The 72,089-nt window shown below is 37.8% G+C and overlaps 3 protein-coding genes across 4 annotated transcripts; 1 reads left to right on the forward strand and 2 right to left on the reverse strand.

Moving 5' to 3' along the window:
* Positions 1–20,311: 20,311 nt before the first annotated feature.
* Positions 20,312–31,796, forward strand: LOC135643494 (exocyst complex component EXO84C-like). 2 transcript variants are annotated; one of them, XM_065160517.1, is made up of 7 exons: positions 20,312–20,546; positions 22,502–22,596; positions 26,340–27,375; positions 29,795–30,319; positions 30,903–31,091; positions 31,172–31,308; positions 31,395–31,796. In XM_065160517.1, exons 1-7 carry the CDS (start codon positions 20,451–20,453, stop codon positions 31,633–31,635), a joined length of 2,319 nt encoding a protein of 772 aa, XP_065016589.1. In that variant the 5' UTR covers positions 20,312–20,450; the 3' UTR covers positions 31,636–31,796. The 2 variants fall into 2 exon arrangements, with proteins under 2 accessions (XP_065016589.1, XP_065016588.1); XM_065160516.1 differs by having other exon boundaries at positions 20,321–20,546; positions 31,197–31,308.
* Positions 31,797–34,075: 2,279 nt separating this feature from the next.
* Positions 34,076–34,498, reverse strand: LOC135642883 (uncharacterized). Its single transcript, XM_065159364.1, has one exon. The coding sequence runs from the start codon at positions 34,496–34,498 to the stop codon at positions 34,076–34,078; it is 423 nt and encodes a 140-aa protein (XP_065015436.1).
* Positions 34,499–35,142: 644 nt separating this feature from the next.
* On the reverse strand, positions 35,143–37,081 carry LOC135642123 (uncharacterized). Its single transcript, XM_065157995.1, has 7 exons — positions 37,025–37,081; positions 36,302–36,409; positions 36,005–36,162; positions 35,763–35,921; positions 35,612–35,686; positions 35,471–35,527; positions 35,143–35,380 (listed from the first exon to the last, which is right to left on the reverse strand). The coding sequence occupies exons 2-7, from the start codon at positions 36,396–36,398 to the stop codon at positions 35,267–35,269; spliced, it is 660 nt and encodes a 219-aa protein (XP_065014067.1). The 5' UTR covers positions 36,399–36,409; positions 37,025–37,081; the 3' UTR covers positions 35,143–35,266.
* Positions 37,082–72,089: the final 35,008 nt, after the last annotated feature.

Below are 72,089 nucleotides of genomic sequence, written 5' to 3' on the forward strand. Positions count from 1 at the left end.
TATTTGAAATTCGTATCATACTTAAAAATAATGATTGTCTATCATCATAGGACTTGAAAATGGATATCAAGCCTTGACATCATTTTTATAAATACGTAGCATCGTATTTTGAATTAATAAATTATGATAAGGATCATGATATGCATATAGATAAGTTTAAATGAATATAACTTATCAGTTTAATGCTTGAATTCAAAGACCTTGAATTCAAAAATATCTTTTCTCAAATATGACATATAGATAGGAGGAGTTAAAGTTATTTCCGTCATCAATTGATTGTCATCATAAAAAAGGGGGAGATTGTTTAATCTCGGATTTTGATGATGAAATCAATTGGTAAATTATTTGATCTAATCTATATGTTGAGAAAAGTATGCAAGATTAAGTGCGATAATAATAAGACATAAAACAAATGTTGTGCTGGAGTTAAGATCGAGATTTCGTTGGGAGTTCAAGAGTTCGTCGGAAGATCGGACGTTCATCGGAAGTTCTGCTGGAACCAACCAAGAAGTCTAGGAGCTTGCCAAAGAAGCTCATCGGAACTTACCAAGAAGATCCTCGTGAAGTTCAGGAGCTTGCCGGAAGTCCATCGGAACATTACCAAGAGATCGTCAGAAGATCGCCGAAAGCTCGTCGAAAGAACAATTGATGTAGTGGTACAAGAATGCTTTGTTAAATATCTTAATTATTGTAGTTAGACCTTGAGTTGAGTTAGAATTGGGAGGTAATCCCACTAACTCAATTAGGAGCCAATTGGGCCCTTAACAGGGCTGAATTGGGTTGGATTGGACAGCCCATTCAGCACTTGAAATCTTGGTCGACGGTGGCACCGCTTGGGACTCGGTCTCCCAGGTGTTTTGGACAGTGGTACCACCCAGATTGGATGGTGGTACTACCCAGACTGGGCAGTGGTACCACCGATAGTTAATGTTGTTAGGCGGTGGTACCGCCCCTGTCAGGCGGTGGTACCGCCAGAGCTCGGTCTCCAAGCTCTGTCAAGCGATTGTACCATCTAGTGTCAGGTGTCAAGCGATGGTACCACCCAATAATGGCGGTGGTATGATCAGTACCCCGAAATCCGGGGATGTGATATTTTTTTGCTCCAATTCTGAAGTCATTGAGGCCTATAAATAACCCACTCTTTTCGGCATAAAAGGGCACGAAAGTGTTAACATAATCTTGAATTCTTGGGGTGTTAAAGTGTTGTAAAGTGAGAAGATCCCTCCCCTCCCTCTCTTAGCTTTGTAAACATCCAAGAAAGAGGAGTGAGGCTTGTAAGGGTTATCTCCTAAACTCGGTAAAAAGAGAAAGAGTTGTAAAATGTAGTTGATCTTCGTCTATTGAAGGAAGGCTATTAGTGGATGCTGGTGACCTCAACGGAGGAGGAATCCGAAGTGGATGTAGGTTACAATGACCAAACCACTCTAAATTCTGGTTTGCATTTCGTCTTGAGCAATTTATCATTACTGCAAACTGCTTTACCTTCTTATTGCTTTCTCTATACTCCCATACATTTTCAAGTTAATATCTTTATAAAGCAGTTTTCATCGAAATTGGGTTTAATCGAAACGAAGACTTTTGAAACCGATAATTTTTTCACTGCACTAATTCACCCCTCTCTTAGTGTCATTCTTGATCCTAACATAAACATCAAAGAATGTCCAGTGCGCTCTTCTTGAGGGTAAGCATCTTAACGGCATCGATGCACCCCTAAGGGGGTGAGCATCCAAAGATGCTTGATACAGCCTCTTTAGGGGTGAGCATCTCAACAGAACCTAGCGCACCCCTATAAAAGTGAGTGTCCAAAGATGCTCGATGCACCCTCCTTATAAGTGAGCATCTCAATAGCACCGATATGCCCCTATGGGAGTGAGTGTCCAAAGATGCTCAATGTGCATTCTTTAGGGGTGAGCATCCCAACGACACCCAACTTACTCCTTTGGGAGTGAGAGCATGAAAAAATGTCCAATATGTGTTAGGAACAAGTCGACACTAAGAGGGGAGAGTGAATTAGTGCAGCGGTAAAAATGTCGATTTCAGAAAATATTCATTCGTTGAAAACCGATTGGAAAGATGTTAACTTAAAGACACTTTTGTAAGCATGTAATGAGGAAGTAGAGCAGTGAGCAAGTAAAATGATTTATAGCAAAGGTAAACAGCAAAGTAAAAGGCAGCAAACTAATTTTATAGTGGTTCAATCATCGTGACTTACATCTACTCCCGATTCCTCTTCACTCGAGGTAACCAGCTTCCACTACTAGTCTTCCTTCAATGGACGAAGACCAACTACCCTTTTACACCCCTCTTCCCATTTTCATAGGTTTAAGAGATAACCTTTTACAAGTACTCACTCCTCTCTAAACAGAATTCTAAACTTAGAATTAGAGGAGGGGATCTCTTAAGTGATTACTACAGCGTTTTCCTACTTTTAAATTATTTGTGCTTGTGTGTGTTAACTAGGGATGAGAGGGGTATTTATAGGCTTCAAGTTGATTCAAACTTAGAGCTTGAAAGTGTCTCATCCCCGGTTTTCTAGGAGACTGTGTTTGGGCGGTACCACCACCTGACATAGTCTTGGAGATTGTGTCATGATGGTACCACCTGTTGGGTCACTATTTGGGCCTTTCTCTTAGCCCAACACAGCTCAAACTTGGGCCCAATTGATCTGTAATTGAGTTGACCCAATTCCAACCCAATTATATGCTAACTACGAATTTTAAGATATACTCTAAGCTAAATAAGTCCAATAAGTCTAGGTTTCTTCTAGCGATCTTCTGACGAACTTTTGACGATCTCTCGGCAATGTTCCAGCAGACTCCCAGCAAGCTTTTGGACTATCTTCTTGGTGAGTTTCGACGAGCTTCTTTGGCAAGCTCTTGGACTTCTCGTTCAATTTCGGCAGAACTTCCGACGAACTATCGAACTCTCAACAAAATCTCATTCTTGACTTCGAGACTTCATTTTGCTTTATGCTTTGACTACCATCATAGATAAGCCTGCATACTAAAAACCTACTTCGATCTAGACAATTATTATAAGGCTAATCAAATGTTGTCCATCATGCTATTGGTTCATCGATGCCTCGTCTGATTCTTTGACGCATCGTCCTCTCTTGCGGCCTATTGCCCAATCGATCAATTAACCTCCATAACTTTGATTTCCTTAATGTAATTTTTGCTCTTCTTAGCCCGATGCTCAAACCCATGGCCTAATTCCTTCTGTCGATATGTCAACCAATCCTTTGGCTCAACGTCCAATCTTCTGACATATTTTTCTCTGGCCCAACATAATTCTTCCTGCTTTAATTATCTCTCCCTAATCGAAGCTTCATGTGTCACTCAAAACGTAGATTAAATCATAAACACTATCAATTAATTTCATCATCAAAATTTGAGATTCAATAATCTCCTCCTTTTTTATGATGACAACCAATTGATGATGGAGTTAACCTTAACTCCCCCTATCAATATATCATATTGTTAGAACTCTTGAATTTAAATTGTATTCAAGTCAAAATAAATTTAATCATGAATATTTGCAACACGTCATCATAAAATCATGCATACTCAAAATTTTAATACATCATTCCATGCATGAACATTATCATAACTTCTCCCCCTTTGTCATCAACAAAAAGGATAAGTGCATTTAGCAAGTTTCAAATCATTGCATTATAAACATAATCGCAAGTTTTATCATCATGCAAGCTAGCAATAATTTTGAGTTTTACAAGTTTATAAATTTTGTTAGATGTGTAAGTTAGCATATTTTGCTTCTTGAGATAGGCAAGATAGCACTTTTGCTTCACTTGATATTGCAAGCTAGCATTTCTTAGTGATGTTCAAGATAGCAAGTTATACATCATGCAAGCTACTGAATTTTACAAAATTTTAGAACATGCAAGCTAGCAATTTGGAGAGTTCAAAAAAGAAACTTTTGTTTCTTGAAATATGCAAGTTAGCAATCTTTGCTTCTCTTTTGAGATGAGCAAGCTAGCATATTTTTGCATCTTCTTGAATTATGCAAGCTAGCAAATCTTTCTCTTTTGAGATGTGCATACTAGTAATTCTTTCTCCATTCAATTTGCAAGCTAGCAAATTTAGTAAGTTTTACATAATTTTAGAATATGCAAGCTAACAAATTTTATACATATGAAAGTTGACAAAATTTTTACGATGAGCAAACTTTTTGCTTCTCTTTATGATGTGCAAACTAGCAACTTTTTGCTTCTACTTGAAGTATGCAAGCTAGCAAAATTTGTTCCCCCTATGTCCTTGTCAAATATAAGAGAAGAATACAATGTTGTAATTCTTTTCCCTTTTAGTAAATAACAAAAAGAAACATGAGAGTTCAAAAACAAGATCTTGATTCATAAAAAAATCTTATCTATCAAACATCGAGAAATCAATATTATGATTTGGATAAAGAAAATAAATCTTAACCATAAAGTATTCTTGTAAGAAATGCCAAGTCATCATCATTATCACGTTGGGCATGATACTAAATCAATAAATTTTTAAATCAATATTACTTGGGTATGCATGATGCCAAAACATAGTTTCAAGTCTTTAATACATAACATGCATAATTTCAAACCATTACTTCCTTCATGCATGATACCAAAAAAAAATCAATCATCACTATGATCATATCATACATGATACTAAGATATTAAAATCTTTAAACATTTATCACTTCATGCATTAAATCAATATTTTGATCATGATACCAAACATTCATCATTTCTCTCATGTATGATACTAAAGCATCTATGATACCAATCATTTCTCTTATGCATGATACTAGAGCATTCATGATACCAAACATTAAATTATATTTTTTAAGTATTTATCACTTCATGATTATTGGTACCAAACATTCATCATTTATTTTCTCCCCCTTTGTTATAGGCAAAAATAGGAGAATCATCAAAATTCAAATTCAACTGGATAAAACTCATTCAAATTCAAATCATGAAATCATCAAAATTACTTTCAAGAGATTGAAAATGACATGATTTTATCAATCTCTCCGTGAAAAATCGATAAGATAGAGAAAAAGAAATTTTCAAGAAAAATGCTTTCCTCTTAGTTGTTTCAATTTAAGTGATTTGATTTCATACAAACACGTCTTTGTCTTTTATGCCAAACAAAAATATGTATCATCATTTAAAAGCAAAGTTCATCACAACAAGATCAATAAGCCATACATCACAAAGATCATCATGCATAATTTCGAAATATAAACTCATTAATTATGATTTCAAATCATCATTACATTATTTCATCAAGCATGATTTCATAAAGCATTTTTAATCAAAATTATTTTGTTTGTTGTAGTAATGTATTTTCCTTCTTTGCTTCAATGATTCAATCATATCATGAGACATATAAATCATAAATACAAAGGAGTCATGTCATAAAAGATATAAGATTAAAAGTATAATACGTAATTCTAAAACATAAGATTTTAAATCATTATGCATCATTAAATCTACAACATGATTATTTTTAATTAAAATAATTAAATAAATCTAACTTGGCATACTTCGTGCTAGGAGTTATCATGCAATTGTCATACTTAAAATTTTCAAAATAACTAGAAAAAGAAGAATGATATAATTTTTGTCATTGGCAAAAAGAGGGGAATAATAAAACAATAATGTAATTCATTTCCCTTTATATCAATTTTTAAACTATAACAAAGATAAAATGTCATTCTTATTGCAATATACCATAATTGAGATAAATCTTGAATTCAAGTCAAAGCAATTTTAATCACGATTCACATCATATGCAATACATCATATACATCATCATAAGTATTGCATGCATCATTCCAAATCATAAATATTTCACATCATGATGGTATCAATTTGTCAAATTATATTACATCCTACCATGCATAATCATAACTTCTCATTTGTATGCATCAACATAATATCATGCATAATTTCATATCATCACAGGAAGGATAACAAGGAAATTTTGGTGATGATATATATTTCATGAATACAAGGAATTATAAAAAATCATATCATGAAAGATAGATCATATGAATACCAAAAGACATGATTCATATAGTAAATCTTTTCTTTAAATAAAATACCAAGAAAAAATCGTAGGAGTACGAAGAAGATATCTTGATTTAAAAGATCTCAAGTAATTTCAAGAAATCTAGATCATGATTTGAATAAAACTCATTCAAAATCAAATCATCAAAATCATTTTCAAGAGATTCAAAATGACATAGGTTAATTGATCAGTCTCTTGAGACACTAGCGATTTTCTTTCTCCCCTTTTTTATTATAAATAAGAAAGAAGAATTTTTAATAGTACAATTTATTTCTTTCTTCCATCAATGCTCTAAGCATCACATAAATACAAAGGTAATCATATGAAACTCATGACATGAAAAATGAAAGATCAATTCGTAAATGATTCATCTTAACAAATCTCCTTTTTAGTAAATAACAAAAAGAAATCTTAGGAGACCAATGATTTTCAAAGGTAATCTTATGTTATAAATTCTAAGAAATCAAGAGAAAAACCATGATTCATTTGTATAAATCTCAATAAGAAGATACGAGAACACATAATAAGAGATCTTGATTCATAAAAGATTTCATATTATAAATCTCGAGAAATTATGATTTCGATCAAACTCATTCAAATTCATTTTCATAGTCCAAGAGATTCACAAAAGCATAATATACATGGATTCATTAATCTTTTATCGAAAAATCAATAAGATAGAGATGAAAAATGTATTCACGTTTTATGTGTTTTATTTTAAGTTGTTTATTTCATACAAGTATGCTTTTGTCTTTTTATGCCAAATAAAAACATGCATCAACGTCTAGGATAAAAAAATAAATTTTGAAATAAAAACCATCAAAACCAAAAAGTATAACACATTAAACATAAGGCTTCTTCAAACAAGAGATTTGATTCATCATTTGAATTCCAATGATAATTCATTTTCCTTTTTATGTGTTTCGTTTTATATGATTGATTTTATATAAATATGCTCATGTTTTTCATATGAAAATCATCCATCTTGTTTAGAACCGAAAAACAACTTTTATTGCGACAAAGATCAATAAGCCATGAATCACAAAAATCATTATGTATAACTTCAAAATCTATAATATAAAATCATCAAGTATGGTATCAAAACTTAAATATTTTCATTACATCTTACATCATTATGTCATTAAAATATCAAGCATGATTTCATTGAGCATTTTCAATCAAAGTCGGAAATCATCAATTTAGATACACATTATTTTTTCTTAAAAATATACATAAGATTAATCATTAGATTTAAATCTAATATTTTGTTGTATTTTTATAAAACATGCAATTGTCATTATCATTTTCAAAATTAGCTAGAAAAAGAAAAGCATGATCTATATTTTTTATTTACTAACTAATTTAAAAATAACTCATGAAAAAGTATCAAGTAATTTTAAAATAAATTAAAGAAATTTTGGTTACCTTGTCGTCGAAAGTCGTTAAGGCATAGTTTGTCACCTTGCCTTTGTTGATTTGTTCTTCATCTTCAGATGAACTCGATTCATCCTAGAGTGCTTCCTTCTTCTTGTGTTCATAGCAAGTAGTTGCATTATTTTTAAGTTTATTTTTGTTCTTTGATTCTTGTTTTAAGAACTTTTTAAGCTTTATTGTGAGAAGTTTAAGTGCATCATCACTTGAGCTTTTGCTCAAGTGGTCTTCTTTTGTTCTAAGTACAAAATCCTTCTTGTTCTTTGGAAGGTTGTTTTCAAGCTCTTTATGAGTCATACAACTCATTTCGTAGGTCAATAATGACCCAACCAGTTCTTCAATGGGAAAATGGTTCAAGTCCTTTGATTCTTGTATGGCCATGATTTTAGGATCCTAACTTTTTGGAAGGGATCTTAATATCTTATTAACAAGTTCAAAATTCAAAAAATATTTGCCAATTGCTTTTAGACTATTGACAACATCTGTAAAACGGGTGTACATATCTCTAATAGTCTCGCTTGTTTCCATTCAAAACAACTCAAAATCATGCATCAAAATATTAACTTTAGAATCTTTAACCCTACTTGTGCCTTCGTATGTGATTTCAAGACTGTACCAAATATCGAAAGTCATTTTGCAAGTAGAAACTCGATTAAATTCATTTTTGTCTAAGGCATAAAATAAGACATTCATAGCCTTTGCATTTAAAGAGAAAGTCTTCTTCTCCAACTCATTCCAATCGTTCATTGGAAGAAAAGACTTTTAAAAATCAAATTCGACTATATTCCATAAATCAAGATTCAACGAAAGTAACAAAACTCTCATTCAATTTTTCTAATATGTGTAGTTCGTCCCATTCAACATGGGAGAACGAATGAGAGAGTGACCCTCTTGAAAGTCGAAAAGAGCCATTTCTCTTTGGATGTTAAATTAAATGAGAAAAACGTGACTCTGATATCAATTATTGGGAATGAGTCGGCACTAAGAGGGGGGATGAATTAGTGCAGCGGATAAAATCACTGTTAGTTCAAAAATCTTTCATTCATTGAAATCGATTTCGGAAAGATATTAACTTGAAATACATTAAAAAGGGTATGCAGCAAAAGTAATGAGGAAGTAAAGCAATTTGCAATAAAGATAAACAGCAAAACAGAAATGTAAACCATTTTATAGTGGTTTGGTTGTCGTGACCTACATCCACTCCACCGATTTCTCTTCCATCGAGGCCATTGACATCCACTAATGATCTTCCTTCAATGAGCGAAGATCAACCACCCTTACAACTCGATTCTCCTTTTGACAAGTTCATGAGAGAACCTTTACAACCCCCCTTACTCTTCTCTCAAACTATACTAACACTTAGAGCTTTGAGAGGAGTCCTCACAAGATTATAACATTGTTTTTCTACTTTTTAACTCTCAATTCTTATGTATGTTAACCAGGGATGAGAGGGGTATTTATAAGCCTCAAGTGGATTCAAACTTGGAGCCTAAAAAAATCTCATCCCGGGTTTCCCAGATCCTAGCAGTACCACCGCCTCGTCTGGCAATACCACCGCCTTACACCCTGCCATTGGGCGGTACCATCGCCCAGACTGGCGGTACCACCGCCTAATAGTCTTGGAGATTGTGCCATGACGATGCCACTTGTTGGGTCACTATTTGGGCCTTTTCACTTGGCTTAACATAGCCCAAACTTGGGCCTAGTTGGCCTCTAATTGAGTTAGTCTAATTACATTCTAAATCGACTCAATTAGACTCAAAACTAACTCGATCTAGACATAATCAATTACAAGCGAATCCTTTGTTGTCCAACATGTCATTGGTTCTTCCGGTGCTTCGTCCGATCCTTCGATGCATCGTCCTCTCCTTCGATGTATTACCTAATTAGCATATTATCTTCTCGCAACATCTGATCTCCTTAGCCCGCTGCCCGAATTCACGGACCGAAGCCTTCTGCCGACACGTCGACGGATCCTTCAGCTCGACGTCCAATCTTCTAATATGTTTGCTCTGGCCCAACATCTGATTCCTCCTACTTTAATCGATTTGCCTCTTCTGATCGAAGCTAGTCCTACATCACTCAAACATACATTAAATAAATACTATCAATTGGTTTCATCATCAAAATATGAGATTCAATAAGTGCTAGGAGTTATCATGCAATTATCATGCTCAAAATTTTTAAAATAACTAGAAAAAGAAGCATGATATGTTTTTTTACAATTTTTTTATTTTTTATTTTACTATATAATTTAAAAATAACTCATAAAAAATCATCAAGTAATTTCAAAATAAAGTAAAGGAGTTTCGTTTGAATTGTTTACCTCATTGTCGAGAGTCAACAAAGCGAAGTTCATCGTTTCATCTTCATCGGTTTGCCCCTCGTTATCAGATGAGCTCGATTCATCCCAAGCCGCCTTGAATACTTTCTTCTTCTTTAACAACTTCTTTTTAAGTTCATTTTTAGTTTAATTCTTGTTTCATGAACTTTTTAAATTTTATAATGAGAAGTTCAAAGTCATCATCATCATCACTTGAGTTATCACTCAAGTGGTATTCTAGTGTTCGAAGTGTCAAATCCTTCTTATTCTTTGGAGGTTATTTTCATGTTTATTTTGTGCTATATAAGTCATTTTATAGGTCATCAAAGACCAAATAAGTTCTTCAATCGGAAAATAGTTCAAGTCCTTTGATTCTCATATTATCATTATTTTCAAATCTCAATTTTTAGAAAGTAATAGTAAAACTTTATTCACAAGTTTAAGATTCGAAAAACTTTTACCAAGAGCTTTTAGACTATTGACAATATCCGTAAAATGGGTGTACATGTCTCCAATAGTCTTGCTTGGTTCCATATAGAATAATTCAAAATCACGTATCAAAATATTTATTTTAGAGTCTTTAACTCTACTAGTACCTTTGTGTGTGATTACAAGTGTGTGTCAAATGTCAAAAGTCATTTCACAAGTAGAAACCCGATTGAATTCATTTTTGTCTAAGGTGCAAAATAGAGCATTCATAGCTTTAGCATTTAAAAAAAAAAGTTTTTTTCTCTAAATCATTCCATTCGTTCATTGGAGTAGAAGACTTTTGAAAGTCATTTTAATAATATTTTATAAATTTAAATCTATGGAAAGCAAGAAAACTCTCATCCGAGTTTTCGAATAAGTGTAGTTCATCCCATTGAACATGGGAGGATGAATGATAGAAAAGCCCTTTTGAAAGCCGAAAAGAGTCATTTCTCTTTGGGTGTTAAACCAAATGAGAAAGAATGTGTCTTTGATACCAACTGTTAGGAACGAATCAGCACTAAGAGGTGGGGGGGTGAATTAGTGCACTGATAAAAACGTTAATTTTGAAAAATGTTTATTCGTTGAAAACCGATCAAAAAGATGTTAACTTAAAAACACTTTCGTAAGCATATAATGAGGAAGTAGAGCAGTGAGCAAGTAAAATGATTTGCAGCAAAGGTAAACAACAAAGTAAAAGGTAGCAAATCGATTTTATATTGGTTCGGTCATCATGACCTACATCTACTCTCGATTCCTCTTCACTCGAGGTCATCGACTTCCACTACTAGTCTTCCTTCAATGGGCGGAGATCAACTATCCTTTTACACCCCTCTTCTTCTTTTCATAGGTTTAGGAGACATCCTTTTACAAGCACTCACTCCTCTCAAAACAGAATTCTAAACTTAGAATTAGAGAAGGGGATCTCTCAAGTGATTACTACAGAATTTTCTCACATTTAAATTCTCTATACTTGTGTGTGTTAACTAGGGATGAGAGGGGTATTTATAGGCCTCAAGTGGATTTAAACTTGGAGCCTAAAAGTATCTCATCCTTGATTTTCGGGTACTAGCGGTACCACCACCTGCAGCACTGACATTGGGCGATACCACCACCTAGTATGGCGGTACCACTGCCCGATTGTCTTTCAGAGACTGTGTCTAGGTGGTACCATTGCCCAGACTGGCGGTACCACCACCTGACACAGTCTTAGATATTATGCCACGACGTTGCCACTTGTTGGGTCACTGTTTTGGCCTTTCTCTTGGCCCAACACAACCCAAACTTGGGCCCAATTAACCCCTAATTGAGTTGACTCAATTCCAACCCAATTATGTGCCAACTATGAATTTTAAGACATATACTAAGCTAAATAAGTCTGGTAAGTCTAGGTTTCTTCCGGTGAGCTTCCGGCGAACTTCCGACGATCTCTTGGCAATATTCTAGCAAACTCCTGGCAAGCTTCTAGACTTCACGACGATCTTCTTGGCGAGTTTCGACGAGTTTCTTTGGCAAGCTCCTAGACTTCTCATTCAAATCCGGTAGAACTTCCGACGAACTCTTGAACTCCCAACGAAATCTCGTTCTTGACTCCGGGACTTCATTTTGCTCTATGCCTTGATCGCCATCGTAGTTAATCCTGTACACTTAAAACCTACTTCGATCTAGATGATTATTATAAGGCTAATCAAATATTGTTCATCATGTCATTGGTTCATCGACGTCTCATCCGATTCTTCGACGAATTGTCCTCTCTTGCGGTATATTGCCTAATCGGCCAGTTGACCTCCGCAACTCCGATTTCCTTGGTGTAATTTTTGCTCTTCTTGGCCCGATACCCGAACCCATGGCCTGAAGCCTTCTATCGATATGTCGACCGATCCTTCGACTCGACGTCCAATCTTTTGACATATTTTTCTCCGGCCCAACATGATTCTTCCTACTTTAATTGTCTCTCCTTGATCGAAGCTTCCTACATCACTCAAAACGCAGATCAAATCATAAACACTATCAATTGGTTTCATCTTCAAAATCTAAGATTCAACAATATGTTATTCTCGAAGTTGAGCATCTCAACAATACTTGACATGCCCCTCTTGTGGAGAGCGTTTAATAATGGCACAAGGTACATCTCAGAAATATAGTTGGCTTACCAAACTCCCAAGGTGCATAGGTGGACCAAGCCCAACTCGACCTCCTCGAAGAGCTTGAGGCATGTAGGATAGCCAAGCATGACTCAACCACCTTGGAGAGACAAAGACGTGTAGGTCAACTAAGCCCAACTTGACTTACTCGGAGAACTCGAGGTGTGTAGGTTGGCAAAGCCCGACTTAATCTCCTTGGAGAGCCTACTGTTGAATTTCATATTTTAATAATGGAACCAATTGAAATGTGTTTATGTTTTAATCTACATTTTGAGTGACACAGGATGCTTCGATCAGGATGAGACAATTAAAGCAGAAAAAATCATGTTGTGCCGGAGGAACATGTCAGAAGATTAGACGTCGGGCTGATGAATCGGTCGACGTATCGATAGAAGGCTTCGGGCCATGGATTCGGGCATCGAGCCAAGAAGAGCGAATATTGCGCCAAGGATATCGAAGTTGCAGAGTCAACTAGCCAATTAGGCAATAGGCCATAAGAGAGGATGATATGTCGAAGAATCGGACGAAGCGTCGAGGGACCAATGACATGCCAGACAACTTGATTAATGCTTAGTATTAATTGTCTAGATCGAAGTATGTTTTTATATGTGCAGGATTAATTACGATAGCAAGGCATGAAGCAAAATGAAGTCCTGGAGTCAAGGATACGATTATGTTGGGAGTTCGAGAGTTTGTTGGAAGTCTGGACGTTCGTTGGAAGTTATGGAGGAACCAGCCGAGAAGTCTTCGAGCTTGCTAGAGAAGCTCATCAAAGCTTGCCAAGAAGATCATCGTGAAGTCTAGGAGCTTGTCAAGAGTCCGTCGGAATATTACCGAAAGATCGCTAGAAGCTCGCTAGAAGAATAGACATAGGGACTTGTTTAGCTAAGCAAATGTCTTAGGAATCGTAGTTAGCACGTAATTGGGTTTGGTTTGGGCCAACCCAATTAGGGGCCAGCTAGGCCTATATAAGAACTGTGTTGGGCCCAATAAGAGGCTCCAATAGTGCCCTAAGAAGTCTCACCATCATGGCACAGTCTTCGAGACTATATCAAACTGTGGTACCACCAGTCTTGGCGGTTGTACCACCCCTGGCAGGGTGCCAAGTGGTGGTACTGTCAGTCTGGGCGGTGGTACCGCCGAGCGCAGGCGGTGGTACCACTCGTGCCCGGGGAACCCATGATGGAAAAGTTTTAGGCTTCAAGTTTGAATCAACTTGAAACCTATAAATACCCCTCTCATCCCTGGTTAAAGCACACAAGCACAAAGAGATTAAAAGAGAGAAAACGTTGCTGCGATCATAAGTGTATTCCCTCCTCTAGCTTAAACTTAGATTTTTGTTTAGAGAGGAGAGTGAGTGCTCGTAAGGGTTGTCTCCTAAATCTAGTAAAAGAAGAGGGTGTAAAAGGTGATTGGCCTTCGCCTATTGAAGGAAGGCCTATAGTGGACGTCGGTGACCTTAGAGGAGGAAGCCGAAAGTGGATGTAGGTCACGTTGACCGAACCACTCTAAAAATCTGGTTTATATTTTACTTTGAACAATTTATCTTTACTACAAACCTCTTTAATAGCTCACAGCCTTCAATACATTTACAAATGGGTTTCAAGTTAAGATCTTTACGAAAAGGTTTTTGTCGGAAATGGTTTCTATCGAACGAAGTTTTATTCAAGACGTAATCTTTCCGCTGCACTAATTCACCCCCCTCCCCTCTTAGTGCCGACCCCAATCCTAACAATTGGTATCAGAGCCTCATGATTTCTTATTTGGATTAACACCCAAGAGAAATGGCTCATTTCGACTTTCGAGAGGGTCACTCTCTCATTCATCCTCCCTTTTTCATTGGGACAGACTACACTGATTAGAAAACTCAAATGAGAGTTTTCTTGCTTTCGATTGATTTAAATTTATAGAATATGGTCGAAAATAGTTTTCAAATGTCTTCTCTTCTAATGAACCATTGGAATGATTTGGAGATAAATATGTTTTATCTAAATGCAAAAGCTATGAATGCCTTGTTTTGTGCCCTAGATAGAAATGAGTTTAATTATGTTTCTACTTACGAAATGACTTTTGATATTTGGCGCAATCTTGAAATCACACATGAAGGAACTAGCAAAGTGAAAGCTTCAAAAATTAATTTTTTAATGCATGATTTCGAGCTTTTTCGAATGAAGGCGAGTGAAACTATTGTTGACATATACACCCGTTTTACGGATATTGTCAATGGTTTAAAAGCTCTTGGCAAATGTTTTCAAATTTTGAACTTGTAAACAAGATTTTGCGTTCTCTTAATAAAAGTTGGGATTTAAAAGTAACAGCAATTCAAGAATCAAAAAATTTGAATACCTTTCTGATTGAAGAACTATTAGGGTCTTTAATGACCTATAAAATGACGTATAATGCACGTAAAGAACTTGAGAACCACCTTCCAAAGAATAGGAAGGATTTCGTATTGAGAACATTTGAAGCCCACTCGAGCATAAGCTCAAGTGATGGTGAACATGAACTACTCACTAAGAAATTTAAAAAGTTTATGAAACAAGAATTAAAGAACAAGAATAAAAAGAACGCAACTACTTGCTTTGAACGCAAGAAGAAGAATACAAAGTGGGATGAATCGAGCTCATCCGAAGAAGAAGGACAATCCAAGAAAGGCAAGGTGACAAACTACGCCTGAACGGTTTTCGACGATGAGATAATCAAAATGCCTTTAATTTATTTCAAAATTACATAATGCTTTTCATGATGTATTTTTTTTAGTTTAGAAAATTTATTTTTTAAATTACATGTTTAAAAATATAATGAAAATGAAAAAAAATTAGGATCATGCTAGTAATTTCAAAAATGATAATAAAAATTATATGTTTAATAACAAAATAATTTTGGTTGAAAATGCCTTATGCTTAATGACACCATGATTGATGAATATGCTTTATGTTTAATAATTTCTTTGGCTTGTATCCCTTATCATAATGATGTTTGTATCATGCTTGATGATTTTTATGCATGAGGACTTGAAATAATAATTTGAAATCATATGTCTTGGAATTGTGTTACACTTTTGATCTTGATAATTTTTTATCTTTTCGTTTTAAACAATATGGATGGTTTTCATACATAAACTTGAGTATATTGATTTGAAATCATGTTTAATGGTTTTATAATTCAAAATTATGCATGATAGTTTTGCGATCTTTTGAAAGTTCTTTTTTTGTTTTTTAAACAATTGATGTATGTTTTTATTTGACATAAATGAAAAAGGACATGCATGAATGAAATAAATCACATGAATTGAAACAACTAAAAAGAGGAAAGGTTTCACCTTGAAAATTTTATTTTTCCTACTTTATCGTGTTTTCCAAAAAGGGAGATTAATGAATCTATATGTATTACTTTTGTGAATCTCTTGAAAGTAATTTTGATGATTTTGATGATTTGAATTTAATAAGTTTTATCGAAATCATGATCTTGATTTCTCATGATTTATAACTTAAAATCATTTATGAATCAAGATCTCCTACTATGTGTTCTTGTATCTTCTTATTGAAATTTATCGAAATTAATCATGATTTTTTTAGAATTATAACTTTTATGATTTATAATAAATTGAGAGATACTATACATGAATCGAGATCATTTACATGAATGTCTTCATCTATATCATCATCTTGATTTCTCGATATTTGATACATAATATTTTTTTATGAATCAAGATTTTTCATACTATGACTCTTCTTGGATATATTCACTAAAAAGGATATATTCAAATCAACCATGATATACTACTTGACATCTTGATAATTTATTACTTCAATGTTATTATGTAAAATTCATTGTATTCATGAAATGTTTATCTCATCACCAAGTTCTTCTTGATATTCTCCATATGATGATATGAATACATGTAATACTATGATCTTGACATTCATGACTTGATTTTTTATCTTTATTATTTACCTTTATCATGATTTGAAAATTATTGTAAAGAAAAAAAAAATTACAAAATTATTTTCTTCCCTTCTTTTTGACAATGACAAAGGGGGAGATAAAAGATGCTAGCTCGCACAATTCAAGAAGAAAGCAAAAATTACACTTCTCAAAAGAGAAAAAAGAATTTATTTCTTGAACATCTCAAATTATTAGCTTCCATGTTGTAAAATAATGTAACATTTTGTTAGCTTGCGTTTTTGCAAGGGAAGCAAAAATAATCGCACTTCTCAAAAGAGAAGAAATTGCTATCTTGAACATCACCAAGAAATTGTTAGCTTTAAATCTCAAGAAGATGCAAAAATATGTTATCTTGCATGTCGCAAAGAAAAGCAAATATGTCAACTTGCACATCTTAAATATTGCTAGCTTATATGATGTAAAACTCAAAATTTTTTGCTAGATTGCATGACGATTAAACTTAAGATTTATTATGCAATGATTTGAATTTGAATATTCCAAACACATGAATAGTTGGACTTCTCCTTTTTGTTGATTACAAAGGGGGAGAAGTATGTTGATATCATGCATGATTTTATCATGACATATTTGCTTGGAATTTTGAATCCAAGAGTTATATGCCATATTGATAGGGGGAGTTTGTTTAAACTCCGAGAGTTAAGGTTAACTCTGTCGTCGATTGGTTGTCATCATCAAAAGGGAGAGATTGTTGAATCTCGTATTTTGATGATGAAACCAATTGATATGTATTTATATTTTAATCTGTGTTTTGAGTGACGTAGGATGCTTCGATCAGGATGAGATAATTAAAGCAGGAAAAATCATGTTATGCCGGAGGAACATGTCAGAAGATTGGACGTCGGGCCGGTGGATCGGTCGACATATCGACAGAAGGCTTTGGGCCGTAGATTCGAGCATTGGGCCAAGAAGAGCGGATATTACGCCAAGGATATCGGAGTTGCAGAGTCAACTGGCCAATTGGGCAATAGGCCGCAAGAGAAGACGATGCACCGAAGAATCAGACGAAGTGTCGAGGGACCAATGACATACTAAACAACTTGATTAATGCTTAGTATTAATTGTCTAGATTGAAGTGTATTTTTATATGTGCGAGATTAACTACGATAGCAAGACATGAAGCAAAATGAAGTCCTAGAGTCAAGGACATGATTACGTTGGGAGTTCGAGAGTTCGTCGGAAGTTTGGATGTTCGTCGGAAGTTATGGAAGAACCAGCCGAGAAGTCTCGAAGCTTGCCAGAGAAGCTCATCAGAACTCGCCAAGAAGATCATCGTGAAGTCTAGGAGCTTGCCGGGAGTCCGCCGGAACATTGTCGAAAGATCGCTGGAACCTCGCCGGAAGAATAGACTTTGGGACTTGTTTAGCTTAGTAAATATCTTAGGAATCGTAGTTAGCACGTAATTGGGTTTGGATTTGGGCCAACCCAATTAGGGGCCAGCTAGGCCCATATAAGGACTGTGTGGGCCCAATAAGAGGCCCAAACAGTGCTCCAAGAAGTCTCACCATCGTGGCATAGTCTTCGAGACTGTGTTAGGCGGTGGTATCGCCAGTCTAGGCAGTGGTACCGTCTAGCACTGCCCCCCAAGCGGTGGTACCACCAAACTTGGGCGGTGGTACCACCTAAGGTAGTGTCAGCGTCAGATTGACACTAGGCGGTGGTACCGCCCAACACAGGCAGTGGTACCGCCCGTACCTGGGGAACCTGGGATGGAAAAGTTTTAGGCTCCAAGTTTAAATCAACTTGAAGCCTATAAATACCTCTCTTATCCCTGGTTAAAGCACACAAGCACAAAGATATTAAAAGAGAGAAAACGCTGCTGCAATCATAAGTGTATTCCCTCCTCTAGCTTAAACTTAGATTTTTGTTTAAAGATGAGAGTGAGTGCTTGTAAGGGTTGTCTCCTAAACTCGGTAAAAGGAGAAGAGGGGTGTAAAAGGTGATTGGCATTCGCCTATTGAAGGAAGGCCTCTAGTGGACGTCGGTGACCTCGTCGGAGGAGGAAGCCGAAAGTAGATGTAGGTCACGTTGACTGAACCACTCTAAAAATCTAGTGTGCATTTTACTTTGAGTAATTTATCTTTACTGTAAACCTCTTTAATAGCTCACTGCCTTCAATATATTTACAAATGGGTTTCAAGTTAAGATATTTATGAAAAGATTTTCGTCAGAAACAATTTTTATTGAACGAAGTTTTATTCGAGACGTAATCTTTCCACTGCACTAATTCACCCCCCCCCCCCCCACTCCCCCCCCCCCTCTTAGTGCTGGCCCCGATCCTAACACTTAAGGTGCCTAGGTTAATCAAGTCTAACTCGATCTCCTCATGGGAAACCTAATTTATCCAAGTTAGGTCAAGTATTTAGGATTCCCCTCCAAGTTGGTCAAGACTTTCTTTTTTGGTTTGCCCACATAGATATAAATCAACAAGGGATGATTACATGTTGTTCACGTGAGGAATATTCTATAAAATATTTCACCCACTTTTGCTAAGTCTAAAAAACTACTTATGACATAGCAATCAAGGTTAGATATATTTTTATTATTTTACTCATCCATCTTGGGAGTAACTTATGTGTCCAAGAAACTAGGTCAAGAAATCGACCCTCGACCTCAGACCTTATATAGGTCACCCCGAATAATAAAGAAAATATTATCAATCAATTGTCATTTGACACTTTGACTATATACATGACAACTAAATTGACATAAGGGAGACAAAACCTTCTTTTTGGTTTACCTACATAAATATAAGTAAATAATGGATGATTACATGTTGTCCACTCGAGAAATATTCTATAGAATATTTCACCCACTTTTACAAAGAATAAAAAACTATTTTTATCATAGTAATTAAGGTTAAATATATTTTTACTTATCCATCCAGAAAGTAACACGTGTGTAGGAGGAATCAGGTCGGAATCAGGTCAAGAAACCGACACTTGACCTCGAACTTTATATAGGTCACCTCGAAGAATGTGAGCATATCCACCTCGGACCGACAAAAATTATAGAAACATCTTGACGGCATTTTATCATTCCTTCGCATGCATATCCGAACCACCTTAAGTTGACCAGAACATTATCAATTTTTCTTTAACAAGTGTAATATTAGTTAGAGAATTCTCAAGTGATATACTTAAGATTTTTATAATAATTTTCAGCGATAGATGTAATTGAGTGTTTAATTTACATTATAGTGGTAGGAGTTCATCAAGATACTCAAATAGTGAAGAGCCAATAGAATTATTATTCTATTAATTGTTATAATTAACACAATTATATGCCGTATTAATCTAGTGAAATGATCGGCTAAAATGTCACGCTAATCAGATATTCGAGTTAGTGCACTATTGATCCTTTTGATTCTCCTCGTGCCAGACCCTATCAATAAAAAAAACTCGTGGAGAAACTCGAAGGACCAATTTAATTTTGGTAGAGGATTTGATTTTGAATAAAAACTACACGCCCTAGACAACGTTTGGAGTTGACAAACTTGCCAGCGAGAGACGAGCCTTGGTTCAGGTAGATGCGTTAGGACTAGGAAATCCTGGATGCTCCATAAGCGGTAACACGAAATCCCAGGCAGACCTCGCAGTTGGCCTCTGAGAGAACAACGGGTCCCATCCGAACCGACGTGTGGGGCAATAGTCAGATGGTTGGGTGTAGGTTTGGAAATCCTGGACGCTCCTCTAGTGGTAGCAGGAAATCTCCAGCACGCGGTTGGCCACTGAGAGAATAATGGGTCCCGTCGGAGGAGATGCGGGCCATACTTCAGGTAAAACCGGTCTAGGACAAGGAAACACTGGATGCTGCTTTAGCTAAAACAGGAAATCCCCGGCCGACCACTCTAAGTCCACGACTAATTTGATTGACGCACGCCCGAAATCGACCCAGCAATTCGCCCTGAAAGCGAGCCCTACCTTTTTCTTGGAATCCTCCCTGTCACCAAGATGCAAGCTTTCCGTCCTCGTCTGTGACGACGGACTCCCACGGCAGGGAGAAAGAAGAAGAGGAAGAGGAAGAAGCAGGGGAATAGATCAGATGGAGAGCAGCGAGGACGACGACGATTTCCCCACGCATGAGTGGATCACTCCGCAGTCCAGCATCAACTCCATCTACCAATCCCATACCGAAAAGGTTAAAACAAAATCTAAACGTTTCGTCTGCCCTCTTATGATTTCGTACATCCCTTTACTAAATGATCGGTAATCTGCGACGTCGTACAGCAGCGGTGGCGATCTGTTTCTGTTCAGTGACAAGGGCCTCGTTGTTTGTTCGATTTTGCCGTCCACCTTTGGTTTCTAGTTCCACCACGTTCTCATGTGCCATGTATCTTATTTATCCATCTTTGATGGTGTGATTAGAGATAGACCAAAATCATTGCCTTTTGTCTTGCTTCCGACTTGGTAGATAACGTTACTGAACGTGTAGCAACTTGGTTGCTAGATCAACATGCCAGTTAAACGAATCTGTCCTTGAGGTCGATCGCAACGAACCCTTTGATCTAAGAACCAATCTATCGGTCTATCATGCTCTGAGAAGCTTAGCCTTTGCTCGTAGGAGCTTGCAAGTGATTTTTGATGCCACATTCTGCTGAAGCCTCCAGTTACTAATAAGCCAGAATCTCAAACGTGTAATTAAGTGATCAGTTACTGAAAGTTTTATTGCCATCTGAACCTCCTATTTTATCATCATAATGCATAAAAAGAGAAAATTTAAATCGAGGTTTTCAATTGGATTGACATGTACATAAGTGGGTAGGCTATCATTCTGCTCTCATTCACATCCATTGTAGCCTCAAGAATATCACTACATCAGCAAAACAGTAACATGCCAAATAAGAATATGCTAAATATTTTGGCAATTACTTCATTAGTTAATTCAATGAATAATAATAAACAGATCATCAGGAATAAGCACGATGATTATGGTGCTGTTGTTGTTCATTGTTGCTGAATGCTTTTAAATACTGTAATATACGAAGCTAGTAAAGTGTGGAATCAGTATCATAGTTTAGCAAGACAATTAGTTTTTTAATAAACCTTTCAAATTAGTCTACTTGAAGGCACTAACTATTTGTTGATGGCAGTACCTGTCCCTTCTATCATTCAATAGTGACATGTGCTTCGATCGGTTAGCCTGTGAACTATCATGTTTTGGCCTAAGACAGAAGGTTAGATGTATTGGTCAAATTATATTCTAGTAGACCTATATACCCTTGTTAGCCGGCCTCAACCTGATTTGACCCAACCCAACTAGACCATAGCCTGTCCATTTACACATCAAGATTTATGGGTTCCTTTGTAAAAGAACTACATGCTCTGGAACTCGAGGTAAAATGGCATGATTTCCAAGTAATGATCCTATCAACTACAAAAAGGGAAAAAAAAACAAAAATATTAATGGACAAGAAAGGTGGATTACAGTCATTTACTATGAAATTAGATGGAATTAATTTTGTGATAATTGGTTATAAAAGATTAGTATTGGAATATAATTATCATCTCAAATGCTGTATAATACTGGGGGTCAGAAAATGCACATAACATTGTTTCCCATTAGAAGTTAATGAAGGGTTAGATTGACATTAATAACTTTCATTGACACATTTTATTTCAGATTATTAAATTGTATCATATTAAAGTTAATTTTGCTTGTAGATCTATAATTGTAAGCAAGATCAGTCAGTTTTACATGCTGTTGTGAGGATTGTAGGTTTGAGACCAAATTTTGGGTTATTGTAGGACTGAAGATTCGGATTGATTAGATCGATCGAATTGGATTTGGATATCTTTTTCGTCATTTTTGAGGCAATCGGAACTTGGCTTAGGATCTGTTGGAACTTGATTGCAATTACTTATAGAGGGCTAAGAATTACTTAGGAACCGAGTTTGTTGGGACAATTTCATTTTTAATCTGTTGCAAGATTAGGAGATTTTGGGTTTAACTTGGTTAATCCCACAAATGTTACAATTTAATGGGCATAAATTACTTACCCTTGTACTGTGTAAGGCTGATATTTACTGCCTCAAGTTTGTTTGTGTTTGATTTATGTAATTTCGTATCCTCTGTTAATATGGATGTATATGCAGGGTATCAGGAAAGTTTGTTCTGAGCTCCTGGAATTGAAGGATGCTGTTGAAAACCTATCTGGGAACATGCAGTCAAAGTATCTAGCCTTCCTCAGGTAATGATATCGGAAATACCATTCAGTAGTCACTGCATATCAAAGCATTGATAATCAGTATGCATTCAAAATCAAGACAGTTCATCCTCACAAGTCTAGTAATGCATTCAAGTGTTTCATGAATGAGGAAAAGATATGGATGATACGTCATAATACTCGGTGGCATTTTGATCTTGACTAATAGTAATTTTTTTTGTTGGTTCTTTTGGATGAATAAGCGGAAATAAAGATCTCCATTAACACCTAACACAGGATGAAAATAATAATATGTTAACTGATGTTTCTTATAGTCAAGATCATATCCTTCCAATATTGTGCTCTATGATCCTTGTAAAAATTTTCTCCACTAAAACTAAATTGATGTGGCATGAGTCGACTGATAACCTAGCTTTAAAGAATTGTTTTGACATCCTATGTAATTCATGAAAGTACCAAATCAAAGTGCACTTGTACCTCAGCAAATAAATCATCTAAAACACTCTTCCTCAAGCTGGAGCATGTAAATCACACACGCCCAGCACAAACACTATTTTATAAAAAGGTAGATTTGAACAAATATCTGGGAAATAGATCACCAACTGATTTGCCAAATTAACATATGAATTAGAAGCCGACTTCCTCATCACTGCATCTTGAACAAAAATGGTTTCTGCTTTGATATGCTTTGTTTTTCATGAAATACAATATTACTTTCAATACAAATATCTGCTTGGTTTTAACAAACATATTCTTAGGTTTATCGATTGAAAAACCAAGTTCATGTATCAACAATCTTAACCACAAAATTTCACAAGCTATTTGAGCCATAGCCCTATATTCAGCTTCTGCAATGGACCAAACTACAATTGTTTGCTCTTTTTATTTTCTTGCCTTTTTACATGTAAGATTATCTTCAACAAACAAACAGTAAGAGTGATAGATCTTCTATCATTTTGTGAACGAGCCCTTTTGTATCGGAATAACAAATAATTTCTAAGTGTCGATGATTAGATATATAAATAAGATCTTCCCTGGAGCACTTTTAAGATAGACTAAAATGCTACAGATTGGATTTAAACTTGCTTAGCTTTTCCATCAATCGACTTGCAATATCAACTGCAAAAGATATATAAAATGAGTACTCTAATACATGATTCGCCTTACCGGTCCATACCGGTGTACCGACCGGTCTGACACGGACTTAGCTGGTTTTGCCTAAGTCGTGCGGCACCCTCGCGCGTCCGTCCGCAAAGGTCAGCCTCCCCGAAGCCTCCCATTGTCCCTTAGGACCAACAAAAGAGAGAACGGGTTAAAGAGAACGCCTCAATCGGGATCCACAAGCAAACATGTCCGAAAAACACTTCATAGACAAAGCAAATTACAAACAGACTTTACAAGCTCTGAACAGTGGCATAACAAAGGGTAAAATGGTCCATTACAGACCGAAAAGCTCTCGCACGTGTCCACATGATACAACCTTTATTTACAAGCCTAAAGAGGCCACCAACCCAACTAACATGGGACTATTTAGCCTTCGGCCGCCCCTCTACCTACTGTACAAGGCATGAACATGCCAAAAGACAACGGACAGACATAAGCATTACATCCAACATCTTGTTTAGAAGTTTGTCCGTTACAAGTCGTCGGTACGGTATTTACTGAATCATATTGATATACCAACACACGGTATGGTGGGATGCACTGACAAACAGTTATGTATCGCTTGTACTGGTCGTTTGTTGGACTAGTATATACTGTCCATACCAGGCGGTATGCTATGGTATGACAAACCTTGCTTTAATATGCCAATTAGTAAATCTAATACATGTGTTGAGTTAGGTTAATTTCTTGCTTCCAATTACTTAAATTTCCATTATCTTTGTGAACATATGTCTATTTGGAACTAATTATGTTGACATCTATGAAATTATCATTCGTGACATAGACAGCGAAGACTGTTCACCAGATTGAATTCTTTAACAAAAAAGAAGTATCAGAATAGCATACCCATAGTCATATCTCTCCTAAGTTTATCAATCAATGCTATTCTGGATTGCTCGAGGCCCTGAATAGCTTTAAAACGCCTTTAAACTTGACTGCAATTTTTTCACTCTGCTACATATCCAGGGGTTATTCCATATACACTTCTTCCTAATCACCACAAAGAACTGCATTTCTTATACAAACAACAACAAGCCATGATGCCCCAACTATTTAGGGTCAGCTACATGGATCTTTTCTGCCATTAAACTCTGTACAAAGCAATAAAATAAATGAACTTCTAATCTGGCTGGAGAAAAGGCTCATCTTGATTTTACAGTTAAATAGATCAAAACACAAAGTAAACTTAAAAAAAAATCAAGCACAAAATACCTCAAACTAATCCATACTACAAGTTTGGTTGCAACTCCTTTGCCACCAACCTAGCCCTCAATCTTTGTATAATATTGTGAGGATAATACTTAATAAAAAAAACCAACAATAGTTAAATAGTTATTTATCAATAGGTAAACTAGTAGCACCCATAGTTTGTTTCTGACCAGGATGTATTAGAGACTCATACTGTTAGAGACACTGAAGCTAAAAAGAAAAACAAAGGAACAAGTAGCTAAAACTAAATGTAAGAAACAAAAGGACTAATAGGATAGGTCCTTCGATGCAAGAACTGATATCTTTATAAAAGCAATGGGAGGAATAAGAGTTGACCAGTTCCACCTCCTGAAAATGATTTTAAAAAAATTCTCATGTACTTGAGCACTTAAACCTTCTAAAAGAGTTGTTTTATGGAAGACTTAAGTTGCTGCAGTATGGATTATTTCAACTGGCATGAGGATTTAACTATTTTAGATGACAAGATTTCTCTTGTTCTTTATGAGCTGTATCGGATAAGAATTTGCTAAATTCATGTAGGTTTGTCACCTCAGTATTAGGTAACTTATTCTTGATCTAACCTAGAGCATTTTGAGAGCTAATAGTAGATAGACATTATGGTGATGGCAGCTGTAAGGAAATTTAAACAAGAAATGCTTGGTTCAACATGCTGTCACTCTGGCAATGAAAACCAGAGCATCATGCTGCATTATCAACTTGATAGCTAGTTTTTTCAAACTGCAACAAATTGCTTCAGGATTGTACAGTTCATGCTGACTGGAACAAATAAATCTATTACCTAGGTGCCATGTTGATGCACACCTTTTTTCTTTCAATCTTCAAGTTGGCAGTGACCTTTTCTTCTGTTAACTGTTAGTATTTTTTCTTCCTATAGCCCCACTTGTGTCCTTAAAACCAATTTTGAATGTGAGAGCTGTGTTCTGGTTGGTAACAATGCTGAATTGGTTTAATATGATAGTTCCAGTACCAATGTCTGACTATCTATGTATGATCTTAAAGTAAGTTTTAAATCATCAGTCCTTGGCTGGCCAATGTATAAAAAGCATGCTACACTTACATGTATCTCAGCACCGATGTCCAACTATGTATGCATGATCTTAAATTAAGTTTTAAATCATTAGTCATCAGCTGGAAAATAAAAAATAATAATTTATTCTAACAGAAATCAGATCATGGAGTAATGCTTGGAAATGATTAGCAAGAACAAAGGTCTGTTTTATTTATTTTCTTTTGGAAAATTTTGAATGAGATGTACCTAGACAAAATCTATTATATACACCAAAAGAAACTATAACATATGAGAACTATTTGATCATAAGAATTATTTTTCCTTAAATTGTGATTTTATTGGTGACTTCATCCTGTGTTTGCAGATTATCCGAAGAGGTTATTGAAATGGAGCAGGAGTTGATGGAACTACAAAAGCACGTTTCTGCTCAAGGAATCCTTGTACAGGATCTTATGAGTGGTGTTTGTCGAGAATTAGAAGTATGGAACAAATGTAATGGTGAAGAACCTGATTCTGAGGAAGAGCTTACTGAAATCAATCGGTTGCTGCATAATGATCTGGAGGATCCCAAGATCAGCTTTCTGGATACCATAGATGTCCTTTTGGCAGAGCATAAAGTAGAAGAAGCACTGTTAGCTATAATAACAGAGGAAAGTAACTCACCAGAGCTGCATGACTTGGAGGGGAATCCATCTGCTGATGGCTCCTCATATAGGTTAGCATTTCTTAAAAAGAAGGAAATGCTTGTTGATCAAATCGTACGGATTGCTGAGCAACCATATATATGCACTGCTGAACTGAGGAAAGCTGTGTCTGGCTTAGCTAAACTAGGGAAAAGTTCTCTGGCACTTAAATTAATGCTGAATGCATATGATTCCCGTCTTCAGAAAAACATTGAGGCTTTTCTTCCGTCATGTTCCATTTACTCAGAGACATACACTGCAATTCTTTCTCAGCTTGTTTTCTCAACAATATCAGTGGCAACAAAAGAATCCACCTTAATAGTTGGAGACATGTCTACCTATATGAACCGAATTGTGCAATGGGCTGAGGATGAAATAGAGTCTTTTGTCCATTTGGTGAAAGAAAACTCCCCGTCACCTGAAACTGCTGCTGCCCTTCGTTCTGCCAGTGTTTGTAGTCAAGCTAGTCTTAGTCACTGTTCACTTCTGGAGTCACAAGGATTAAAATTCTCGAAGTTGATTATGGTACTCTTGCATCCTTATATAGATGAGGTTCTTGATATGAATTTTAGGCGAGCCAGAAGAAGGATTATTGACTTGACAAGGAATGAGAATGTTGCACTTATGTCTTCTCAGTTAGATTCACTACTTTCTGTCACTACACCATCAAATATCATATTTTCAAGCATTGGGAAGAAGTTCATGTCTATAGTAGAAGTAAGCACTATTTTTTTGCATATCTGAAATGTTTACTTCTATTGTGAGGCACCAACCAAGAGTTGGATTTTGCTGCTTATAACCATGTGTCTTGATTTCTGGAAACTCAAGTTTTGCTTTGATATAAGACCTGTGCTATATGCATAAGCTTTTAAGTACCTATCTTTGGTGATGAAGCTGGGATATCTGGATAGAGAGGGCACCCGGATATTAAAATATTTTACTGAAAATTTTGTCTAACTGTGTTTTTCTTGCATGTGATTTTACCCCTTTTCAGATGAATCTAGAGTATGATATTCATGTCACCTATGGATTGGTTTATATATTCAAAAAGAAAAAGGAAAATGCACAAGGTTATCTACACATGGCTAGTACATTTTGAATATTTTCAATTACTTTTTCTAGGAGAGGAGCTCCATTCTGTTTTAAGACTATGATATTATATTTTGTGAAATAAGGTAGAACCTTTGCACTGTGCATGAGAGAAGTTACAATGGCAAGGGGTTGTAGCCCCATGGTGGTTCCCCTTGGCTCCACCACTATTTGCATTTATTTTCATATCAAATGGACTTCATCTTGTTATGCATATTTAATGAAGCTTATGATGTTCCTTTTTTCTTTTCCATTTTCTTTTGGATGGATAATTTTCAAGAAATAGATGCAATTTCTTTTAAATTTCGTGGTAATTTGCAATAATTGTAAGTAAGTGTCACATATTTGTTTTAGTATGGTGTATTATAGAAAAAATACTATAAGTGCTCAAAAAAGGGTAATGAAAAAGGAAATGAACTGGCCAGAAGAGATTGGCTTCTGATATAACTCTTTTGTATATTTAGTTGCTACAGTTTGGAGGATTATTTTTATAGAAGCAATACTGAGCATGATTTGATAAAAAGTTTACAAGGACTGACCAAACCTCTCTTATTGAACAGATCTCTCAGTGAAGGAATAGGCAAATTGGGAGGAAAAACCAACTTTCTTGGACCTAAGTTATTGTAATTTTTTCCTGAAAATTTTCTAGTGGCTTGCATCCCGATTCAATAATCTCTTGTAGTTGATCTTAGTTTATAGATGCCATGGAAACCAGTTCATAGTAGTTCGAAATTTCTCGTAATCTTCTAAAGTCAATGTCCATTGAGTAGTCTTAGTTCATAGAGCAAATATATGGCCAATCACTTGCTCAGCCAAAGTGGATGGACAGTAGCTATTAAGTCTTTTTCCTGAGAATATGCTTAGTAGTTTGATGGTTTAGTTGAAATATTAATTCAGCCTAGCAAATGGTGTCCAGGCCCAACTGATGTGACATCCTAATGAGTCCACATCAAGAGATTTTAGCAAATTGGTTCATAAGTAATAAGTATATGCCTACCGCTAATAACTTAGGTTTTAGCTTTCTGGACTGTATAGTTAAGCTGCATTAAATTATATTGGCTAGTGGTACTATGATAGTATCAGATTGTTCTAGTTGTGCTAGAGTAACTCTATGTGAGCTATCCATCTGGAACTAACATGAGTGGTGGCAGGAGTTGTCTTTTACACATTGCGATGAATGTTTCCTCAGGCTGGATCCCCATTGGAATACAAATTATATGCTATATCATATGCGATGACTCTTGGATCTTGACAATTTTGAGGCAGTTAGACTATGATACCCTACAGCCCCACATTGGGAGATGATGATGGATCTGACAATTGGTATATGATTTAATGGGCTTGCAGCTTGCTCCTAGTAACTTGTGCTTGGACTTTTTTGGGCCATTTGGTTAAAGCTTGTTCTGCGCATGTTTGTAGGCTTTTTGGGTTGTTGCTCTCCAATTCCTTTTCTTTATGTAATTGCTGTATAAATCCAATGATTTCTGCTTGAGAATCAATTTGAAGTTCCTCACACATGATAGCCATGATGGCACTCTTTCTCCCTTGCTCTGTGTCAGTCAGACAGCGTATCCATGTGTTGAGGGCTGGCATGGAATCTCCACTCTTTTTATTGTTTACCTGACAATCATATTATTCGCTTTAAAGACTATAGCATTGTTGGTCAATTTGAACTTTGAAGCTTGCCATGATCTGATTCAGATAGATGTGTGTAATTTGTAGTTATTTTTCGTGATCTATTATCACGAATCTTGGTTAGTTATATCAGTAAGAAGTAACTAGATCTATATTTCCAAGATATTATATCTAAATACATCTAGACATTTTTGACTAGTTAATTGCAGGTTGCTTAGCCAAATTTACTCGCTGCAAATATCATTCTTTCTGATGTACACTGATGAATTTTTAAATGAAATTGTGAGAATGTGTGGATGATCTTCCCTGTGCTCAAGCTTGATTCTTTTATTTATTAGATAGTTGTATGCAATATTTGGTATACCAATGAAGCAGTTGACATGATTTTTCTTCCTTTAATCACCTTTTACAGGATATATTGGATAAACTGACACCAATGGTGGTATTGCATTTTGGAAGGACTATTTTAAGCAAGCTCCTCCAACTTTTTGATAAGTACGTAGAATTGTTAATCAAGGCTCTACCTGGTCCTTCTGAAGATGATAACCTCATTGAACAGAGAGAATCTGAAGATTATAGGGCTGAAACTGATGCTGAACAGCTTGGTCTTTTAGGTACTGCATATACAGTTGCTCTTGAACTTCTACCGATGGCTGTATCAAAAATAATTACCCCGCAAATTGAAAACAAAGAAGTGGGTGGTGGATCTTCTGAAAGCATATCTATTGTTGCTGTTAGTTCTGTGGAATACAAAGATTGGAGGCGACAATTGCAACATTCATTGGAAAAGCTTAGGGACCATTTCTGTAGACAGTATGTCTTGACCTTCATTTACTCGCGGGAAGGAAAAGCAAGATTAGATGCTCGGATGTATTTGGAAGGAAAAGGAGATGACCTTTTCTGGGACTCGGACCCACTACCATCGTTGCCATTTCAGGTGATACCATTTCTTTGAATCTTCAATTTTGTGTTAAAATTGGTGGTATCTTTTTCAGTAGCTAAAAAGGCTCAAGTTTCTTGCTTATGAATGCCTGATAAGGTCTCTGTATGCAACCTTATCCCAACTAGTGGATAGGCTGTAAACATGCCTTTGGCACCCACGTCAAAAAACCAACCATCCTTGTATCTTTTAAGCTTTGCTATCTCATGGGTTGGTCCTTAAGGCATTCCGCTTGGAAGAATGTATGATGTATTTTTGGACTTTGATCCAACTGTACTTTTGTTATTTATCTGTAATTTCTATCATACTTTTCTTAGCCTAATTGAGTGACTGGTACACTGTGTAGGAAATACAATTCCTCACTCAGTGGCAGTTGAATAATTATTGCATGAGACTGATTTTAGCCGGTCATGTCTTTATAAAGAGGCCAAAAGAAGATATCTTCTTTCTTGGCCAAATTTTCCATGTCTTTTGCAACTTTTGTTTCCATCACATATTGCTCTATAAATCACTTTGTTTGCAACTAATTGCTTCTGATCACATAAATATCAACCATTACATTTATACATTATTGCTTCAGGCATTGTTTGCAAGGTTGCAACAATTAGCTAGTGTGGCAGGGGATGTCCTCCTGGGGAAGGAAAAGATACAAAAGATTTTACTTTCACGGCTAACAGAGACCGTAGTTATGTGGCTTTCGGAAGAGCAAGAATTCTGGGATGTATTTAAAGATGATTCTGCTCAACTTCAGCCACTTGGATTGCAGCAGGCATGTCTTTTCTCACGAGCAATTGTGTTTTATGGATTCTATGAACTGTTAATTCTAAATATCATTTCACACTCTTTCAGTTAATACTTGATATGCACTTCATAGTTGAAATTGCGGTTTGTGGGGGATACTCATCCAGAAACGTCCATCAGCTTGTCTCAGCTGTTATAACACGAGCAATCGGAGCTTTCTCTGCTAAAGGCATAGATCCACAAAGGTATGATTTTTATATTCTGGTATGCGTTTTATTTACGCTTGATTTTTTTAATTCATTCCCTGATTATAGCCAAAATATTATTTCAGTGCACTTCCTGAGGATGAGTGGTTTGTCGATGCTGCTAAGACGGCAATAAGCAAGCTTATGCTGGGAACGTCAGAATCCGAAATGTCTGAACCTGACGAGCACATGGTTGTTAATAGTGAGATCTCTGATTCTGATGAAAGCCTTTCGAGTCCATCTATCATCGAGTCCGTAGATTCTTTTGCTTCAGCAAACATGGGTGAGACTGACAGTCCCGTATACTTCACTGATCCAGAAGCTTGAAGAAGACGGTAATGTGATTCTCGTTACTAAATTGACCACAATTATTAAGTCTTATCCCATTTAATTTGTTGACTAAGTCTTGTTGTCTTAAAATTAAATTGTTGTTGATTGTGCTCACCAAATTTTCTGCTATTGAAGGGGAGGATTGTCCACTTGTAGAATAGACAGGAATCACATCGTAATGGTTGCTTGCTAGGTTTCCGTTACCAGATAGTCCCGTGTGTACCAATTGGTATTGGACTAATACTGAACCATATAGGTTGATTCACACTTTAATTTTTTTATTAGTTTCCTGATGATATTAGATGACACAGATTGACATATCACTTTGTAAATTTATACTGGACTATTCTTTAGTTTAGTCAGCCGTGGGTTGGCATATCACTTAGTAAATTGATACAGAGGAATTTAGAATATTTCGTTGAACCTTAAATAGTTTAACTAACTATAAGGTTATAGGAAAGGAGACTGGCAAACTGGCTTGCGAATTTTGCTACAACTAGATGATATGATAGGATCTGAAGAAGAAATTATTTTATTGAGCTGTCCTTTTTGTTATGTTTGTGATCATTTGATTGAGTAATGTATTTTACCTTTATTTTAAAAAAAAAAGAGCAGCGGATTATTCAATCCTCTATCAGTATCTTTTCCTCTGATGTAAATAATAGAGGATTACAAACTAATTTGTTTTCTCTTATATTTTTCCCTTTATTATAATCTTTCTCTATGAATTTTTCAATCCTAGTAAATAAATTTTGTGCTATTATTCAAATACATGTGGATTTAGATTTTTCACATTTGGTAATAGCGCTGGAGGGTCATTGGGTCGGATCCTTGGGTCAACTAGTCGAATTGGGGAAAGAGAAGCACATCGGAGATTTACTTAATAGAAGAAAACAAATTAGAAGATGTAGAAGGATTTAAGAAAAACAACTTAGAAGATGTAAAAAGTTTTAAGAAGATGAACTCAAGTGAAAACTTACGGAGATAAATAAGGTGTTTGTTAGTTTAGTTGATAAAAACTTTGGTAGTATATCGTATGATTTTGAATTTTGTGTCTTCATCATTTATCTCTTGTTAAAACATATAGGACGGGTGGAAAGAAAAGGGTGATGGATGTAGATGAAGTAGAGGGGAGAGATGGCTCAAGGAAGAGAGATACCATAGAAGAAAAGTTGTTTTCTTTCTTTATCTAAACCCTAATTCAGAATACAAATGTTCTAACTATATCTTAAAATTGGACCAATTTTATTTTACTCGATCGGTTTGTGGATTATCCAAACATCGATCGAATCAGTTGGTTCATAACCAATCGAATAGAATCAGATCAATTAAGGATTTAGTTTTTTTTTTTTTCATTTTTCTTGTTCGACCACCCGATTTTGACTCCGATGTAATTGGGAGTGTTCTACTCGTTTTACTTAATATAATTTATTTTTGCAAAAACAATCAGAACAAGTTTGATTCTGAAGATTATTGCTGAGCAAATTAGATCCAAATGAACTGAAGATCAAATTTCAATTTTAGTAACCATGGAGGTGTCAAATTGATGCTATTCAGCATGAAGACTATTGACAACAACACTAATATTTATCAGATCAAAACTCTATATAACATGCAGAATATGCCTTAAACTCTAGTAGATAATATAATTAATTAGTTACAAGTCTCGTTACATTATATTATTGACGTGATAGGGGACACGTTGAGGACATAATATATAATTGATATTCGTTTTGTGATGTTTATACTTAAAAGACTTCATAAACTAGAACTAATTTAATATGTTTATACATGTTTATACATGTATAAAGATGTTTATACATGTTTATACATGCAGAATATTCAACAGGTTTAAACAATCAAACCACATCTAAATGTAAATATTTAATATGCAAAATAAAGATGAAATGATTATAGAACTGTGATAATCATTTGAAATGATTATAGAACTGTGATAATCATTTTGGATATGTCTAAGTCACGTGACAATACTCACGTGATGTGAGTATAGTATGTGGGGGCCACCGGATTGAAGTGAGAGTGTTGTCATTGTCCATGTCCAACAAATAAAAATAAAATAAAAATAAAAATAAAAATAAATGAAAAAAAAAAACATACTTAGGCATATCTCCTCATAAATAGAAAAATAAAAATAAATAAATAAAAAAGACAGACAGTTAAACATGTGGTCTCACACATGTCCGATCATGTTGATGACATATACATGTCCGACACGGTATGTATCAAAATTAAATGTCCGATCATGTTGATGACATATACATGCTTCTTATTTCCATATCTTTCTCATCGAAATTAAATGTCCTCAAAATGGACTAACAAAACAAAATAGACATCCGACCGAATGGAGAAACAACACCACAACTAGTAAAACTATATGGACTACTTGCTCATTGCTTACGAACGCGGTCGCTATCCTTCAAAGCCTAAGGGTCAAATCAACCTCAAGCAACTCGCTCTCATCGACACCAGGATCACTGTCCTTGGTCGAGGATTCACCGATCTTGGAGAGAAGATCTTGCGTTCTTGGTCGGGCAGCATCGTCTTCCTCATCGACGACGGCTGATGCTTTATTTCCTGGTCCATCGTGCAACCCCACTGGCACGAGGATAAACCCTAAGGCCTTTCTTTGACTCCTTTCCTTGGCTTCTTCCCGCTCGAGCTTGTGCGCGTTCTGATGCCCACCGAGCCCTTGATAGCTGCTAAACTTCTTGCTGCAGTAGTTGCAGCAGAACACGAGAGGATGGGTCGCAGGTGTCGCAACCGAGCTGTTGTTAGATACGCTGAGCAATAAGCCATGGTCGGGCCTCACACATTTCTCCTTGCGTTTCTTCCTCTCCATTCGAGTTCAGCTAAGCTCTCGCATGTGTGGAGTCTTGCAATGCGCACGGTCTCATCTAGATATAACCTTAATGATGTGAGATGTAAAGCTGCGTGATAGGAGATCTTGTTGTAAATCAACTCAGACGCACACCACCATTACAAAGGGATTTCATGCATTTAAGGAGTATATGTACAAGTGATGCTGATGCATGTTTCTTCGTTGGACGATCATAATTAGAGGTGTCGATATCGGGGATTCGGTACCGATTACTGAAAGATTTCGTGTTTATATTACGCCATCTAAAATCAAATCCAACCGAAGTTACATGTACATACCGATACGCTCGATATTTAAAAATTAGTGGCATGTGATTGAGATGATCTCATTTTGTAATATGGTCTCTCAAGTAAGCAGGAGGTTAAATAATTGAATGAGTAATAAATCTTTGTCATCCACTTCTCTCCAACCACCATAGAATGTTGTTATCTTTGTTTCATTGTATTTCCATGATTCGGAAGTCAAAACTGTGTCGTCATTCTTGCCATCTATTATTACTCGGGGGGATTGAATCCTTTCTTTCTCATGTCCTTCTCAAGTGAATACATGAAATGTGCATGAACAAAATTTACCAGAGAATATAATTTACCGTAGAGAACAAAAAGTTCCAAAGTCACAATATGTATGGCTTTATTCAATTAGATCTGATTTAGCAAGTGCTTGCATCTTTATTCCTAACAAATCAAATGGAAGAAAGGATGCCACCATATATAGTCTGAGACGTGATCTTTAGAGAGGTATCCCGACAGCACAGAAGCCCAGCATGCCGCACATCTCCTCGGGTTTCAGCTTCTCAAGTTGCAGCATGATAATTGGGACATACCTATGCAATATTACCTCGCACTACCAGAGGGAATAGATTAGCATCAGCCGTCCAAAAATCTAGGACGTAAATGAAGATTATAAGATGAACCGGAGAGAGAGAATATTTACATGCTTTTCGCTTTCCACTTCTTCGCAGTATTCACCAAGAATCTGCTTCATCTTTTTCTGCGGAAAAAAGTTTAATTCAAAATCAGAAAAGAAAGAGAACAAAAGGATCATGAAAAAGAGAGCTTAATTATAACCCCATACTATCATTCTCGGTGTCTGCAATCCAGCAAATATTTGCTTGACAGCTTCGCTGCATTCTCCGCATTCTTCTACCTTCTACGAACTCACATAACACTGTCTCAGCCTCTGGGTTTATATACATGAATCCATTATCATACTCTTTCTTAATTACCTTAGCCGATTCGGTCAACAGTGGAGTGATAGCATCCTTCCTCGGGGACATGGATTCATCAGTGCATTGACCTGTGCTTTTGCACAAGTTTTCTTGATCGAAAAGGTCTCGTAGAAGCAACTTGGTCTGTCGTATGTATGCGCTCGACCTTTCTAAGCACTGCAACCAGAGAAGAACAAGTGAAGGAGAAGGAAGAAATGAAATGCTTTTAAAAGTATGTTGTGGATGGTCTCTCGACACACCTTATCTTTGATGTCAGAAGGCAAAGGACGGCACAGCTTTTGTAGCTCACCAAACGTTTCTAGGTCATCCAAAGCTTTCTTAGCTCTCTGAGATGCTTCCAAGCATGAACCACATGCAGATTCCTGTGGCTGTTCCTCCATGTAGGAATCCATGTTTCCTGTGGATATCATTGTATACAACACTGCTTCATGATAAAACTTCAGCATGATATAATCATCTTTAATTATATGAAATTGGTAATGTGCATTTTTGTCTGAATAAAGAAGATGATTCACGTTCTTTTCACTGGCAGTCACCTTGATCCATCAATGTGGGATCCAACCCAAGCCTGGCATCCACATGAGCTAATGTAACAAATAGGAGAATGAAGCAAGTCACAGTTTTCATCTCCATCACTTGCTCACCTTCACAAAGTAAAGGAAAAAAAAAAGGATTAATATCAGAAAGTTCTTTAATTGTCATCAAAACAAAGAAGAAGAAGAAGAAGAAACAATGTTGTATAAAAGTGAGAATTTAAACTGATTCAATGCAAATCTCCATTTCTATGATGCACTATATCCATGTGTATGCATGTCCAACATGTCTGATACAGTAGTGAAAATAGCTACTGATGCCAATTGTTAGGATTCGATACAATGGAATAATTAATATATTAACCTGTCAGATCTAAACCACTAATCTAAATTACATAAATCAAAGTTGATAATAATATACCAATCAATCTATTATAAACTGATTTAAATGTTAGTCAACTTTGGATGTTAGACTAAAGTGAAGAGTCATAGTCATAATTATCAGGGGCAAAATATAATCACTAAATTTTATGAGTTGAAAGGCTTGCAAATAACAATAAACATGTAATTTTAAACTAGAGTCTGATATGGAAAAAAGAGATGTTTAGCACATAATTAACAAGGTAAGGGTGAGTCAGTGAACTACATAAAATAACATGAACAACAACAAATTGCAAAGACCAAATAAAACCCTTTTACAACAATAGAGGAAGCTCAAAGCAGTACCAGAGAGAGAGGCTTCTACAGATATGAAACCAGCTTTGTTTGAGGAACTGCAGATAGAGGGAGGGTATTAATACACATTGATGCCAGTGAATACAACAACACATACTTGTGCTTGCGTTTTGCTCGTTTTGCTTTCATTTGTTCCTCTCACTTCATTGTTATGGTTTGTAGTTTGTCAGTGAGCAAAGCTGTCGGTGCTTCACATGAAGTACCATGGAAAGGAAAGACTTGAACCAATGATAGCAGGACAAGTGTGCTTGAAGACCAGTAATATAATTGTTTTTACTGGCTGATGTACCTAAACATTGATGTCCATGTTCCAATGTGTGGATCACAATGGGGACTCTTTTAGTCAATCATGGGCTGATGAAACTTCCTGGAAAGTGGTGGGTTCTCTTTTGATCAAGCTGGAGTGTACTTGGTTGATCACCATTTTGTGTGGTTTGTGATGCATTTCTCATTCCATTTTTATAGTCCATTGAAGAAATTTTTTCTTGTTATATTTCATCCATTACTCATTCACAATAGGTTGAGAGTTTTAGATATTATTCTGTGATGTGTTTTAAAATATGGTAAAGACTTCGCTTGTCGAACATGTTATATTTTTGTACTGAAATTAATGTAGTATAAGATTCTTTCTTCCAAAAAAGGAAAATGATCCTTAAACATTATTTTCTATAGATGATTTATTTTTTAAAATAATATATATTTTTTTCTAAATAGGATCGTTAAAAATTATAGCAAACATTTTTTCTACTAAAAGTAAACTTCTAATTTTTGACTTGTAAAGTTTTGTTTGATTGAGATTTTGGAGGAGAATCTCAGAGAATTGTGTGAGTTATTTTCTCGGTTGCATGCAGAAATAAATTACATTTGAAGAGAGATCAAAAGTATGACAAATTCATAATTCTTCTCTATCGACGTATCAATCGATAATTTTGGTTGTAATATTGCTTTACATGATATAATATTTGCTTCTCTTTATGTTTTGGATTGGTTTTTGAGAGAGCATTTTTAAGAGTCGCTTGTCAAAGTTCGGTGAATAAAATGTTAAACTCGATCTCAGTCCACCTCATAAAGAAGAATCAAGGCTTAGAACACCTTAAATCAAAATTTTTTTTTTCTCTATGATTGCAAGAAGAATATTAGATATCGCCATCACTTCCAATTAGATCCATGATCTTAGTGACTTTTATAAGAAAGATTTACATGCTTGGACTTTTTTTGTTGGTATATTTTTGAACATTATTCTCTAGAGTGATTATCGTAAAATAATACTATAAATTGTCTTTCTATTCTTAGATTCCTTATAGCTTTGGAATTTCAAAAGTAATTAATTATACACCCCAATAATATATAACATTTTGTTTGTGACAAATTGAGGCTCCAAAAGTGATAACCTAATAACCATCTATATAATAAATCTTTCAATACATTGACCAATAAGTCAAAAAATATCACAGCTCTTGATCCATATATACTTACACTTCTCTCTATCATATATTATGATCTTTATCTCATGAAGCAAGACACAGCAGTTAACTCATGAGATCTTCTTCCCTGGGCAGTCAGGAAGGTGGCAGAAAGCGGCTGACTGTTGTCTTTAAGGTATTCTAATTCTTCAATCTTTTTTTTTTATCCTTTTTTTTGGTTTTCAAAGTGCATGACAAGTGTTTATGAAATCGTTTGAAACATTGTGTTTTGTTTGAGACATCGAGACTTATGCTTTCGAAATCATTAAATTTCTCATTTTGCAAATCCTTGGGGACCATATAAGATTGCATTTAGATTGTTTCTTTTCGGATGATAATCGAAAGTGTGCTTCACGACTCAGATAAATTCAATTAAGTCCGTGACATGTGATACTCCGAAGATGGCCAAACTCCTCGTCCTCTTGCTAGTGGGTGCCCTCTTCTGCTCGGTTTGCGCCAGACGATTGCTGGCAAAGACCCCTTGGAGAAGCAGAAGTGGTTCTACAAAGTTGTCGACCGGGGCCACGGCGATGGACGAGGCTTGGGAGGTGCGGTCGGCTTTTTGGTGGCGGCGACGAGTTTGGTGGAGGCGGAGGAGGAGAGTTCGGAGGTGGTGGTGGTGGTGGCTCCGGCCATGGCGGCGGCATTGGTAGCTGAGTTGGTACATTTCCGTGACGGGTTTCCACAAGCATTGATGAAAATAATAATAATAATAATAATAATAATAATAAGTAGTGGTGTATAGCAGCATCACATGAGCAATTATGGTAATGTTAATCATTTTCTCTTCTGTTCTTCTTTAGATTTGCATTTGTAAGAAATTGCTTATGTCCTGCCTTTGAATCAAATGATCTGAACGATTGTTTTTGTTGGTAAATTTTGGATTGAAAAAAAAAAAAATCAAGACCGACTTAATTAATTACATGATTTTCATAAAATAATTCTCAGATTTTTATTAACAAAAGTCAAATAGTTTATGCTCTTTTAGCACAAAAAATTCTAGTCACACGTTCATGTATTTCATGTTTATCAATTTTTTAATAAATTGTGCAAAATAGATTGATAAATAGCTTATGCTCAGAACACATGATTTTAAATTTATTTATAATATATTTGTCATCAAATCATATTCAAAAGTCATATGACATCTATCGGAAAGGAGATAGATTTCAAGAATTTGTATATATATATATATAATCAGAATTTTTTTTATATAAATTCTTATATATTTATAATGCATATGATAAATCCTATTTATACATTTAAAAATCAACTAAAGTGGTTAAGAATATTCAACCCCATAAATTTATGGGATTTACACATATCAAGGATACCAAAGCCCGTATATCTATCTATGGCAAAATTAACAAGGTATATTTGATCCCTTTCACATAGTAAATCTAAGAATATCCATGGAAATTGTAACTGACATTGCAGCAAGTAAAGGATGAATGGAGCACAATTCTACGACAAAAGGCGAGTTTAATCATAGTGTTTTAGTTGACCAGCATTAACATGAGAGAATCGAGAATAAGAAAGAGGTAATCTCCAAACCCCAAACCCACCTCCAGTGCTCAATCTACACCAGCTTTTGTTGCTTTCACCATCACTTGCATTTCATAAGGTCTTGTCCCTTCCACCATTTTTATTTTCTTTAGGGCTAGCATTTCCGGTTGAGTTGCCTTGGAAGACATCACAAAAGCTTCCATGAGTGTCCATATGAATCAATAGCTCTAAACCTTTCCATAAAGACTCAGATGCGAAGCCATTACCAGCACCAACACCAGCACTTGCAGCATTCGCTATGATATCCTTCCCAAATTGCTCGAACAACTTTGCTTCTGCGGAATTCGGCGCAAGGTTCAGCAGCCCTACATCAAATCCACAAATGTTTGATCCATGTATATAGTAATCTCGATGTGTTATAACAGGAGAGAGTGTTAGAAATCTTTTGATAAGAAAGTGTGTTTCTAAACCATTATAATAGAAATACAATAGAAACTAATCGGAAACAAAATAGAGTATCTCCGGTTGTCAAGAATTTTAGCAATGATTTCTTCTTAAACTTTGGCATTTCTCGGCTCAGAACTCTCGCTTTAGATGGTGTAGGAAATCCTTTTGACTTCAAAGATATGTTGAGCCCAGAGACCAAAATCCTCGTTTATATATATGTTCTTCCATCAAGAACATTTATTATCACCAACTCATAATATTCAAGAATTAATTCAAATTTATAACGTTTGGACCATAATGAAGAATCTTAATGATATTAAATATTTAATAATAATAGTTAAATTTAGAATAAAAAACTAAAATATTTAAATCATAATAAATAAAGAAATTAATTATAATGAATGATAAACTTAATGAGAATGGTTACATTATTATTAATAAAATATTTAATAATAACGATTAGATTCTTTCATTTGGTCTATACGTTTAGCTTAATAATTTGAATTAAATTTTATCGAACAACTTTTTTAAGAAATAAATACATGAATCATAGTGATAAGTCCTCTAAGAGCAAGTATTATCATCCATATATCACGATGTATTTAGTTTCTTAATCTTAATGTGGTAACATTACTTAATGAATAAACCTTATATTTATTCTTAGTCCAGTAACAATATATTTTCTCAAATTAATATGCACATGAGAAAATTTCACAATATATAAAAGTTTTAATATAATTACAAAGTGGAACTAAGTCTCATTTTCTCTACATGATCATTGAATTTCAAAGGTGGCATGCCTTTAGTCAAAGGATTAGCAATCATCAACTCAGTGTTAATATGCTCAATAACCACTTTCTTTTCTTTTTACATATTCTCTTATAGTTAAATACTTAATGTTGATGTGTTTACTTCAACTTCGACTTTTATTGTTTTTAGTCATAAAGACAGCAGTTGAATTATCACAGAAAATTCTTAATGGCCTAGAAATAGAATATATGATTCTAAGCCCATAAATAAAACTCTTAAGCCATACACCATGTGAAGTAGCCTTAAAACAAGAGACAAACTCAGCTTCTATGGTAGAAGTAGTAGTCAAGGTCTGCTTGATGCTTCTCTAAGAAATAGCTCTACCAGCCATCATAAAAATATATCCTGATGTTGATTTACGAGAATCAACACAACCGACGAAGTCTGAATCTGAGTAACCAATCATATCCAGATTGTTTGTATGTCTATATATAAACATGTAATCTTTTGTTCCTTGTATATACCTCATCACTTTCTTTGCAGCTCTCTAGTGGTGCATACTTGGATTACTCTGATATTGACCTAGCATCCCCACAACAAATGCAATATCAGGTCTAGTACAGACCTGAGCATACATAAGGCTTCCTATGACAGAAGCATATGTGATATTTTTCATTGATTCCCTTTTAAGGTTATTATTTAGGCATTGGTTCGAATTGAACCTATTACCTTTCACAATGGGAGCAACACTTTGTCACGGAAAAACTTTAAAACATGATGTTTGATGTAATTCTTATATCTGTCCGTGTCTATTGGCATGTTCATGCCTTGTACAACGTGTAGAGGGGCAATCGAAGGCTTATAAGTCCCATTTTAGTTGGGTTAGTGGCCTCTTTAGGCTTGTAAATAAAGGTTGTGTCATGTGGACACGTGCGAGAGCTTTTCGGTCTGTAATGGACCATTTGACCCTTTGTTGTGCTACTGTTCAGAGCTTGTAAAGTATGTTTGTAATTTGCTTTGTCTATGAAGTATTTTTCGGACATGTTTGCTTGTGGATCCCGATTGAGGCGTTCTCTTTAACCCGTTCTCTCTTTTGTTGGTCCTAAGGGACAATGGGAGGCTTCGGGGAGGCTGACCTTTGCGGACGGACGCGCGAGGGTGCCGCACGACTTAGGCAAAATCAGCTAAATCCGTGTCATATGGTATCAGAGCCGGGACAAGCACTCATAGAAACATTTGACATGCAAACGTGGGGGACCTAGCGGAGCTGCGTTGAGGGCAGTCAGCACACGCGCGACCGTTTGAGGGAAAATGGGCATGGAGATGTAGGGAAAAGAGTCGCTCAAAGGAGCGGGCATCTGAGATTGGCATTCAGAGGAATGGCCAACCCTTCGCGCAAGAGGCACCACGAGAACAGGCAAGCTTGGAAGAATTTGGAGCGCACAAAGGTTGGGATGGCTGAGTTTGAGCTACGGCTCAATGTTGACAACTATACTTGATGGTGCTCTAGGCAAGCGAGGCGCTTGGCAAGAATGAGACCATGCAAGGTGGAATGAGTTGCTCAACGACCAAATGAGTTATGCAAAGCTCACAGAGGTGAGGGTAATTGCTAACTCGAAGAATTTGGTACTCATGCATGGGCTTGTATGCGGACGATGGAATGTTCGTGGCCATCCCAAGGCGACCGAAACTCGGCATCATGGAGCATTGAAACTTTCTCTTCGGCATGTGAAGGATACGTCCGTCGGAGGCTGAAGTGTGCAACGAGTTCAGCATGTTGCTAGGCCTTGAGGGGTGCAGCGGGGGCTGTATTGACATGAAGTCGCAATCTAGCAAGTGCATTTGCAGGAGGCAGAACAATGCATAGTTTGTTTAGCAGTTCGGAGTAGTCCAAGGGGATGGTGGTCTCCAAAACGAAGAGAGATGTTGCTCCAACGGGACAGTTATCTAGGAGGGATAAGTCTCGGCTCTCCAAAGGGAGAATCATGTGACATGGACCTCACATGTTGAGGAGGAGTACCTCAACAAACAACAACTCCACGAAGCTCGATGGACTGAGCAAGCGGTGAGGAGTCGTCGCATGATCTCGCTTGAGAGAATGCATTGGTGGATGCATTGCGAGATCAAGTGGGGGAGCGACCTAAAGCAACTTATGAAGGTACACTTGGAGTCGATGTGGAGATCGGACTCAAGGGAGGGCTGACCCGTGAAATGGTGGGTGCGAGAGCCACCATCGACTCAATGCAAAAACGAGGAGCGGAGCAACTTGGGTGTAACTTGACGAAGTACTCAAGCCGCATGAAGGGAGCTAGCATAGAAGTTGGAACATGGAGCAGAGGCACAGTGCTTTTCTTAGACAGAGGTCAAGGACATGAACTCTTGCAGAGGCAAGAGTAGGATCATGTTGTTCCATGGGTCCTTCATTCTGACAGAGCGGACTCATCTTGCATGGTGCCAAAGACGAAGGGAGCTTCGGGGCACATGCACCTTATCTCGGAGAAGCATTTGATGGAGGAACTAAGGCGACTCAATTTGCGGAGGCGAAGTTGGGTTTAGAAGGCCTTAGCACGGGGAAAGAGGATGCAGAGGCGGATACTCTTGAAGAATATGCCACAGTGTTGCCATTCGAGTTGCTATGAAGGAAGCGGTGCGTAACGATTGTGCTGGTAGGGGCAGAGGCCCAGGATCCAGACAATGGTGCACAAATTATAGTGAAGTTGGTGGACTTCAGGAGCTACTAGGCGACGGACTGTCCTAGAGCGGTGCTTCATCTAGGTGTGACCCAAGAGTGGGTGGATGAAGGTTGATTGCCAAAGGAGCGAACAAAATCGAAGGTGGAGGAGACCCTGCGATGTATTGGCAGAGGCCACACATGGAGGGTTCACAATTCGAGTTTATTCCACAAGGATTAGAATGCAATGGAGATGTCACCAGGAGGCGACATGGTGCAGCGGATCGTGGTGGAACAGTTCGTGGCAATGCGATACACACGACTAAGTCCCGTGAGGGATGAGATCATATGGAGGTATGATCGGGAGCTACTGGGAGCTCCACTTCGGTGAACAACATGACGGCAAGAAAGGCTATGGATTCAAGGAGTGAAGGTCATGGTACCGCAGAGGCGGGTCTTCCGTGCGTGCATCGAATTTTGCTTCGGATGAAAGCCTTGGTCATCAGCATATGGGGGCTGGGTTCCACCAAGGGAAAAGTTCGAATGCAAGTACCAGTGATTTCCATGGGAGGAACTTGATCATGCAGAGGTATGATCGAAGCAGCTGTAGAGTTGGACTGCTCCAGAGCTCATATTCGCTTAAGGGAGCTCGATAAGTCAGGGGATAAGGTCGAGTAAGCGAACGTTGCTACCAAGGAAGCTAAGGAGAACAGAATCGGTGCAAACCCTACAATGTAATGGCAGAGGCCATGCATGGGAGTTGCAGTCTGTCTTTCCATCGACCAAACAGACTGCTTGGAGAACACAGAGGTGTTGAAGCAGGAGGTCGAAAGGGGCGAGGAAGCGACGACGAGTCTAGAGGGACTTAGCTACCCAAAATCAAGCATCAGTCAGAATGGAGGTGGACTCAGAGGAGTGCCACGGAGACATATCTACTGATCGTGAAGAAAAGGGATACATATGCGAGCAGATGGATAGTAGGGTCATGGGCATAGCAGCACCATGGTATCGTAGAGGCGGGACTTCCGTGAAAGTCATTGATCCCTTGCTCTCACGGAGGGAGAGCGCTTGGTCGTGAAAGGGGCCGAGGAGGTAGAGCATGCAAAGGCAATCTCTAAGTACCGAGACTGTTAGGATCGGAGCGGCACTAAGAGGGGGGGGGGTGAATTAGTGCAGCGGATTAAAACTTCGATTTTAGAAAATCTTTCGTACGATAAAAATAATGTTTCATATGAAATCGGCTTAATTACATTGAAAGCGTACGTAATAAGATGAGGGCAGTGAACTTAGCAAAGTAAAGGTTTGCAGAAAGATAAATGCAGTAACGAAATGCAAACCAGAGATCACACCGATTTTAGAGTGGTTCGGTCAAATGACCTACTCCACTTGCGAGGCCCCTCTTCGATGAGGCTCCCACCTTCCACTAGCAACTCTCTTGAAATGGAAGGGCAAATACCCCTCTTATAACTCTTTACAAGCGGTTCACTCTCTTACAGATTTTCGAGAAGGAATGAGGTGAATACTAGCAAATTGAAAACTAGACTTTCTAAGACCTTTTCTAAGAGTTTTCTCTCAATCAATTGCTGCTCAAAAGTTGTAATCTCAGCTGAGATTTGAGGGGTATTTATAGGCCTCAAGAGGATTCAAATTTGGGCTCCAAATTTGAATTCTCGTGGAGTTCCCGATGCTGGCGGTGCCACCGCCCAGCCCAAGCGGTGCTACCGCCCAGCTCTCGGGCACTAGGCGGTGCCACCGCCCGGCTCTCGGGTGCTAGGCGGTGCAACCGCCCAGTCTGGCAGTGCCACCGCCAGACTCTTTGGTTGACTTGGTTTGGCTTTAAACTTAGCCCAAACCAAGTCTAATTTTGGGCCCAGTTGGCCCTTAACTAGGATATAGGATTGTCTCTTAATCCTAATCCTAATTACAAGTTAACTACATAACAAAACACATCCTAAGTAATTTTTAACTGCGAGCGTCGAGTCTTGATCCGGCGAGCTTTCCGACGAACTTCTTCCGACGGACACCCAGCAAGCTCCCGAACTTTGTGATGACTTTAATGAGTATCCGAGCCTTCTCGGTGATCTCCGTGAACCTCTGACGATCTCTTCGGCAAACTTTTGAAAATTTCGACAGGTTCCCGATTTTTTCTTGGTTGGTTCCGGCAGCATCTCCGACGATTCTTCGGACTCTTAAACGTCCATCGAACTTGACTTCGGTATCCTTGCTTTGTGTTTTCTGGTTATCGTAGTTAATCCTGCATACTTAACTCAATAATATGGATTAGATCAAATAACCCATCAATTGATTTTATCATCAAAATTTGAGATTCAACAATCTCCCCCTTTTTGATGATGACAATCAATTGATGACGGAGTTAAACATAACTCCCCCTATCTATATGCCATATTATGAGAAGATAAAGCACTTGAATTCCATCCCATTGAATTCAAGCATAAACCGACAAGTTCTAACCGTAGAACTTATCGTTGTTCTTATTAAGTATAATGTAAATGCGAAACTTCGATGAAAATCTTTTTCAAGTCCAAAGATAAGAGACAAATTTTACTATGACAAAAGATTTTCAACATGAATTTCATGATTATACATTTTAGACATGCATTCAATATGATCAATCAATCTTACGATATTTTCAAGGATTTTGCAAGGCATATAAGACAATCATCGATTGATTACTTTTCTCAAAGTTTTTGCAATTCATATTTTGTCATGCTATTAAAAATGATATAAGTCATCACTTTTCTCCCCCTTTGTCATCAACAAAAAGGGAAATGGGACTTGAAGCACATATTTTGTCATACAACGATTTTATCATTGAAAATTAAGTATGCAAAAAAAATATTTACGCAGAGTTCATTTTAGAGGAAAATTCAGCATGCATTCATATTATCTAATCTCTTCTTTCTATAAATAACAGAAATTGTAGATGTACAAGAGAGAGATTGGGATAAAAATTCAAGTAGTAGTTTCACGAAGTCAAGATCATAATTCGAATACAAACTTATTCAAATCGTTAAATTCATTAAAATCTCAAATTCAAGTCATGAATGCCAATACTTTCATATTTGTAAGTATCAATTCATGAATGCCAAAAGATATTATTTGTGATTCCAATTTTGCAAGATCAAGATTATGATTTAGATGAAACTTATTTAAATCAAATCAGTAACTTGAAATTCATAATCAAGTCATCAAAGTCGATTTCGAGATTTCACAACATGTCATATGGAATTTGAACGAGAAAGATTAGATTCACCGAGAGATGGAAAGAAGATGAAAAACTTTACGGAAAATCCAATCAAACAAGTTTATTGTTTAGGGATAATTTAACATACCTAATTCCCTTCTAATGAACTCAAATTGGTCTTCATTCAAGGCTTTTGTGAATATATCTGCTAATTGATGCTTTGTGTCGATGAATTCTAGAACAACATTATTGTTAAGGACATGATCGCGTATGAAATGATGCCTAACGTCGATGTGCTTAGTTCTAGAATGCTGAATCGGATTTTTAGTAAGACATATGACACTAGTATTATCACATTTTATGGGAATATTTTTAAAGTGAATTCCATAGTCTTCTAATGTGTTTTTCATCCAAACAACTTGTGCACAGCATGCACTTGCAGCAATGTACTCAGCTTCCGCTGTAGATAGTGCAACTGAATTTTGTTTCTTGGAAGTCCAAGAAACAAGTGCATGTCCTAAAAATTGGCATGTTCCGGATGTACTTTTTCTATCTATCCTACATCCGCCAAAATCGGCATCCGCATAAGCCATTAAATCAAATTTTTCGGATTTTGGATACCATAAACCTAAATTTCGAGTTCCTTTAAGATACCTAAAAATTCTTTTAACACTTTTAAGATGAGATAATTTAGGATTTGATTGAAACCTAGCATAAAGTCCTACACTAAACATGATATCTGGTCTAGTCGCGGTAAGGTAGAGTAGACTACCTATCATACTCCTATATGTTTTTTGATCGAAATTTTCACTATTTTCATCCATATCTAACTTAGTCGCAGTACTCATACGGGTGTTTATTACTTTTGAATTGTCCATGTTAAATCGTTTTAACAATTCTAACGTATATTTAGATTGGTTAAGAAATATACCATCCTTAAGTTGTTTGATTTGTAATCCTAAAAAGAAAGTTAATTCCCCCATTAAACTCATTTCGAATTCATGACTCATAGATTTGGCAAATGATTCACATAGTGATTCATCCGAAGAGCCAAAAATAATATCGTCAACATAAATTTGCACAAGAAGAAAATTATTTTCAAAATGTTTAATAAACAATGTAGTATGAACCTTGCCTTTGGTAAAATTATTTAAAATAAGAAAGGAACTAAGCCTTTCATACCAAGCTCTAGGAGCTTGTTTCAAGCCATAGAGAGCCTTAGTCAATTTGAATACATGATTAGGAAAAAGAGTATTTTCAAATCCGGGAGGTTGTTCGACATATACTTCTTCGGAAATAAAATCATTCAAGAAGGCACTTTTGACATCCATTTGAAATAGTTTAAAATTATAACTACTAGCATAGGCAAGGAGCATCCTTATGGCTTCTAATCGAGCCACGGGAGCGAAGGTTTCTTCGTAATCGATACCTTCTTCTTGGTTGAAACCTTTGGCCACTAATCTAGCCTTGTTTCTAACCACGATACCATTTTCGTCTTGCTTGTTTCTAAAGACCCACTTAGTACCAATGACTAAATGGTCACTAGGTCTAGGAACAAGCTCCCACACCTTATTCCTCTCAAATTGATTCAATTCCTCTTGCATTGCAATAACCCAAAAATCATCTTTTATGGCCTCGTCAATGCACTTAGGTTCGATTTGAGAGAGGAAGGCGGCATTAGCACAAAAATTCTTGAAAGAGGAACGAGTTTGAACCCCTTTAGATGTATCCCCTATAATTAGCTCCTTTGGATGAGCATCTATATACTTCCATTCCTTAGGCAAGGAAATTTCGGAAGAAGGTGCATCCAAGTTGCTATTTTGAGGAGGGGGTTCATTTAAATTCAAATTATCAAAACCAAGATCATCATCAAAATCATTTTTCTTAAAATTTGAGACTTCATTAAAAACTACATGAATAGACTCTTCAATTACTAAGGTTCTTTTATTAAAAACCCAAAAAGCTTTCGAAACGGAAGAGTAACCAAGAAAGATGCCTTCATCGGATTTTGCATCAAATTTTCCTAAGGCATCCCTTTCATTTAAAATAAAGCATTTACAACCGAAAACTTTAAAATAGGAAATATTTGATTTTTTGTTATTCTATAATTCATAGGGAGTTTTTGATAAGGAATGTCTTATTAGGACTCTATTCATGATGTAGCAAGCCGTATTTACGGCTTCGGCCCAAAAATACTTTGGTAAACTATGTTCATTTAACATAGTTCTTGTCATTTCTTGTAGGTTTCTATTTTTTCTTTCAACTACTCCATTTTGTTGGGGATTTCTCGGAGTGGAGAAGTTATGATTGTATCCATTAACTTCACAAAAAATTTGAAAGTCATGGTTTTGAAATTCGCCACCATGATCACTTCGTATTGATGAAATCATGAAACCTTTTTCGTTTTGAGTGAGTTTACAAAATTTAGAGAAATACTTGAAACAATCACTTTTGTGAGTTAAGAAATAGGTCCAAGTGTATCTAGAGTAGTCATCCACAATCACAAAAGCATATTTGCTTCCACCTAGACTTGTTGTATCAATTGGTCCAAATAAGTCCAAATGGATCAATTGTAACGGTCTAGTGGTGCTAATTTGATTTTTTGGTTTGAAGCTTGTTTTTATTTGTTTCCCTAGTTGACATGCATCACATACCTTATCCTTAATAAACTTCATATTAGGAATCCCTCGTACTAGTTCTTGAGATGAGATTTTAGATATTGTTTTCATGCTTGCATGGCCTAATCTCCTATGCCAAAGCCAAGCATCATCATTTATGGCGGAGAAACACATTTCATTACTTAGTTCATCAAGATTGATGGTGTAGACATTATTTTGTTTTAAAGCAATCATAGTCATGTTATGATTTGGTTTTTCAATAATGCACATATTTGATTCAAATCTAACGATATAACCTTTATCGCATAATTGACTAATGCTCAATAGATTATGTTTTAATCCATCAACTAGTAACACATCATCAATGGAAAAACTTGATTTGTTACCTATGGTTCCCTTGCCAATGATTTTGCCTTTGTTGTTGTCTCCGAAGGTGACATAGCCTTCGTCCATGCTAGTGAGCTTGGTGAATTGGGATGGATCTCCAGTCATATGCCTTGAGCATCCACTATCAAGATACCATCTCTTGCTCCTAGCATGTGATGGTGTATGTTTCTACAAGAAGGAATTATTTTTAGGTACCCATTTGCTTTTGGGTGCCTCAAAAACTAATCTAACTTGTTTATCATGTTGCATAGACTTGATTATGGTTCCTTTAGGAACCCAAATCAATTTGTTCGGACTAATTTTCTTGAATGGACATTGGTAAGTTATATGTCCATATTTGTAACAAAAGTTGCAATTGCTTTGGTGTTGAACATGTAAGATATGACCTTTAATGAAGGTGGTTGGATTTTGGTGAGTACTTCTCACAAATTCGATTCCACTCCTTTTAGGAACGTGACCCTTATTTGTAAGGATCATGTTGAAGGACTTGCTACCGACCTCGAATTTCTTCAAGGTGTCCTTAAGTACTAAATTCTCATTTTGGAGAGTTTCTAAATCATGGCATTTAGCACATGGAGCTAGACTATCATGATATTCAGTTTTTAATTTATCAAAAGCACACGTAAGACTATCATGCTCCTTTTTTATCAATTTGTATTTTCTACTAATTGTCTTACATTCATCAAATAACTCATGAAAGACATTTAATAAATCATGATAAGGTAAATCTGCATTAATTAAATCCGTTACCTCTTCTTCGAAGGCCATTAGGGCGTAGTGAGCAACTTGCTCGGTGTTGGACTCCTCTTCTTCGGACGTGCTTGAATCATCCCATGTTGCCTTGAGCGCTTTCTTCTTTGGTGTTCTCTTTTTGGCTTGAGGGCAATCGTTCTTATAGTGTCCCGGTTTTTTGCATTCATAGCAAATCACTTGGTCCTTCTTTTGTTCAAATTTATTTTTTGTATTATTTTTAAATTTGTTCTTCCTTAAATATTTTTTGAATTTTTGAGTCAAAAGTGCAATGTCATTGTCACTGTCCTCATCACTTGATGTTCCTTTCAAGTGGTCTTCTTGTGATTTGAGTATCATATCCTTCCTGTTCTTTGGAAAGGGGTTCTCGAGCTCGTCATGAGCTTGACATGTCATTTCGTAGGTCATTAGAGACCCAATGAGTTCTTCAAGAGGGAATGTTTTAAGGTCTTTGGCCTCTTGAATGGCCGTAACTTTTGGATTCCAACTTTTAGGGAGGGATCTTAAGATTTTAGTTACTAGTTCAAAGTTAGTAAAATCTTTACCAAGAGCTTTGAGTCCATTGATGACATCCGTAAACCGGGTGTACATGTCTCCGATGGACTCACTTGGTTTCATTCGGAAAAGTTTGTAAGAGTGCACAAGAATGTTGATTTTGGACTCTTTCACTCGGCTAGTGCCTTCATGAGTGACCTCAAGAGTTCTCCAAATATCAAAAGCCGAATCACAAATTGAAACACGATTAAATTCATTTTTGTCTAGTGCACAAAACAAGGCATTCATAGCCTTTGCATTTAAAGCAAAAACCTTCTTCTCCGATTCATTCCATTCGCTCATCGGAAGAGAAGATTTTTGAAATCCGTTTTCAACAATAGTCCAAAGCTCGAAATCCATAGAAATGAGGAAGATCCTCATCCGAGTCTTTCAATACGTGTAATCCGACCCATTAAACATAGGTGGACGTGTGATAGAATGAACCTCTTGCATGCCGGAGTAAGCCATCTCTCTTGGGTATTAAACTAAATATGAGAGAGAACCTTGCTCTGATACCAATTGTTAGGATCGGAGCGGCACTAAGAAGGGGGGTGAATTAGTACAGCGGATTAAAACTTCGGTTTTAGAAAATCTTTCGTACGATAAAAATAATGTTTCGTATGAAATCGTCTTAATTGCGTTGAAAGCGTACGTAATAAGATGAGGGCAGTGAACTTAGCAAAGTAAAGGTTTGCAGAAAGATAAATGCAGTAATGAAATGCAAACCAGAGATCACGTCGATTTTAGAGTGGTTCGGTCAAATGACCTACTCCACTTGCGAGGCCCCTCTTCGATGAGGCTCCCACCTTCCACTAGCAACTCTCTTGAAATGGAAGGGCAAATACCCCTCTTACAACTCTTTACAAGCGGTTCACTCTCTTACAGATTTTCGAGAAGGAATGAGGTGAACACTAGCAAATTGAAAACTAGACTTTGTAAGACCTTTTCTAAGAGTTTTCTCTCAATCAATTGCTGCTCAAAAGTTGTAATCTCAGCTGAGATTTGAGGGGTATTTATAGGCCTCAAGAGGATTCAAATTTGGGCTCCAAATTTGAATTCTTGTGGAGTTCCCGATGCTGGCGGTGCCACCGCCTGTCAGTGGCGGTGCCACCGCCTGCTACTGTGAGACGTTGACAGTGCTGGACGGTGCCACCACCCAGCCCAAGCGGTGCTACCGCCTAGCTCTCGGGCACTAGGCGGTGCCACCGCCCGGCTCTCGGGTGCTGGGCGGTGCAACCGCCCAGTCTGGCAGTGCCACCGCCAGACTCTTTGGTTGACTTGGTTTGGCTTTAAACTTAGCCCAAACCAAGTCTAATTTTGGGCCCAGTTGGCCCTTAACTAGGATATAGGATTGTCTCTTAATCCTAATCCTAATTACAAGTTAACTACATAACAAAACACATCCTAAGCAATTTTTAACTGCGAGCGTCGAGTCTTGATCCGGCGAGCTTTCCGACGAACTTCTTCCGACGGACACCCAGCAAGCTCCCGAACTTTGTGATGACTTTAATGAGTAGCCGAGCCTTCTCGGTGATCTCCGTGAACCTCTGACGATCTCTTCGGTGAACTTTTGAAAATTTCGACAGGTTCCCGATTTTTTCTTGGTTGGTTCCGGCAGCATCTCCGACGATTCTTCGGACTCTTAAACGTCCATCGAACTTGACTCCGGTATCCTTGCTTTGTGTTTTCTAGTTATCGTAGTTAATCTTGCATACTTAACTCAATAATATGGATTAGATCAAATAACCCATCAATTGATTTTATCATCAAAATCCGAGATTCAAGACAAGGCTGAAGGGCAGAGACCAAGAAACTTCGTAAGACCGGTGTCAACAAGTTTCTCATCAAGATAGCCGTAAGTGAAGGACTTCGGGTCATGCAAGAGTGCACGACCAAGGAACGAAGCTGGCAGTATGCGGTGCTGTACCTTTGCTACTCAGTGGAGTAGGCGACAGGGTTGATGGAGAAGACGGTACAATCCCAGAGGCGACCTTATCTATCAGAGAATTACTCCAAGTTGGGGTGAAAACTTCCCGCATTCCAGAAGTTCGATGGCATTGAGAAGGTGAATCACAATAGCTAACTCAACGCAAGGAGTGCAAACACTTCAAGTGCTTCAGAAGTGTGAGCAAAGAGCAGGCGAAGGCCAGTAACCAGCTCGATGCATGAAGTACAACCTCGAGGAGGCGGGCGAAGTCAAGTAACCATTGCCTTCTCAACTCTTAAGAGAATGGGCGAAACCGAGTACCCCAATTCTCTTATCTATCCAGCAGAGGAGCCCTGCACAAGTTCAAAGACCCTTCGAAGATAATGGAAGACAATAGTTGTCAAATCCTCACCGACGGTGATCAGTGCTACTGAGAGTAGATTGTCCACTTCATTTCCCAACGAAATGCCAATCGAAAGCGGAAGTGATGCGAACCTACTTGGATGTGACAACTAACCGAAAGAAGAGTCAATGAGCAGATTTTGTGGAGGAAGGACCCAAAACTTCAGAAGTTTGCGAGGCGATGCTCGTTAAAGCTCCAACAAGCATCCACCCAATTCAAGCAGCATGTGGAAATTTTGAGAGACTGGCGCAGTAAGGATGGTCTTTTCCTTCATTTGGTGGATCCGTAGGAATCAACGAGGATTAATACAACTCAGCCAACCCCACACCAGAGTCAGAGTCATTGGCGAGTTGAAGCAGCATGGCGGATCAAAGGTTCGACTACTCAGAAACAGTAGCGGAGAGTAGCTGGGAGCCAGGAGGCACATTGTAGCTGGAGCAGAAGATTGAAGACTCAGCAAAGGCGAAGAGTTGCAGTGTTCACAAAGGCTTCGACGAGGACGTCGAAAGGATAAGTGGGGGAGAATGTCACGGACAAACTTTGAAACAGGATGTTTGATGTAATGCTTATATCTGTCCGTGTCTGTTGGCATGTTCATGCCTTGTACAACATATAGAGGGGCAGCCGAAGGCTTATAAGTCCCATTTTAGTTGGGTTGGTGGCCTCTTTAGGCTTGTAAATAAATGTTGTGTCATGTGGACACGTGCGAGAGCTTTTCGGTCTGTAATGGACCATTTGACCTTTTGTTGTGCCACTGTCCAGAGCTTGTAAAGTCTGTTTGTAATTTGCTTTGTCTATGAAGTGTTTTTCGGACATGTTTGCTTGTGGATCCCGATTGAGGCGTTCTCTTTAACCCGTTCTCTCTTTTGTTGGTCCTAAGGGACAATGGGAGGCTTCGGGGAGGTTGATCTTTGCGGACGGACGCGCGAGGGTGCCGCATGACTTAGGCAAAACCAGCTAAGTCCGTGTCAACTTGGTGAACAATCTTTTATCCAAAATCTTTCTAAACGTTTATCGATATAGGTTTCTTGTGATAGACCTAAAATGCCTCGAGGTCTATCTCTATGGATTTTAATACTAATGACATAAGATGCTTCACCTATATCTTTCACATCAAAATTTTTAGAAAGGAATTATTTCATCTCATGCAGCAAACCCTTATCGTTGGTTGCAAGCAAAATATCATCTACGTATAAAATAAGGAAACATATTTTACTCCCACTGACCTTCTGGTATATGTATTGATCCATGGGATTTTTAATAAATCCGAATGAAGAAATCACTTTATAGAATTTAAAATATCATTGGCGGGAGGCTTGTTTTAATCCATATATAGACTTCTTAAACTTACAAACCAAGTGTTCACCAACACTAGAGGAGAAACCTTCAGGTTGATTCATATATACCTCTTACTCTAGATCTGCATTAAGAAATACTATTTTCACATCCATTTGTTACAACTCAAGGTCAAAATGAGCAACCAATGCCAAAATGATATGAAAAGAATCTTTCTTAGATGCAGGAGAAAATATCTCCGTATAATCAATTTCCTCTTTTTGAGTAAATCCCTTTGCAACAAATCTTGCCTTGTATCTCTCAATGTTGCCTAATAAATCTTTCTTAGTTTTAAAGACCCATTTATAACTAATGGCCTTTGCTTCATTATGTAACTCTACAAGATCCTAGACTCCATTGCTCATCATGGAATTCATCTCTTCTTTCATGGCATCATGCCACAAATTTGACTCTTTGCAACTCATGGCTTGTAAAAATGTTTCAAGATTATTTTTGGCTCTAATATTATTGTCAGATTCTTGTAGATATACAACATAATCACTAGGAATTGCTGAACTTTTATTTCTAGTAGATCTTCTTAATGTTGTACCAATATTTCTCTGAGGAACTTATGGTTCAACTAGTTGTTCAGGAGCTTGTTATAATTCCTGAACTGCTTAATCTATTAGAATACTATCAGTAATTTATGAAATTTCAATGATTAATTGTTCAGCACTAGTTTGTACTTGAGGAGTGCTATGAACTATAACCAATCTATCATTTCATATGGAAGGTTGAGATTCTATATGATCATGTGTAGAAACTATGTTCCTGAAATGATCGCTCCCACTAATCACGTCATCCTTAAGAAATTTAGCGTTTCTTGATTCCACAATCCAAGTTGTGTGAGATGGACAATAAAATCTATAACTTTTGGACTTTTCGCCAAATGCAATGAAATACCCACTAATAGTTATCGGGTCTAGTTTCTTCTCTTGTGGATTATATATCTTGACCTCAGACGGAGATCCCCAAATGCGTATATATCGCAAACTTAGTTTCCAACCTTTCTATAATTCAAATGGTATCTTTTTGACAGCCTTAGTTGGAACTCGATTTAATATATATACAATTGTCTTTAGTGCTTCAGTCCACAAGAACTTAGGAAGATTAGAGTTGCTAAGTATACTCCGCACCATGTCTAATAATGTTCGGTTTCTTCTTTCTGTAACACCATTATGGTTTGGAAAACCAGACATAGTGTAATGGGCAATAATCCCATGTTCTTGAAGAAACTTAGCAAAAGGACCAGGTGCTTGTTCATTTTCAGTATATTTACCATAAAATTCTCCACTCCTATCTGATATCACAATTTTAATTTGCTTACCACATTGGTTTTCAACTTCAGCCTTAAAGACTTTGAAGGCATCCAATGCTTCATTTTTGTTATGAAGCAAATATATATACATATATCGTGAGTAATCATTTATAAAGGAGATGAAGTATTTCTGACCATGTATGTCCATGTCTGGACAATATATATCAGTATGAATGATCTCTAATATGTCTGAACTCCTATTAGCACCCTTTTTAGACTTATTGATTTGCTTTCCCTTAATACAGTCCACACAAGTCTTAAAATTAATAAAATCAAGAGTACTAAGCATCCCATCATTAACTAATCTCTTAATTCTCTCTATGGAGATATGTCCTAATCTCCGATGCCATAATATAGAGGAGTCCTCATTAATATTACACCTTTTAATGCCAGTGTGAATATGCATTGAACTTTGAGTATCATCATTTTGTAATAAAATATGGTAAAGACCATTAGATAAAATACCTTTCCCAACACAATCATATTTAGATAATAAACGAAATGATGTGTCCTTAAAATTAAAAGAATACCCAAATGGTATGAATTTGGAAATAAAAATTAAGTTTTATGAGAAACTTGGTACATAAAAGGTCTTTCCCAATTTTAAAACAAAACCACTACTTAAAGTTAAAATGCATGTTCCAATTGGCTCCACATGTGAGCTCATCTTATTTCCTGATAAGATGTGTTGCTCACTTCTCACTGGCTTCCTTAGGTTTTACATATCCTGTAAAGAGTTTATAATATGGATTGTTGATCCAGAGTCAATCCACCAGGTTGTCACAGACTTAATTGATTTTGCATAAGTCGTGCGGCACCCTTGCGTGTCCGTCCGCCAAGGTCAGCCTCTCCGAAACCTCCCATGTGCTAGTCATAGGTTCCCAACAAGCCAATCACGTGAGTGATGGCACATGTGACTTGATATAGAATCTTTTTGCTTATTATATTTTGGCGTATATCACTTTATAACTATTGCATATATGCATATATATATTGTGATGTCCTTGGATTTATGCAATGAGAATCGGATCGTGATGAGATCACGATAAAGAGATTGATTCACCTTTAAACATATATCCTAAATAATCCCGATCATAGGTTACTCGAGAGGGACATCGTGATAACCGGACAGACTAGTGTGCTGTATACCCGTCCATATGATGAATGTAGCTGGTCTCATAGCTGCTCGTGTAGGGACACTAGGGATACAGTACAAGTGCTCATTGGAGAATGAGTTCACTGATTGATCCGCTTACGGAATGTTGGATGGTTGATGATGCCTTATTGTCAGATAGCGATTCCGTAGTCCTAGTGGTATATCTGGTCCTTAGATTTGAGTCACCAAGGATGTCCTATATGAGTGCTCCACTCTTTGATACCAAGCTTATAGGTTTGGCTGTCCTAGATCTAGTACAACTAGTCATTGGGAGTGGTAGTCAACCTTACGAGGGTTATTGAGTGTCGATAGAGGATCATCCACTCTCGGCATCATGAGAGGAATATCCCATGTGTTCTTGCTTAGACAAATCCCTGGCCAGGGTCATTCGGGTTGAGAGAGAAAGAGTTCTCCGGGAGAATCTGATTAGAGCGAGACTCGAGTAGAAACCGTATGGGTCTAACAGCACCATGCTCGATATACGGTCTCTGGGATATTAGATGGATGAGGGACTATAGGTACACGGTAACTGAGGACAAAGAGGTACGATGGATTGGATTCCCCTATATCGTCTAGGGACTATGGCGTAGTGGCCTAGTACGTCCGTAGTCGATGAGTCAAGTAAATTATTACAAAGATAATAATTCACTGAGTTAGAAGGAGTTCTGATAGGTATGACTCACGGCCAGCTCGATATTGGGCCTAGAGGGTCACACACATATGGTAGGCATTACGATGAGTAGAGGTTTGGATATGAGATATCCGATGGAGCCCTTGTCTTATTGGATGCAGATCCAATACTCACTAAGGGAGGACCCATTAGGGTTTGACAAGGGACCTCTATAAATAGGAGGGATTCAGAGCCTCATATGCTAGAGCCTTTACTTGCCTTTCCTATTCTCCTTCACCCTCTCTACCTCAGAGCAGGCCTAGAGTTTTGAGGAGAGTCGTCGCAGCCCTACTGTGTGGATCACCGCTAGAGAGGAGGACGCTAGACCTCCTTCACCCTCTCCTAAGGATCTGCAAGGAAACAGGGATATACGATCTCCCTAGGTAACATAATCTACTCTATACGTAGTTTTAAGTTTCGCGGATTTTGCGCACCAATCTTTGCACAACGACGAACATCTCTTTGGGAATCGGAGATTTTGTTTTCTTGTTCTTCCGCTGCGCATGTGATGTCGCCCCCAAGATTTTTCAACAGTGGTATCAGAGCCAGGTTATTCGTGCGAATGATTGGTTTTAAACTGCGTGTGTTGTGTTTAGGAAAAAATTTTGACATCAAAATAGTTGACGCAAAAGCGAGAAAGGACATCAATAGTTTGCTAGTCATAGGTGCCTAGCAAGCCAATCACGTGAGTGATGGCACGTGTGACTTGATACAAAATCTTTTTGCTTATTATATTTTGGCATATATCACTTTATAACTATTGCATAAATGCATATATATTGTGATGTCCTTGGATTTGTGCAATGGGAATCGGATCGTGATGAGATCACGATAATGAGATCGATTCACCTTTAAACACATATCCTAAATAATCTCGGTCATAGGTTACTCGAGAGGGACATAGTGATAACCGGACAGATTGGTGTGCTGTATACCCGTCTATATGATGGATGCAGCTGGTCTCATAGCTGCTCGTGTAGGGACACTAGGGATACAGTAGAGGTGCTCATTGGAGAATGAGTTCGCTAATTGATCCGCTTACGGAATGCTGGATGGTTGATGATGCCTTATTGTCAAATAATGATTTCGTAGTCCTAGTGGTGTATCTGGTCCTTAGACTTGAGACACCAAGGATGTCCTATTTGAGTGCTCCACTCTTTCATACCAAACTTATAGGTTTGGCTATCCCAGATCTAGTATAGCTGGTCATTGGGAGTGGTAGTTCCTAGTCATAGGTGCCCAGTAAGCCAATCACGTGAGTGATGGCAAGTGTGACTTGATATAGAATCTTTTTGCTTATTATATTTTGGCATATATCACATTATAACTATTGCATAAATGTATATATATATTGTGATGTCCTTGGATTTGTACAATGGGAATCGAATCGTGATGAGATCACGATAATGAGATCGATTCACCTTTAAACACATATCCTAAATAATCTCGGTCATAGGTTACTCGAGAGGGACATCGTGATAACCGGACAGACTGGTGTGCTGTATACCCGTCCATATGATGGATGCAGCTGGTCTCATAGCTGCTCGTGTAGGGACACTAGGGATACAGTACAAGTGCTCATTGGAGAATAAGTTTACTGATTGATCCGCTTACGGAATGTTGGATGGTTGATGATGCCTTATTGTCAGACAACGATTCCGTAGTCCTAGTGGTGTATCTGGTCCTTAGACTTGAGACACCAAGGATGTCATGTATGAGTGCTCCACTCTTTGATACCAGACTTATAGGTTTGGCTGTCCCAGATCTAGTACAGCTGGTCATTGGGAGTGGTAGTCGACCTTATGAGGGCTATTGAGTGTCGATAGAGGATCATCCACTCTCGGCGTCATGAGAGGAATATCCCATGTGTTCTTGCTCAGATAAATCCTTGGCCAGGGTCATTCAGGTTGAGAGAGAAAGAGTTCTCTAGGAGAATCCGATTAGAGTGAGACTCGAGTAGAAACCGTATGGGTCTCACAGCACCATGCTCGATATACGGTCTCTGGGATATTAGAAGGATGAGGGACTATAGGTACATGGTAATTGAGGACAGACAGGTCCAATGGATTGGATTCCCCTGTATCGTCTAGGGACTACGCCGTAGTGGCCTAGTACATCCGTAGTCGATGAGTCGAGTGAATTATTACAGAGATAATAATTCACTGAGTTAGAAGGAGTTCTGATAGGTATGACTCATGGCCAGCTCGATATTGGGCCTAGAGGGTCACACACATATGGTAGGCATTGCGATGAGTAGAGGTTCGGATATGAGATATCCGACGGAGCCCTTGTCTTATTGGATGTAGATCCAATACCCACTAGGGGAGGACCCATTAGGGTTTGATAGGGGGTCTCTAGAAATAGGAGGGATTCAGAGCCTCATAGGCTAGAGCCTTTGCTTGCCTTTCCTATTCTCCTCTCCCTCTCCACCTCAGAGCAGGCCTGGAGTTTTGAGGAGCGTCGTCGCAACCCTGCTGTGTGGATCACCGCTAGAGAGGAGGACACTTGACCTCCTTCACCCTCTCCTAAGGATCTGCAAAGAAACAAGGATATACGATCTCCCTATGTAACACAATATACTCTATATGTAGTTTTAAGTTTCGCGGATTTTGCGTACCAATCTTTGCAAGACGACGAACATCTCTTTGGGAATTGGGGATTTTGTTTTCTTGTTCTTCCGCTGCACCTATGATGTCGCCCCCAAGATTTCCCAACACAGTTGTTGCCCTTGATCTGCATGCGTGCAACGCAACCGCAGGCAGGCAGCACAGGAGCTGCCTCTACAGTAGCCGGTCGGTGGCCTGCTTGCAGCAGGCTTGCGTCTGGCTGGGCTGGCAGCCCGCGGGCAGAGGCGCCATTGCTCCCGCGGGTGAAACTCCCCCACAGGGGTGGTCGCCTGGTGGGACAACACCGCTTGCGGGCGTTGCCCCGTGGGCAGAACCGCCCGTAGGGGCGCTAACCTGCAGGGGCAGCATTGCCTGCGGGCATTGCCCCGCCGGCAGAACCGCTCGCGGGGGTGCCCACCCGCAGCGGCAATGCCACCAGCGGGCGTGCCGCTAGCAGGCGAGGGCAGCGCCCCTGCGCCCCGCCGCATAGGCCGCCGCCATCAGGGTGGCGACGGCGGCAACAGCAAAGGGGAGTAGGGCATTAGGGTTTTCTGGGCAAAAGTTAGTTTTACCCCTCGGAATTTGAGAAATTCCGGTTTCTATCTTTTGTCCAAATTATGAAAATACCCTTAGGAATTCAGAAATTCCCTACATGTCCCTGATTTTAGAAAATATTAATTAATTAAAAAGTTTAGTTGATTATTATTTTTATTATTATCTAGTAGTCCTACATGATGATGATGATTATTTATACATGTGATGTATGATGTGTGGACGGATGATCATGGACCGTGTGATGTGTTTACTTGTGATTATTATTATTGAGGTCTGTGAGCCTCCATTATATTTCTCGTTTATTGTCGGCCCTGCTTGCCTATGATTAAGTTGTAATCACATGAGGAGGCGCAGCGGGAGCGTGGATATGATAGCGGGACCCACGAGATGGACGATCGCGATGCATCAAGATGCATCAAGATGTCAACGGAACTGACGAGGACGAGATGGACGATCACAGGGCATGGAGATGCACCGTTGCATACATAGATCTTGATGTGAGTGAGTAGGCTTACTGGCTCGGGTCTAATCACATTAGGTTGTGGTCCATGATCATCTGGTATGATTGCTTATACACATACTAGATATGTATATATATTTGCATGCGATGTAGATATATATTAAATATGTATATGTGTGATATGTCATATTAGAAGACCAAATCATAAAAACATCTCTCTCTTTAATATTAAGTCGGTAAACGTGAGGCAATTAGATTGACCTACGTGGCCTTCCATCGTTATAAGTAGGAACCGATTCCCGGTGTAGGTTGAGTTGGTCGAGTCCCTCGAGACTCACCTATATCACGATTCGCTATCTTGCTTATGACATAGAGATGTCACCGGTGACCTGAGGGCATGGTATGCTTGGTCGAGTCCCTCGAGGGTATATCATCAAATCAGACTCATCTTGTAACGAAGGTGTTGACTTAACCGAGCATCATGGTTGGTCGAGACCCTCGAGACCATGGTGATTTGGAGGCCGAACAGGATGGAAATCATAAGGAGTTGTGATCGGCAAGAGTTGCCTGCCTTTTAGGCTTAGTGTGATTGGTCGAGTCCCTCGAGGTTACACTAAGACGCTGATTAGATCCTGATCCCCACTAGAAGTCTACCGGAGACTTCCGTTTCATGTGCTGAGGGTGTCGCGTGACTCGTTAGTAAAATAGTGGGAGCATATTAAGATAGAAGTCCATATCTTGATAGTTTATTTCTTGCAAAATCTGTATGTTATTCATTTCTGCTACATCTTTATTTTTAGAAAATATTGCTTTCAAATCCCTTACGTGGCATACTTGATGTCAACCGCCTCACTGGTCCAAATTATACGAATTAGCTTCGTAACTTGAGAATCGTTCTCATGGCGGAGAAAATCGTGTATGTCCTTGATACAATAAAGTCTATGCTCGAAGAAGGGCCAAGCGAGGATGAGATCACTCACTACGTGAAGTACATTAATGACTCCAGTCTTGCGCAGTGCTATATGTTGGGCTCTATGACTCCTGAGTTACAGAGACACCATGAAAAGATGGATGCCAGATCCATTCTCCTACATGTCCGCAAATTGTTTGAGGAACAAGAAAGGACTTAGCGATATGAGATATCCAAGAGTCTCTTTCGCGCTAAGATGACTGAGGGGACACTGGTTCAAAACCATGTCCTAAAGATGATTGAGTGGATAGAAAAACTCATAGGTCTAGGAATGGTCCTAGAGGATAACTTATGTTGTGGACATTGTGCTTTTGTCCCTACCAGATTCCTTTTCACAGTTCATAATGAATTTTAATATGAACAAGCTTGAGATGACTCTCATAGAGCTCCTTAATATGTTGAGGGAGGTAGAAAGTACTATTAAGAAAGAGAAGTCAGTTCTCTATACTGGTGAGACCAGAAAGAAAAGGAAAGCAGAAAGGTCCCTTAAAAAGAGAAAGGGCAAGGGCAGACCAGGTAAAGCAAAGGTTGCTAAGAAAGACCCAGCAAAGGACAAAGGCCAGTACTTCTACTATAGTAAAGATGGGCACTGGAAGAGGAACTACAAAGAGTACCTTACAGAAAGGGCGAAATAAAAGCTTGGAGAAGCTTCAGGTACATTCATGATTAATCTCCAATTGTCAGATTTTTGTGATAGTGCATTGGTATTGGATACCAGTATTGCTTATCACATCTACAATTTATTGTAAATTCTAACAAAGCCGAGGGGAGATTGGCGAGAGGAATATTGCATAAATGTTTGTTTATGCTAGACACTACTCCACATATCATGAATGTAAATGTGTCCAAGAGGAAACTAGATGAGATGAACAGTGCATACCTATGGCATTGTTGGCTAGGTCACATTCATGAAAGAAGGATTCAAAAGTTGCTAAATGATAGATATCTAGATCCAATCGACTAGAGTAAGTCCGCCTCCCGATAGGTCGGCAGCCATAAATATAATAAGTACGACTAGTCCCCCGGCGGGATGATAAAAACCCATCATGGGGCCAACGGGAGGAGGTTCTTTATGGGACCCAGTTCTAACGAAACCTTCGGAGGGGTCGAAGTCAAGAGCCCCCTTCCTGACACTGACCTACGTGCAAGGACTAGTGATAGAAAGGAGGCGATCGACCAAGGGGAGTTTTCAGACCTTGAAGCCAAAGCCGGAGCGCGACCTCATCGAACGACGATCCCCGCCACCCGAGCGCTGACATGGACGATCCTGCACACCTGAGGTTGAATCAAGCCGTGCTGACTCCCTCTGCCATAGCGTGAAGGATCGCTATCAAGATGTTTGGTTGTTCTGACAATTAGAACCACCAAGAAGCCAAGCTTTAACTCACGACGATACGGAGTCGATGAACAAGAGAGAGAAAATGAAGGGTACCCGATGCTTCCGTAGGAACATGCTGGAGCTCGTCCGCACGTTGCTCGTCAGGCTCTTCCCGGACTCGTTGTTCGCCACAATCGATCTCGTCGTCTTGTTCCTCGCCTGCTTGCACTCAACACCAACAAAGGAAGCAGACAGCCATACACAAACAGGAACCTCGACAGGAAGATCTCCCTACCAGCTTAATGATGTGATCACATTCCTCGTCGGAAAGAAATCCCTTGTACAGGAAGATCCTGCGCGAACCCAGCTCCACTTGAGCTCCAGGAAAGGCAAGAAAAAATCTGTGACTATGTATCGTAGAAAAAATAGCTGCACTTGGGACGCCAAGAGGGCTGGGTGACTCGGTTGGGATCGTAGAAGCTGGGCTCGGCTACCCCGACGGGGACGAGGCCGGGGATGGAGGCGACTAGCAGGGCGTAGGAGGAGAAAAAGAAGGCGAGGGGAGAGCCGTAGGCCATTGCGAAGACGCTGCTCGGACCAAATGTGGGGAAGTGTTTGCTTCATTGCAACGCTATAAAATCCCGGGGATGGCACGAAGACGGTGGTTGGAGGATTACGGAGGCGCCCACCGGATTGACGACAGAGAGAGAGAGAGAGGAGGAGGAGGCGGAAGCTTGTGTTTTCGTGCTTCCTGCGGCCGGAGATGTGGATGACTACTTTATTTCTCGGAGCTCTGGTTTTGGACCGCCGCTCTCTCTCGCGCGCTGTAACGCTTGAGTCACCATGTTGACCACCAAGTCAACATTGACCACGAAAGTCAACTCTTTGATGTGGGAATCACATGTTTGAGCAATTTACTTACAAAAATTGCGATTTTGCTCCCAAGCATCTCAAAAATTTACTAGAGGCGTCGCTAAGATAGCAAAAGGATAAGCATGATTTATTCCTTAAATATTACTTCATGATTTATAGGTAAAAGATTGAGGAGAGTTAACAAACGCATAATAACTATGGTATACTCATTACAAATCTTAAAATAATCTAAAAATAGAAAAGCTAATCTAATCAAGATTACATCATATTTGTCTACTGTTGAACGATTAAGATGAGTCAGAAGATGTTGCATGCTTAGATGAATTATGTAATACTAAATTGTAGAAGAAAATGAATTGTATTACATTCGATTTTACAATTTGAGTGTAACACCGTAAAGTTTGTCTTCTCGGCTTCAACTCAGACTTTGGCTTTTGATATAAATATTTAAGGGATTTTATAATCCAATTTGATAATTTTTTTTTAATTTTCATTCTACAACACTGTTTATTTACAACTGTAACACTATAAAGTTTATCCAACTAATCTCACACTTTCAAAATATATAATACAAATAATTTCTTTTTTATTATTTTAGATATTTCTAGGTCTAGTTTGATATAAGATGAATTCATTTAGTTCAATTCATCTAAAATATATCCATTGAACTTTTTGTTGAATCTCGTATTTTGATGATGAAACTACTTGATATATGTTTATGATTTAATCTGCGGTTTGAGTGACGCAGGATGCTTCGATCAGGATGAGACAATTAAAGCAGGAAAATCATGTGGTGCCGAAGGAACATGTCAGAAGATTGGACGTCAGGCCGGTGGATCGGTCGACGTATCGACAGAAGGCTTCGGGCCGTGGAATCGGGCATCGGGCCAAGAAGAGCGGGTATTGTGCCAAGGATATCGGAGTTGCGGAGTCAACTGGCCGATTGGGCAATAGTCTGCAGGAGAGGACGATGCGCCGAAGAATCGGACGAAGCGTCAAGGGACCAATGACATGTCGGACAACTTGGTTAATTGCTTAGGATTAATTGTCTCGATCGAAGTTTTGTTTTTGTTGTGTAGGATTAACTATGATAACGATAAAGACATAAAGCGAAACAAAGTGTCGGAGTCAAGCGCGAAGGATTTGTTGCGAGTTCGAGAGTTCGACGGAAGTCCGAAGGTTCGTCGGGAATGCTACCGGAACTAGCCGAGAATGAGTTGGGAGCTTGCCGAAGGGTTTTTCGGAAGCTCGCCGGAAGGTTCGTTGGAAGTTCGCGGAGCTCACCGAGAAAGATCGGAGCTTGCCGAAGAAGCTCGTTGGAACTCGCTAAGATCAAATCGTGAAGTCTAGGAGCTTGCCGGGAGTCCGCAGAATGGTTTCCGAGAGTTCATCGGAAGACCGTCGGATGTTTGCCGGAAGCTCGCCAGAAGAAGTCTTGACTTGTGAAATTTGTAATAGCTTAGAAAATGTCTTTAAATTCAAAGTTAGCACGTTAATTAGGGTTAGGATTAGGTGTTAATCCTATAACCCAACTAGGGGCCAATTAGGCCCAAGTTTGGACTAGTTTGGACCAAGTTTGGAGCCAAACCAAGTGAGCTGAAATAGTGAAAGAGGTGGCACCGCTAGGGTTGGAGGTAGCACCGCCCAGGAGAGGATCTCCCAGCGAAGCTGGGCGGTGCAACCGCCCCAGGCAGGAGGTGGCACCGCTTGGGCTCAGTCTCCGAGCGAGACTGGGTGGTGCAACCTCCCCTGACAGAGGTAGCACCGCCTGAGCTCGGTCTTCGAGCTCTGGCAGGAGAGGTGCAACCGCCTCAGTCAGGAGGTGGCACCGCTTGGGGCACAGACACCGAGCCAGACTCAGGCAGTGCAACCGCCCCTGACAGAGAGGTGCAACCGCCTGGGCTCAGTCTCCGAGCTCTGCCAGGCGGTGCAACCTCTCCAGTCAGGAGGTGCAACCGCAAAATCCCGAAATTCCGGGATTTGATGGTTTTGAGCTCCAAATTTGAACTGGGTTGGGGCCTATAAATATCCCACCCATTCAGCACAGAAAGAAGAGAGAAAGACACCGAAATCTTGATCTTTGCTGTGATTCTTAGAGCTCAAAATTGTGGTTAAGGCCTAAAGTTCTCCTCCCTCTATTCTTCAAGTTTTGAGTTGTAAAGAGAGGAGAGAAAGGTTCTGTAAGGGTTGTCTCCTGAGCCCATCAAAAGGAGTGAAACTGTAAAAGGGCAGTTGGCCTTCGCCTATTGAAGGAAGGCCTCTAGTTGACGTCGGTGACCTCGTCGGTGGAGGAAGCCAAAAGTGGAGTAGGTCAAGACTGACCGAACCACTCTAAATCTCTGGTTTGCTTTTACTTTGAGCACTTTATCATTACTGCAAACCTCCTACATAGCTATTGCCCTCTGTTCTTTTACAAACAAATCTCTAAGTTCTGATCTTTTCGAATCTGCATTCAGACGTAAATCGGTGTTTTCGTACGATCTTTACATTGCAGTTTATGCTTACGTTCTGATTCGATTTATAACTGCAAACTATCTTCTGTGCTTTTACAAACAAGTTTCTAAGTTCAGATCTTTTCGAATCTGCGTTTAGACATAAATCGACGATCATTACATTACAGTCTATGTTTACGTTTTGATTCCATTTATAACTGCAAACTGCTTTCTGCGCATACATAAAACGCTTTTCAAAGTTCAGAATATGCTTTTAGACGTAAACTACGTCTAGACATAAAACTGAGTTTAGACGTAAAACTACGTTTAGACGCAAACTGCGTTTAGACGTAAACTGAGTTTAGACATAAAACTGCGTTTAGACGCAAACTGCGTTTAGACGCAAACTGCGTTTAGACGTAAACTGAGTTTAGACGTAAACTGAGTTTAGACGCAAACTACACTTAGACGCAAACTGCGTTTAGTCGTAAACTGCGTTTAGACGTAAACTGCGCTTAATCTTAAGTTATCTTAGAATCGGCTTTTACATCGAAATCGCCTTTATTGAACAAACGCAGCTTTCGTTTGTATTCGCTGAAAGATTTCCGCTGCACTAATTCTCTCCCCCCCCTCTTAGTGCTCTCGATCCTAACAATTGGTATCAGATCCTGATTTTTCTCATTTCGGATTTACACCCGAGAGAAATGGCTCTTCATGGTTTTCAAGAGGGCTTTTCGATCTTTCGTCCACCATTGTTTAACTGATTGGACTACACATATTGGAAAACTCGAATGAGAGTTTTATTGATTTCTACGAATTTAGATTTATGGAATATCATTGAAAATGGTTTTCAACTTCCCTCTAAACCGATGAACGAATGGTCGGATTTGGAGAAGAAGTATTTTTCTTTAAATGCAAAGGCTATGAATGCCTTATTTTGCGCTTTGGACAAAAATGAGTTCAATCGGATATCTACGTGCGAAACGGCTTTTGACATTTGGCGAATACTTGAAATCACGCACGAGGGAACTAGTAGAGTCAAAAACTCGAAAGTTAACTTTTTATTGCATGATTTTGAGCTTTTCCAAATGCAACCAAGCGAGACTATAGGCGACATGTACACCCGTTTCACGGATGTCGTCAATAGTTTAAGAGCTCTTGGAAAATGTTTTTCGGATTTTGAACTCGTAAACAAGATTTTGCGTTCTCTTTCTAAAAAGTGGGATTCAAAAGTAACTGCAATACAAGAAGCTAAAAACCTAACAACTTACCACTTGAAGAACTAATTGGTTCATTGATGACATATGAAATGGTGCACAATGCACATGATGAACATGTTGAACTATGGACAAATGAATGCCACTTGAGCGATGACTCAAGTGATGAGGACAATGATGAACAAACCAACCTTCCAAAGAACAGGAAGGATTTGGGACATAGAACATTTGAAGACCACTCGAGCATAAGCTCAAGTGATGGTGAACTTAAACTACAAATGAAACAAAAATTAAAAAACAAAAAGAATGGAACTACTTACTTTAAACGCAAGAAGAAGAATAAAAATTGGGATGAATCGAGCTCATCTGAAGACGAGAAAGTCAACAAAAGCGAGGCGACAAACTACGCCTTACCAGCCTACGACATTGAGGTAATTAAAATGCCTTTGGTTTATTTTGAAATTACTTGATGCTTTCATGATATATTTTCTTTTTTAGTTTATAATTAATTTTCTTGAAAATTACATGTTTAAAAATAAAAATACAAAAATTATGATCATGCTGATAATTTCGAAAATGATAATATTACATATTTTATGATAAACAAACAAAATGATTTTGATCATGGTTAAGAAGTAATAATGTGTATCATGTTTGATTAACATTGTTGAATGAAATAACGTTTGATTTAAAGTAATGCATAAAGATGTAATATTAAATGGTTATTAACAATTTTATGCATGAGATTTTAAGTTATCCATGATCATAAGCTTGTTTGATCTTCTTGATTTAATTTCAAGATCTATAGCAAAAATCATGTCTGAATATATGAAAGTGTTAATTTTATTTTCGGATTCACTTAACAATTGGTATCCTAACAATCGGATTTTCTCATACACTTATGAAAATTATTTTTCTAAAATGGATTTGATGAAATGATTCCTGCTTATAAATTCCATCTTGAAATATGAATGATAGTGTTTTTGCTTGCAAAGATTTGTTTCACATTCATATCTCCTATGATTCATGTGTAAAAAAAGAATTTATAAATCAAGATCGTTTATTATGCTCCCTAAATTTATCAAAAAGGAGTTCTTCAAATGAATTGCAATTCAATGAAGTGTCATATTGATATCTTGAAACTTGGAATATTTTAAAATGTGATCTTGATAAGAATGTTTTAAGTTGCTCTTTGTACTATATCTTTTCGAATGAATCATTAGCCTTGATATCATATATTTCATAATACAAGATTTTTTTTTGCCTTATGTCTTGAACTTTCATGCTTATCTTAATTTGGCATATAAAGACTAAGGCATGCTTAGATGAAAAAGAATCTCTTAAAAAATGCTTTTCCCATTTGATCGAGATTAATGATTTCATGATATTTTGTGAATCTCGAAATTAATTTTAATGACTTGATTATGAATTTCAAGTTAATGATTTGATTTGAATAAGTTTTATCTAAATCATAATCTTGATCTTGCAAAATTGAAGTCACAAATAATATCTTGTGGTATTCATGAATTGATACTCACAATATGAAAGCATTGATATTCATGACTTGAATTTGATTGAAACATTGTATGCTTAAATTAATCATTCTCATATGTTTCAAAAATTCCTTAAATGCCTTATGTGATGATTGAAAACTAACTTGCTTTATGATGAATCACGAATCATGACTTGATCTATGATGTAAATGCCTTTAAATGATTAAAATATTTAACACTTTTATGCTCTTCCCCCTACTTTCTTCTTATTTTCAATGATAAAATGGGCAGAAGTTTTGATCATACATGGTAGGATATAATTTGACAAAATTGATACCATCATGATATGAAACATTTATGATGTGCAATTATGCATGCAATACTTGTGCTTTCTAATTATGATGTGATGTATTGCATACGATGTAAATCATGATTTAAAATGCTATGAGTGCCAAGTTACACATTTTGAGAAGAAATTGTTATATTGAAACATTAATGTAATTATGAATGGTGATATGATATCATGCATGTAATACTTCAACTTATGATAATGATGCATGCAATGATAAAATATTCATGATAAAAAATTGTCTTGACATTCATAACTTGATTATTCATCCTTTGTCAAGATTTTAAAATCGTTGTAAAAGGAAAAAAGAACTACAAAACTGTATTCTCTCTTTCTTTTTTACAATGACAAAGGGGGAGATAGCCAGCTTGTACAAGTCAAGAAGATGCAAAAACTTGATTGCTAGCTTGACTATCTTAAGTAGCAAAGATTGCTAACTTGCTTATTTCAAGAAGAAAAATTGTCTTCTTGAACATCACTATCTTGAATATCTCAAGAAGCAAAACTTGCAATTTGCACATTGCAATAGGAAGCAAGAATCATGAGCTTACACAAGAAAGCTATCTTGCATTTGCTTTCGAAATTTTTGCTAGCTTATATATTGTGAAACTTGTATATCGTAAAAATTGCTAGCTTGTTGGTCTAAAGAGAAGCAAAAAAGTTGCTATCTCAAAAGAAGCAAATGTGCTATCTTGCCTATCTCAAGAGGCAAAAATGCTAACTTGCTCATCTAGCAAAGTGAGCAAAATTTTCAAGAAGCAAGAGTTGCCTTCTTGAACATCTCTAATTTGCTAGCTTACATGATGTAGAACTTGCTATCTTGAACATTACCAAAAGTGCTATCTTATATGCTATAAAACTTGCATATCTAAAACTTGATAGCATGAATGTTCTAAGCATGATGTAACACTTGCTAAATCTTCTAGCTCCAAGATTGCATGATGATAAAACTTGATACTATCTTTTTCATGCAATGAGTTTAATCTATATCACAAACGATTGATTGTGATACTTCTCCTTTTTGTTGATGACAAAGGGGGAGAAGTATGTTGATGAAAGTATGTTGATGACATGACATATGATGCATAAGTTTATGCATATGTTCATGTTGACGTGTTGCAAGTATTCATGATGAATATTGCAATGACTTGAATTCAGTTTGAATTCAAGGTTCTATCAATATGGCATATTGATAAGGGGAGTTTGTTTAAACTCCGGGAGTTAAGTTTAACTCCGTCATCAAGTGGTTGTCACTATCAAAAAGGGGGAGATTGTTGAATCTCGTATTTTGATGATGAAACTACTTGATATATATTTATGATTTAATCTGCGGTTTGAGTGACGCAGGATGCTTCGATCAGGATGAGACAATTAAAGCAGGAAAATCATGTTGTGCCGAAGGAACATGTCAGAAGATTGGACGTCGGGCCGGTGGATCGGTCGACGTATCGACAGAAGGCTTCGGGCCAAGAAGAGCGGGTATTATGCCAAGGATATCAGAGTTGCGGAGTCAACTGGCCGATTGGGCAATAGGCTGCAGGAGAGGACGATGCGCCGAAGAATCGGACGAAGCGTCGAGGGACCAATGACATGTCAGACAACTTGGTTAATTGCTTAGGATTAATTGTCTCGATCGAAGTTTT

Source organism: Musa acuminata, chromosome BXJ3-7, assembly GCF_036884655.1.
Source record: "Musa acuminata AAA Group cultivar baxijiao chromosome BXJ3-7, Cavendish_Baxijiao_AAA, whole genome shotgun sequence".
Classification (NCBI taxonomy): Eukaryota; Viridiplantae; Streptophyta; class Magnoliopsida; order Zingiberales; family Musaceae; genus Musa; species Musa acuminata.

Bases quoted from the DNA above. Each gene is read 5' to 3' on its own strand.
- LOC135643494 (XM_065160517.1), top strand. From the start codon at position 20,451: ATGGAGAGCAGCGAGGACGACGACGATTTCCCCACGCATGAGTGGATC. The intron at 20,547-22,501 runs GTTAAAACAAAA...ATGTATATGCAG, and splicing joins ACCAATCCCATACCGAAAAG to GGTATCAGGAAAGTTTGTTC. The intron at 22,597-26,339 runs GTAATGATATCG...CTGTGTTTGCAG, and splicing joins AAGTATCTAGCCTTCCTCAG to ATTATCCGAAGAGGTTATTG.
- LOC135642883 (XM_065159364.1), bottom strand. From the start codon at position 34,498: ATGGAGAGGAAGAAACGCAAGGAGAAATGTGTGAGGCCCGACCATGGC.
- LOC135642123 (XM_065157995.1), bottom strand. From the start codon at position 36,398: ATGGAGATGAAAACTGTGACTTGCTTCATTCTCCTATTTGTTACATTA. The intron at 35,687-35,762 runs GTAATTAAGAAA...GTGAGTTCGTAG, and splicing joins TGTTGACCGAATCGGCTAAG to AAGGTAGAAGAATGCGGAGA. The intron at 35,381-35,470 runs GTAAATATTCTC...TCCCTCTGGTAG, and splicing joins AAGTGGAAAGCGAAAAGCAT to TGCGAGGTAATATTGCATAG.